The 72,089-nt window shown below is 35.0% G+C and overlaps 4 protein-coding genes across 5 annotated transcripts in view; 2 read left to right on the forward strand and 2 right to left on the reverse strand.

Moving 5' to 3' along the window:
* The window catches only part of LOC113066527 (mitochondrial glutamate carrier 1-like), a 7,613-nt gene extending 2,041 nt beyond the window's left edge, over positions 1 to 5,572 (reverse strand). The window contains exon 1 of the mRNA XM_026238407.1: positions 4,981 to 5,572. The gene's annotated coding sequence lies outside the window, so the exon portion shown is untranslated. The remainder of the gene's footprint in view (positions 1 to 4,980) is intronic.
* A 5,807-nt stretch (positions 5,573 to 11,379) lies between these two features.
* LOC113066528 (p53-induced death domain-containing protein 1-like) lies at positions 11,380 to 32,313 on the reverse strand. Its single transcript, XM_026238408.1, has 16 exons — positions 32,149 to 32,313; positions 26,216 to 26,859; positions 24,248 to 24,661; positions 23,218 to 23,376; positions 23,021 to 23,072; positions 21,901 to 22,102; positions 21,552 to 21,701; positions 21,282 to 21,455; positions 20,537 to 20,684; positions 19,310 to 19,445; positions 19,086 to 19,236; positions 18,838 to 18,961; positions 18,637 to 18,752; positions 18,457 to 18,564; positions 14,209 to 14,387; positions 11,380 to 12,551 (listed from the first exon to the last, which is right to left on the reverse strand). Exons 2-16 carry the CDS (start codon positions 26,703 to 26,705, stop codon positions 12,317 to 12,319), a joined length of 2,838 nt encoding a protein of 945 aa, XP_026094193.1. The 5' UTR covers positions 26,706 to 26,859; positions 32,149 to 32,313; the 3' UTR covers positions 11,380 to 12,316.
* A 7,056-nt stretch (positions 32,314 to 39,369) lies between these two features.
* Positions 39,370 to 58,610, forward strand: LOC113066529 (protein phosphatase 1 regulatory subunit 12A-like). Its single transcript, XM_026238409.1, has 24 exons — positions 39,370 to 39,645; positions 46,807 to 46,937; positions 47,193 to 47,311; positions 48,835 to 48,991; positions 49,267 to 49,411; positions 50,287 to 50,361; positions 50,579 to 50,661; positions 50,842 to 51,035; positions 51,123 to 51,226; positions 52,012 to 52,209; positions 52,390 to 52,478; positions 52,562 to 52,747; positions 52,821 to 52,913; positions 53,098 to 53,188; positions 54,247 to 54,363; positions 55,035 to 55,128; positions 55,231 to 55,301; positions 55,380 to 55,433; positions 55,953 to 55,975; positions 56,066 to 56,129; positions 56,216 to 56,320; positions 56,510 to 56,560; positions 56,675 to 56,725; positions 57,711 to 58,610. The coding sequence occupies exons 1-24, from the start codon at positions 39,370 to 39,372 to the stop codon at positions 57,795 to 57,797; spliced, it is 2,658 nt and encodes an 885-aa protein (XP_026094194.1). The 3' UTR covers positions 57,798 to 58,610.
* A 3,327-nt stretch (positions 58,611 to 61,937) lies between these two features.
* Positions 61,938 to 72,089, forward strand: part of LOC113066530 (deformed epidermal autoregulatory factor 1 homolog) — a 15,718-nt gene continuing 5,566 nt past the window's right edge. Inside the window, exons 1-9 of one of the 2 annotated variants that reach the window (XM_026238411.1) lie at positions 61,938 to 62,556; positions 63,576 to 63,673; positions 65,017 to 65,146; positions 65,219 to 65,365; positions 66,812 to 66,951; positions 67,907 to 67,972; positions 68,676 to 68,717; positions 68,795 to 68,918; positions 69,927 to 70,055. In XM_026238411.1, the coding sequence (XP_026094196.1) occupies positions 62,373 to 62,556; positions 63,576 to 63,673; positions 65,017 to 65,146; positions 65,219 to 65,365; positions 66,812 to 66,951; positions 67,907 to 67,972; positions 68,676 to 68,717; positions 68,795 to 68,918; positions 69,927 to 70,055 (1,060 nt within the window). In that variant the 5' untranslated portion in view covers positions 61,938 to 62,372. The remainder of the gene's footprint in view (positions 62,557 to 63,575; positions 63,674 to 65,016; positions 65,147 to 65,218; positions 65,366 to 66,811; positions 66,952 to 67,906; positions 67,973 to 68,675; positions 68,718 to 68,794; positions 68,919 to 69,926; positions 70,056 to 72,089) is intronic. The other variant, XM_026238410.1, reaches the window with a different exon arrangement.

Here is a 72,089-nt window from a genome sequence, read left to right on the forward strand (position 1 = left end):
TGATCTTGGTGATAAACAGGCAGAAGGTCAGGAGGAGTCCGAGAGGAACGTGTGTGTGTGTGTGTGTGTGTGTGTGTGTGTGTGTGTGTGTGTGTTTTAAGTTCAACGACTTAAAGACAGTCTGATTGTCTCCCTCGTTCCTCCTCTCCGATCAGCCAATCAGCACGTCTCTCTCGCTCTGGCCCCTCCCTCTCTTCGTCCTGCTCTCCACTCATGCGTTTCCTGGTTTCTGCTGACTGGACTGAACTCATCTACCTTCAGTTCTGCTCTTTCTCTGTCTGGTTTCCTCTTTCTCTCTTTACTCAGACCCAGCGTGTTATCTCAAGGTGCTTTCTTTCAGCAGGACTATTATTGTTGCATCTTTCTCTTCATCCCAGAGAATATCAGGTCTGTTTAGACAATGAAAAACACAGATATGGGATATATTTTGATAAGTCTCTGAGGCTCTTAAAGGTCAAGCAACAATGATAAAAGAATAAATCACTTGGAGATTTTGCTGAGATCTCCTGCTTCGCAGATGTTTCTCCTGAGAAAGATCTCAATGTCTCAAATTGTGCCAAAGTCTCAACTTAAACTCAAAGATCTCAACATGACCTCAGACATTTCTCATTAAATCCACAAGATCAAATGATCTGAGATGCTATCCGCATTTCTGATCAATTTATGTGACAATACAACTGAAGCTAAAACATAAAAAATCCGTTTTTGAAATAAAGTAGAAATAAAATAAAATATGAATATAATATATAAAAAAATTATACTTAACATGGCAACTAACAGAAGTATAAGCTGAAGTATTAAAATGACTGTAACAATAATAATAAACTGAAATAAAATCAAGCTAATAGACTTAATAACATGTCAATTACAAAATTACTAAAACTTTAGCTCAAATTAAATAAAAAATTAAACTAATCAAATATATTAATAAATGATATAATATTATAGAAATATATTTAGGTAATTGGAATAAAATATAAATATTAAATAAAAAGCTTGAGTACCAAAATTACTAAAACTAAAAATAATAAACTTAAAAAAAAAATAAAGTTAAATAATAATAACAAACAACAAAAACTAATAAAATGGCAAAAGCATGCAACAAAAACATAAGGTAAAATGAAGATTAAAATTATTTTTAGCAGCTCATTCAAAATATTAATAAATAATAGAATATTATATTTAAAAATTATCGAAATAAAATATAAATACTAGATAAAATCTTTTAAAAAAAAGTTTTACAAATAATACAAAATAATACATTTTATAAATTATAGCTAAAAATAAATACTAAAAACAACTAATAAAAATGACAAAACAAAAAGAAATATTAAAATATAAAAAAGCTAATTATTGAAATGCTATATTAATATATAAATAATCGTAAAATAACACTGCTCTATACTTTTGTGCATGTCTTCAACTTTAATACATGAAACATGTGTAGATGTGAATCAAAGAAAGGGCAACACCTGAGCGATGGACGTTTGCTGCTCAGCTTTCAGTGTCAGTGGACAGAGGAACAGAAGGAGCTGAGACTGGGCTTTTGTCTTGTGACAGAAGGACAAGACTGAAGTCTGTCAGTGTCTACAAATCAAAAACTAGTCTCACATACAGCACACAACGGACCCAAACTGACACTGAGGAGGAAATAATGTCAGTGAATGAGCTCCCAGCATGCACCAGCTGCTCTGATCTGCAAGCTTCTCCAGGAAGGGCGAGTCTGATATTTCTACACAACAGAAATGAGATAGTTTCCATGGAAATGGACTGAAAAGGCTATGAAATCCTATGATTGAGCGCCAGAGATTTCCACATGTCTTACTGTGGATATCAGCCCCGTCGTTTGTGTGTGTGTGTGTGTGTGTGTGTGTGTCTTACATACGCTACTGTTCAAAGGTTTGGTTTTTTTAATTTTTTTTAAAGAAACTAACAATTTTATTCAGCAAGGATGCGTTAAAGTGATCAGTAAAATAATTTAAAATGTTACAAAATTTCTATTTCAAATAAATTCTGTTCTTTTGAATATTCTATTCATCAAAGAATCCTGAAAATGTATGGCAGTTTTCACAAAAATATGAAGCATCACAACTGTTTTCAACATTTGATGATAATAAGAATCAGTATATTAACATGATTTCTGGAAGATCATGTGACACTGAAGACTGGAGAAATGATGCTGAAAATACAGCGCTGCATCACAGGAATAAATTATTAAATTATTTTAAATTAATAAAATAAAAATTATTTTTTATTTATAATTTATATAAAAAAATATATATTATTTTGAAATTGTACTAACATTTCACCATTTTCACTGTATTTTTGATCAAATAAATGCAGCTTTGATGAGCAGAATAGACCCAAACATTAATTTTACTACACATAAAAAAATAAAAATATAATAATATAAAATATAAAATATAAAAATAAAATAAAAATAAACAATTTGTAGTTATTTCTTGGACTTTTTGGGGTGTTTTTGTGTAGTAAAACTTTCATTGTATTACTATAGTACTGCCCCCCCCCCCCTCAAAAAAAATAAAAAAATAATAATAACTTTTTGGGATTTTTTTGGTACTTTTCTTTAGCAAAAAAAAAAAGCACACTTCAACTATAAAATACATCCATTAACATGTTGTTGTGCTGCCGAATGGAGGGATGCAGAGAATCAGTGAGGATGGAGGAGAGTAAAGAGAGAGAGAAGAGAGAGCTGTAAAGGGAGACAGCTGGGTGGGAGGAGAGAGAAGATGGAGGGAGGGAAAGAGGAGGTGAAGAAAGTAGTTGAAGCCGACCTGAGATCACAAGCAGCTGATGAAGCCAAGAACTTCACAATCACAAGTCATTCTGGACTGTATGATGTTCAGCTGATCTACCAATGCTTTCAACCATCTGGGTTAAGATCGTTAGAGCTATTCCTCATGTCGTTTCACATGAGTTTAGAAGAATAGTTCTTTTCCAAAGAATAATAATGATCTACAGCATCAAGCTCTAAGAAACACTATTCTGAACCTCCTAAAGTCATAAAAATACACTATTCGATTAAAAAAAAAAAAATACACTACTGTTCAAAAGTTTCAGGTTGTTAAGAATTTTTAATGTTTCTGAAATAAGTATCTTCTGCTCACTGAGGATGCATTTTTTTAAAATCAAAGGTACAGTAAAAACTGTAATAATGTGACATTATTACAGTCTAATATAACTGTTTTCTATTAGAATATATTTTACAATTTAATTTATTTCTGTGATGCAGCGCTGTATTTTCAGCATCATTCCTCCAGTCTTCAGTGTCACATGATCTTCAGAAATCATTTTAATATACTGATTTGCTGCTCAAGAAACATTTCTGATTATTATAAATGTTGAGAGATTACCACACATGACAGAGAGTGGAAATGAACAATCATTTACTGCATTAAGTTGGTATCAGAATCCCAGTGAGCAAATATAACAGTGATACCGAGAAGCATCAGGAGCGGACAAATATTAATAACATAAAGACTATTGTTAGTTATTACAGGGATCTTAATGTCTAATTTGTAATGGTTTTATTAAACTCATTTGTACATCATTTGACTTTCAGAAGTTATATTGTTTAGGACTGAATCTGAGAGATGGGAACAATATTGTGCGAATTAATATTATTTGGAATATTATTGTTTTTGATGCTGTTAACAGTTTTGATGAAATCATTTTATTTTCCCCTCAAGAAATATTTCTTATTGTTATCACTGTTGAAAGCAGTTGTGCTGCTTCTTATTTCTGTGGAAACCATGATCAATTTTTATGCATTTTATTACAGTTTGTTCCATGCATGGCTTCTGCAAAAACACTTTTAAGTGATGAATCTAAAGAGGAATAGGTTTATAGAAATGAACAGTCAAATAAATGAATTCACTTAAATGCATCAGTTTCATAAAATAAAAAAAGTTCATGGTAATATATACATGCATACACACACACACAGTCCACAGTCCTTTTAAAACATGGTGGAATATCAGTACCACTATATTCTTTTAAGCAGAATATAGCATTTAAATACCACGGTATATGCTTATTGTAATAATGCAATGTCATGGCAATTACATGGTACTCATTTACAACGTATTACCTTGCTATGGTGTTCAAAATGCTATTTTGAAATACACCAGGGTCCTAAAATTCATGTATTATGGTATTAAAATGGTATTTCAGGGTAACATGTCCAAAATACCATGATTCTGTAGCACTTTTTTCTGTAAAAGGTTGTTTGCTTTTAGTCCAAGGACGCAATTGCTTTATCATGGGGGGAAAACCTGCTAGAATATGTAAAGAGAGAAGAAATATGTGCAGTATGTGAACGAGGTCGCTGATTGGGTCTGATGGCATAATCCTGCTGCAGAGAATCCCGAGAGGCTCGAGAGCGCGCACGGCGCATCGAGAACGCGCGCGCCGCGGTGCCCTGATGTTGCTCCTGTCCTGATGATCCGCTGCAGATCCACACAGACATAACGTCCGTCTTTAATTGCCCTGGGGCGGATTCCGCGGCCGGTTAATCCCGTGGGGATAACGGACGGACGGTACAGTAACGGGCAGACGAAACGCGCGCCGCTGTATTACGCGAAACAGATGTTAGCGCGCGGAACGCGACCGTTAGAATGAACGAAGCTGTCAAAGACGCTCTTTCTCGCTTCTGTCCTAAATAACGTTACCCGTTTGCCAGTTTGATCAGTCATGTTTGATTTCAGACGCCTTCTCGCGATGGGGAATCGTGTTTTGCCACATAAAGAGAAACGATCCGTCGCATCACATTCATTGTATGAAACCACTGTTAACGTTACCGTTATTTCCGTTTATTCTGCGGACTGACATAATCTTTAACACGGAGACCGTTTAGATCATAATGATTCTATTGTATAAGCTTCCATCTAAACAAATGTCAGTATTAATATGACACACAAAGGCTAGTCAAAGAAATAAGAGCGTAACTGTGCTACATACCGGATCCTGCAGTTTTGTCCCGTTTCTCCGGTTATTATGGCTTCATGTGATGTTCCTCCTACGGTGACGGTGTGATAATAGTTAAAATCGCCGGTGGTGCTCGCGTTCGTGTGCGTTTGGAGGAAATGAGGGATGAAAAAGCAGGACACTACGGGAAAAAGTCGGTGTTTCGGTCGCCGCCTGCTGGCGCGTGATATCGGTTACGGCGCCGTCCGATTTTTTTCTGCTGTTTAAGCAAAGGTAAAAAAAAAAAAAAAACGTCGTGACGTCATCGGTGTGACGCAACGGTGACCTTGAGTTAAAAGGGTTAGTTCACCCAATAATGAACATAAGCTTGTGTTTTAAAACTATTTTTGGGTGAACAAAACCTTTTAAAACACATGGAAGGACACTGAATAAAAAAACCGAATATTCCCCACTTCTGATAAAGAAGACAGGAGAATGAACATCACTGATTTAATAATTTAATAATGTAATTTGGATCATAGACATATAAATACCTAGACGCCTCATTGGCTGCTTTAAGCCGTTGCCGCGATACGTCAACGCGTCCGCCATGTTAGTGAGGGCAAGACTGCCTTTAAATAAATGAAAGTAAACGGGGGAGCTGCGGTTTTTACTGAACAAAAACACTATAACCTTCACATTTATCAACCGATTTCAAAGGTTTGTGATCTACGTGCAGTTAAAAAAAAACTTTTGAAGGTTTGGAAAATGATTAATTGAAAGCTCACATTTGTTTCACTTGTTGATTTCGTTGATTTTTTTTCGGTTTACAAATCTGTTAATTTAGTATAACTGTGACATATTCATGTAATGTAATTTGATTGTACATTACATGATATTTAGTTGTTTTATTGCTTTCTCTGTGTTCAATCCCAACATTTTTAAATTCATAATCTGCGCGCACACTCTCGCAATCCGTTCCCATGGATTTGTAAACTGTAGCCTAATCATGGATTCATGCAGCAAGCTCCTACGTGTTAACATACAGTTTTAATGAATATTATTATGTGGAATGGGTCTACAGCAAAGTGTCTTAAGTGATTCTCTGTATGTTTTTCTCATACAGGTGAAAATTTTTTGAAAACGTGCAGCCTGTCTGTACTGTGGAGTCGCCGGCTTTCAGTCAGCTCCTGATAACAGCCAACCAGCATGATAACATAGATTTGATTTTTAAACAGCATTTTTATACATACGTGTACATATTCCATCTTTATTTGACCCTCTAACTTTAACACTCACTATTCTAATTCTATTCTTTAAGAAATCTAACTACCTTTCTAATCTTTTTGTATTCTATTTTCTTTTCATTTATTATGCAATTGTATATGTATGTGTGTGTGTATGTGTAAAGACCTCTAACTAGCTTGCTCTATTCTTTTAATTTTTTATTCTATCCGTTTTCTTTTTATTTATTATATTATTTAAAATTCCATGCTACGTGTACTGTGTTAACCTAACTGAGACTTGTTATAGCACTTATATATCATTGCTCTTGTTGTTTTTGATTGCTTCCACTGTCTTCATCTGTAAGTCGCTTTGGATAAAAGCGTCTGCTAAATTAATAAATGTAATGTAAATGTACATATACATATTTATATGTATTTATGTATGTTTCTCGAAATTGATTCTGAATAATTCAGATTGCTTTCATTTATTTATTTCAAAATGTTTTGTGTTATGTTGTCCATTGTTGATAGTTTTCATACTTAAGCTGTGAAAGGAACATTTTTAAGGGCTCAACACAACAGCTTTTATGATGCAGAAGCCACTAGTTTTTGATTCTGAATATTATATTCAGGTATTTTGTTATTTATTTCAGAAATCCTTGTGATATACAGTCGTGGCCAAAAGTTTTGAGAATTACATAAATATTCGTTTTCAAAAAGTTTGCTGCCAAACTGCTTTTAGATCTTTGTTTCAGTTGTTTCTGTGATGTACTGAAATTTAATTACAAGCACTTCATACGTTTCAAAGGCTTTTATCGATAATTACGTGACATTTATCCAAAGAGTCAGTATTTGCAGTGTTGAACCTTCTTTTTCAGGACCTCTGCAATTCGACTGGGCATGCTCTCAATGATTTCAAGCATCACCCTCCTTTTAACATGTCAAGTCTGCCATTCTAACCCAATCAGTCAGACATAATGATCTCCAGCCGTGTACTCGTCAACATTCTCACCTGTGTTAACAAGACAATTACTGAAATGATCTCAGTAGGTCCTTTAATGACAGCAATGAAATGCAGTGGAAAGGTTTTTTTGGGTTTAAGTTAATTTTCATGGCAAAGAAGGACTATGCAATTCATCTGATCACTCTTCATAACATTCTGGAATATATGCAAATTTTTATTATAAAAACTTAAGCAGCAACTTTTCCTATTTCCAATATTTAGATTATACAATATTCAGTGTGTGCTGGTCTGCCTCAATCTAAATAATGTTTAAAATTACTTTCTGTTTTACTCTGTGTTTGTATAGACCATAATTCATAAAAGCGTTACTAGCTTGATTAATGTCTATAGTTGTTGAAAAGCTTTTAATATAAGTTATTGTTTTTAATATAAGTCACCATCTCGACCTTTAATGCTCTGCACCACAAACATCCCGTTTTGACGCGTGATTTAACATCTCCGCTACTTTTCCACGCAAACCTGGAACTCCGGGACTCCGAATCGCGTTTCGTGAATCATTTGAGATCGGGGCTTCGGAGCGAGTTTGCAAAACATTTGATTCAGACTGGGACAAGCGCGTTTCGTGAATCATTTGATCGGGGCTTCGGAGCAGGTGCACAAAACATTTGATTCAGATCGCGACTCCGAAGCGCGTTTCGCGAATCATTTGAGATCGGGGCTTCGGAGCGAGTTTGCAAAACATTTGATTCAGACTGGGACAAGCGCGTTTCGTGAATCATTTGATCGGGCTTCGGAGCGAGTGCACAAAACATTTGATTCAGATCGCGACTCCGAAGCGCGTTTCGCGAATCATTTGAGATCGGGGCTTCGGAGCGAGTTCACAAAACATTTGATTCAGATCGGGACTCCGAATCGCGTTTCGCGAATCATTTGAGATCGGGGCTTCGGAGCGAGTTTGCAAAACATTTGATTCAGACTGGGACAAGCGCGTTTCGTGAATCATTTGATCGGGGCTTCGGAGCGAGTGCACAAAACATTTGATTCAGATCGCGACTCCGAAGCGCGTTTCGCGAATCATTTGAGATCGGGGCTTCGGAGCGAGTTCACAAAACATTTGATTCAGATCGGGACTCCGAATCGCGTTTCGCGAATCATTTGAGATCGGGGCTTCGGAGCGAGTTTGCAAAACATTTGATTCAGACTGGGACAAGCGCGTTTCGTGAATCATTTGATCGGGGCTTCGGAGCGAGTGCACAAAACATTTGATTCAGATCGCGACTCCGAAGCGCGTTTCGCGAATCATTTGATCTGGGTTTCGGAGTTTGCAAAACATTTGATTCAGATCGGGACTCCGAGCGTTTCGCGAATCATTTGATCCAGATCGCGACTCCGAATCGCATTTCGCGAATCATTTGAGATCAGGCCTTTCCAGCGGATTTGCAAAAAATTTTATTCTATCGTATACTTGTCTAGATCAACTTTTAATAAAGAGAAAAGAGGTTTAGAGACAGATTTTTGTTAATAGACTGTTAGTATTCCCACAGTCCATAGCATCAGTAACTGTATAATTTAGTAAGGGAAAATTAAAACAAAATAGGATGAGTTTCAAATTATTAGTATTATTATTTATTTTATTTTTTTTGTAGCAATGGTCATCTTAACCGCTTTGCAGTGTTCAGGGTATTTCAGGACCCCAAATTAAATTCTAATTCTAATACTGCATCATACAAGTGTTTAGTTGAGTTGAATATTTCGATATTCATTTAAGGAAACGAAGCCATAATTTGATAAGTTTACATTTACATTTATTCATTTAGCAGACGTCCAAATGAGGATAAAAAAAACAACACAACAAAAATAGCAACAAAAAGTTTATAAGCGAGAATAAACAAGATACATGCAAAATGAAGGCAGATATTGTCTGATATGTTAAGAAATAATATAAAATAAAAATGCTAAATCATTTTGTCAAAATATTTGACTCAATAAGTGCAAATGATTCAAGCTGTTCGTGACTGTGAGTGTAACAGCAGCAGCAGAGATTATTAACCGTAAATGAAAACATTTAAAACTCTGATTCCTCGATTTAAAAATATAAACAAAAATGTAGCAAAACATTAGATTCAGATGATATGTAGAACTCTCTGTGATTATCAGTGTCAGACTGTGTGTGTTGTTTTGTCCGGGACTCGTGGGACAGGCGTACTACTCTGACTGTGACATCATCATCCTGGGGAGGGACTTTGAGAGGATTCAGATCATCCCAGGAGCCAAACACGGGAACATCCAGGTGGACACACACACACACACACACACACACACACACACACGGTTCTGGCGTCCAAACAACATCAAGGTCTTTATAAACTGTTACAGCACTTACTCAAGAGTGACACATGGCATAGCTTTTAGCCTCATCATGGTTTTAGGAATTAGTTTATTAATTTTTTTAGCCTTTATGTTTATGTCAGTTTGAATAATTTGAGCATTTCAACTTTGTCCAGGGTTTATTTTTTTACTCTTTTCTTTTACCTGTCACCGTTCGACTCGGACACAAACACGAGAGATTTTAATTTGATGAAGGTCATGGTGTTCTTCTTCACCGCAGAGAATGATGCTCTTCCTCTTGTTTTCCAGATCAAAATATCTGAACATCCTTAAATCGAGAAACATTTACTGAAATATAAATGAGTTCATGTTTAAAACAAGAACAAATATCTGTCAGCGGCTAAGAAAAACAATAGTTTTCACCTTTGGCAGATTTTTTCCCCCCGTTTTAAGAATTAACCAATAAAAATAAAAAAAATAAATATCTTGAGTAGATAATAAAAATTCATATCTGAGGTAATTATGCATCTCCTGCAAATGTCTTGGTTTCATGATGTTCATATATGTATGTATATGTATGTATATGACTGTATGTAATGAGAAAATAAATTACTTAATGCAACATCCATTATTTCTTTGCTGGGTTTAAAAGTTTTTTTTATGAATGATTATGCCATTTTTTATTATAAACATCAGTGCAGTATTAGCATTTGTATCAACATTATTAGAAATGTCTGAATGAATCAGAAACAAACGATTAAATGATTAAATGCAGAGATTTTCTTCCTTAGTATTTCTGTCTTGTTTTCTGGTATCAAATAAATTAATGCTTTCAAACGATTAATGGCTTTAGAATATGAGCTGGTCATTCTGTCGATTCATTCAGGGCTGCTCTGGGTTTAGTACAAACACAACACTAGTCTAGGGAGGTATAGTCTTGTCTCTGAGAACAGCTTTCCTCAGCTTTCCTTAAGGCTGTCCTTGTCCTGTTTGCAAATGACTAAAAGGCAAGAAAAAAGAATACATAGAATAAGTTCACAGTTTTATGAAAAGCAATGAAATCCTTATAATCAAGTGATGATCAACTTAATCGGTAACACTTTTGAAAAACGGTCCATTAGTTAATATTAGTCAAGTACTTTAGTTAAAATGATCTAAGGGAGAACAATCCTTCTACAGCATTTATTAATCTTAGTTGATGTTAATTTCAACATTTACTAATGCATTATTTTAATCAAAAGTTGTGCTAACAATTTAAAACTGTATTTTCATTAACTAACGTGAACAAAGACGAATAAATACAGTAATAAATGTATTGTTCATTGTTTGTTCATGTTCGTTAATGAATTAACTAACATTAACTAAATGACTAGTATTCTGAAGTGTTACCACTTCATCTTTGTAAATAAGTAACGGTGGTGAAATTAAAGAGAGAAGATTTAGCTCCATCATTAATCTAGACAGTCAAATGGCTCACTCTGTATATTGTGCTCATAACACCATTTAGTTTATTATATAAACGGCAATATAAGTTAAAACGTAATAAAAATTCATTAAAAACTTTAAATTCTTATGAAGTCTCAGCTTTCACTGCTAACTACGTTAGCGATACCGCTAGCTATTTATTATTAATAGTCTGACACTGGCTGTCAACATAATGTTAAAAATGACCAAAAACATCGAGAAGGAACAGCTGAGTCTTACCTGTGAAAGATAACACCCCGAGATCTGTTTTTATTATCGTGTGACGGTTTGTAGATGTCCAATCTGTCGATGAGTCTGGTATGTTTTCTTCTGTCCTGATGTGAGAGTTATGAGAGTTGCCCGTTCCAATATGGCGGCGATGTTGACGTACGGTCGAGCGGCCAATGAGGCGTCTAGGTATTTTTTCTTTTTTTATTTTATTTTAATTTTTTTTATTGCTTAATTTACATAATAAGACAGGGAACCATCTAGGTAATTATATGTCTACGATTTGGATTGTTCAGATGTCCATAATGCTGTGCGGGGATGACGTCACGGGACCCGTCAAAAACCGTGTCCTGATCATATTGCACTTCAAAACAAATTAGATTTTCATTTTGTACAAATATAAGATTTAGACTATTTTTATGTCCCTTGGGATTTTTGCATTGTATTTATTGTTGTATTTGCATTGCATTATTTCTTTCATAATTTCATGACAAATAAGCACCTTTTACTCCCAACTTCTCTCTTACATACAGAGACACAGCATTCTCACGACCATGAAAATTATACATGGGAGTGTGTGTGTGTGCGCGTATATATATTTTAAACTATATGAGCTGTAAAACTTTCTTATGGAGAACACGGTTTTATTTTTATTATTAAATTGCACAATTGCACTGCTTTATTATTATAATTTTTTTAAGTACACCTGTATTGTTTTATAAGCCCTTTTATCAATAATTTCATTCAATAATTAAATATAATTAAGTTATATATTATTAAATATTATCTATCTATCTTTATATATACACACACACACACACACACCAAAAATATGTAATACGATCCTTTTGAGAGGCTGCTTGTGTTCACCATTTACATTAAATATACAAAACATTTAGATTTTTTCTTGGTTAAAACACTAAAAAACACGTAACAAATACTCATGGCTCATTTGGCTCAGTATAAATGTGCAGCATTGTGTCTCACTACAAATAAAACACATCTGCTGTGAGTTTGAGAGGCATGTAATGAAGACATCAGACAGACTGCTGCTCTGAGACCCAGAGAGATGAGACTCTGTGCTGTATGTCCATGTGTGTCACTGGATTGGTCTGCAGTGCTGCTGGTAGGAGTTTATATGTCATGATGTTGTCATCTCAATGGTGTGTGTGAGTGTGTGTCAGCTGGACTGAGGGTCTGCAGAGTTCACTGGTGTCTCCAGTCCGACTCTCTTCAGCGATTCTTCATACTTTCTCTTCCCTAGAGTCACTATGTCCTTTACTTCCTCTGCCAAGTCCCGCCTTCCACTGTCCTCCAGTGCTTTCATCAGCCGTTCGACCGCCCCTGGCCCCGCCCCCTGCTGCCCTCTCGCCCAATGAAAGAGCATCGCCATCACCTGGGTCCCAAAGTTATCCCTGACAAAACAAACGCAAGGAGATGCCAGTTTATTTCTTTTTTTACTATTACTACTAATGCCACTATTACTGTTACTAAACTGGTCTGTCTCCCGTTACTGTACATTTTTGTCATAATTAAAGTATTTTATAGAAATATACTGAACAAAAGAAAAAATAATTAAATCAATAGTAGTTGGATAACAAAATTACTAAATATCTAATGCAATGTTGCAATAAATAAATAATTTAATTAAACATGAGTCTAACAAATTTTCATAACAAAAAAAAGGATTCTTATAAGGGTCATTATCGTTAAATAAAACTAAAATCATAAAAAAATAAACATTTCATTACTTGAAATAAAATAAACAATAATAGAAACTAAAATTTAATTTAATACAAATCTTCAACTAATTTTCAGATAGTTGTAACTAATTTTTTTTGTAACTAATTTTCAGAAATATTTCTCATTTTGATGTAGTCAAATCAAATAACTAAAACATTTAATAAATGTATTAAACATATAGTACACAAGTGTATGTATGTTTGTGTGTGTATATATATATATATCTATATATATAAACAAACACAACAAAATTATTAAAATGTTAGTTAAAATGAAAAAGTATTAAATATAATAAAAACACCTAATTTCAAATATTATAACAATAATAGTATCTCAAAACTACTAAAATAAATAATCTGAAAGAATGAGAATTGGGGATAAAATGTATTAAATAAATAAATTAGTAAGGCATAACATTATTAATGTAAAATAATTTTAAAAAATGGCATAAATATGCTTTGAAATTAAAAATTATCAGAAATGTCCTTGAAATAAATACATGCATTTTTTGACTGACATGCTTTGTATTTTATATAATTGCAACATTTTAGGACTTTTTTAGTTCTTCATAATTTATTCAGCTATATTGCTCCTTAATAGAACACATTTATTGAAGTGTAACTTGAACTAAGAGACACTGGGGTTTCAGACGAACAGACTCCAGAACAGGACGTGGAGGGCTTGACAAACTGAGCGTGCATGATGTGTGTGAGTGTGTACCGTCTCCTGCAGTGTCCCAGACGGCTGAGCCATCAACACAAAACACTCAGATTCCCCTCATAAAACCACTGCTGTCTTCATTTCTTCCCTCATCACTCACTGACACACTGCCTCTCTCTCTATATAAGCATTTCCCAAAAATTAGAAGCCATTTTATATCATCTGTGATGTAAAATCTGATCTTAAATGGATAGTTGCTGGTCCCCATTTGAGTTCCATAGTATATAGAAAATAATACTGTGCAAGTCAGTGAGGAGCAGCAACTGAATGTGAACTGTCCCTTTAAGATGTTTGTTTCTGTTATTAAAAGCTCTTGAGGTCACACTGATCTGGCTTGAAAATAAATCCTAACATTCAATGAGTCAGTATTCAGAAATAGGGAATGTTACGAGATGCGATAAATGTGAATACTGTAACAACCTATTCTGGTGGAAAAAAATGTGTAATGCAGTTTATGTCTAATCTGCCACATCATTGCATGCCACATGAATTGTGAATTGCTGTATAATCTGTACTAAATCAGTCCTGTGGTTAAAGTAGACTGAATGTGCTGTAGGGCTCTCAGTCCTGATTAACAGCGCCATCTGCTGGCTGTGACCTGATGCCCACCTGTGCTGGTTTCGGATGCGTTCCAGCTGCTCGTAGCTGATGCCCAGGTTGATGCCGATGTTCTGCCACTCTTGGTTGATGCGTAAGGAGATGGACAGCAGGTTGGTCTCTGTCAGGTAGCCGCTCTCTGGGTCGCCCAGGTTCAGCTCGCCGGAGATGCTCCCATCACAGTCTGCATTCTGTGTGTGCATAAGATACAACAATACTTATTCATCCGGCACAGGTTACATTATAGACTGAAATGCTGCACAAACTTAAATAAATATGTGATTTCGAGTTGAAATATTGTGCATGGGCTGTGTTCTGAACACTAGTGTCTACATAGGCAGCATCCTAACCTATTAAGTAGCAGATTTGAAGTAGTATAGTCAGTTATAACAGACACAATTTGCACACGTGAAACCTGACAATACTGAAACATTAGCAGGCTGCTAATAAGCACTTTAATTTGTGCATTTTTATTGGAAATATTATCTATGAATACTTACATATACTGAATGAATACTTAATAGAGTATATGCGTATATAATAATACAAATATACTTTGTAATACTTTTATAATATTTTTAAATATGCATTTATATTATCGCATAATATGAATTATTGCATATAAAATATCATTTAATTATAAATAATGACACATGCACACAATATTTTGTGTATATATATATATATATATATATATATATATATATATATATATATATATATATATATATATATATATATATATATATACACACACACGCAGTACAGACTAAAAGTTTGGAAACATTACTATTTTTAATATTTTTGAAAGAAGTTTCTTCTGCTCATCAAGGCTGCATTTATTTGATCAAAAATACAGAAAAAAATGTAATATTGTGATATATTATTACAACTTAAAATAATTGTTTTTAAATGTATTATACTTTAAATGATCATTTATTTCTGTGATGCAAAGCTGAATTTTTAGGATCATTATCACACGATCCTTTAGAAATCATTCTAATATAATGATTCATTATCAAAGATGAAACAGTTCTTATGCTTAATATTTTTTCAGAACGTGATACTTTTTTAGGATACTTTGATGAATAAAAAGTAAAAAAGAAGCTATGTTTTTAAAATATTAATATTTTGTAATAATAATAATATACACTACTGGTCAGTAATTTGGGGTCAGTAATTTTTTTTTCTTTCTTCTTTTTAAATAAAATCAATACTTTTATTCAGCAAGGATGTGTTAAATTTATAAAAAGTGATAGTTAAGAAAATATATTATATATATATTTTTTTTTTAATAAATGCAGTTCTTTTTAACCTTTTATTGATCAAATATATCAGACAGCAGAACTGTTTCCAACACTCATAATAAATCAGAATATTAGAATGATTTCTAAATGATCGTGTGATCGACTGAAGTCACATGTGACACTGAAGGCTGGAGTAATGATGCTGAAAATTCAGCTGTGCATCACAGGAATAAATTATTTTTTTAAAGTATATTCAAATACAGGGTATCTTCACATTTTTTAACAGCAAATTTAATGACTTTTAAGACCTTTTTAAGTCCTCTAAAGGGAAAATTTAAGACTTTATCTAAACAAAAATACAGGAAAATGTTCAGTCCGACAACACAGATTGATGTGGCGAAGCATTAGTGTGGCACAACTCACCACAGCCACGCTCAAGACAGGTCAAAGGGTCACAAAAACTTTTATACCAAGTGCTGATTGACCTTACAACCCTGACATGGTTGACTATGTTTAAACTATCAGCCTTTAAGGTACTTCAGGTAATTTCTAAATTCTGGCCCCTCATAGCAGTTTGAAAAAGACATGGAAGACAGCCCCAGGACATTACAAAAGCCCATTTCATCATACTTGATCTAAATTATGGTTAAATGTTGCTGCCTAATAGCCTTGAGCTGGGTTTGGGGGTTCTCCCCCAAGAAAATGTTGTTCAGGGTCTGATTAGTGTTTTCTATGTCATTTCAGACACAGATAAATGCAAGCACATTCAATAATCTATGCATAGACCTAATGAATGACAGACAATTGTAGGAAAGATCAGGATCAGAAATTTATTGCATGTTCCAGTTGTAGGAGATCCATGACTTTCCAATTTACTGTGGGTCCATCCATTGACACAGAAAGCATGTTCCTTAAATTAAGTTCCTTGGTGCCCTCCTGAAATTATAAAAAAATAAAATCAAAACAAAGTCCACCTCAAGAATGATAACATTTTCATTCATGTTCACTCAGATTAGATGGTTTGTCTAAAGTAGTGATTCTCAAACTGTGGTCTGGGGACCACTGGACGTATGCCAGATTACCAAAGAGGTCTGTGAGCAAAAGTCATCAACCAAAATGACTGACATGGACTGTGACGCCGTTGAACATTTCCAATTCACTTCTCATGACTTGTTTTCTAATCATGCACATTATTAGCAGGTGAAGTTAGCCATGGTTTCAGAAGACTAAAATGGCCTGCATTTGTACATGCATTAGGGATGCTCATTAAGCCAAATATGTCAAGTTTTTTTTTTCTTTTTTTTTATTGGCTAAGTGGTCCTTGATTTGAAAGAAAAAAATGTTTGAGAAACAAGTTAAGCCATAATAGTGAATGCTCACGAATTGGGCCTATGTGATAGGGTTCAGTGTCAATGTTGTTAACCTCAAATTGAGAAGCACAAAACAGATATTTGGAGTCTAATTATGAACTGGGCTACATTATTTAATTCAATTAAATTTTACTTTTCACATAAAAAAATATGCAAGAAGCATAATGCATATTGAATGCTTTATACAATAAAGTTATTTACAGCACTGCCTTCCATCCATAATGCAGTAGTCCTATGCCTAGATGTCACCCACCCACAACATTTTTTTAACTGATTGGATGGGACAATATATCGATGCATTTTGAATCGAGAAATTATTCTGGATCGATTCCAATTTTTCTGAATGCATTGCGATTCTCTCTCGAATCGATTCTTAGTTTAGTTTTTAACAGCAGATGCCACTGCGTGCTTTAGATGCCTTACACACACCACTTGAACCTACTATAAAATAATAATTAATAAAGTTCGAAAAGGTTGAAGCGAAGTACAAGGGTGTTTGCAGTGGGGCGTTTACATTAATCTTGCGTCATAAAAGCAATATATCAATTACATTCTCAGACTCAGCAGAACGCACGAGTTCTGCAAAAACTAAGCTCATAATAAATTTGCAACGCATTCGAAAAACAAATTAAATCAATCCAAGAATTGGGACGCATCGATATTTTTGTCCCAAATATTCATTAGGAAACAAAAACACATTTTAACATATTCAAATCATTTTAAATGTTACTTTTAGAGTCTTACCTTAAAGTGCTCCAGCAAGTCTTCTGCCATTGAGGTGCTCAAAAACTGAGAACCAAGATAGCGAGACCTGACAATCATGGTCTTGTCCACAGCTTTATCGTCTTTGCCCATGCTTGCGATTTCGCAAAATGCCGTGGTGGCGAACCATCAGCGCTACGCGTTCATCAATCTCTTACTCGTATGTGACATATGGTATGATGCAGGTTGCACCCACGTAGTGCTGCCCCCAAATGTTGTGCTGGTCAAATTGCGGTTGAAAAAATAAATAAAAATGACGAGTCGGACATGAAATTTAAGACCCCACATGAAATTTAAGACATTCATATGGAAAATTCCAGGATTCAAGACATTTTCAGACCTTAAAAATCGAAAATTGTATTTAAGACATTTCAAGACTTTTTAAGGACCCGCGGGGACCCTGAAATAGAAAACTATTATTTTAAATTGTAATAATATTTCACAATATTACTGTTTTTTCTGTATTTTTGATCAAATAAATGTAGGCTTGACGAGCAGAAGAAACCTCTTTCAAAAACATTTAAAATAGTAATGTTTCCAAACTTTTGGTCTGTACTGTGTATATACTGAAACACACAAAAATATATACACGTCACTCCATTTTATATAGTAATATAATAATAATAATATATGAAACTACAAATAGATTTATAGATGTATTTATATAATTCTTAATATATTATTAAATATAATTTTAAATATAATATTAATGTAAATATTTAAGCATACATTTGCACTAGGCATTGCATCCTATAATACTTAGTAAATATATTTTTAAATAAATATTTTTTCTGAGCATTACATTTCAGACTCAAGTCTTACGAGCGATATCTTATAATAAACAATACAGCATTGTGGTGACAGAGGAATGATTTTCTCACAGGAATCCGGAGAGGAAGCGTCGCCATCCACTGGTCGTCATGACCTTTTCTCTTCCTCGCCACTTCCTCTGGAAGATCGCCGGGCACTTCACCGCGGTAAAATGACACCTAGAAGGACGCACATGTTATTACATCACTTCTGGGCTGATTCAACAGCTGTGACCCCGTGTCCCGTCTCACCTGTCCTCTCACGGTGCCCTGCCGTGGCTGGGTCGGGCACACGTGCACCTCTTTAATGTTCTTCAGGTGAGAGTAAAAGGTGAAGGAGAGTCTGCCATCTTTACAGTCCGGACGGTCTGAGAGAAACACATTCCACCAAACACACTCCAGCTATTACTGTGATTTATAGCAGTCTGTTTTATGCTTTGTGTGTGTGTCCACCTGCGCTGATATCAATGCCTCTCTCGAAACCAGCAAAAAACTGCTCTCCCTCCAGCAGGACGCACAACTCCGACGGCTGAGGACCTTCATACTGCTCCGACAGAGACGCCAACCTGCTCTCCGCCTAAAAATACAGACGGGAAGAAGTCCTCCGTCAATATACAGAGCTTATACCAGTGAATAAGTGCATAGGTTGACTTCCACCTGGAATATGAATGTTACATCAACACACACACACTCACACTCACCTTGTCTGATGGCAAACACTGCAGCAGAACCTGCTCTGGGTCGTTTTTTTTCTGTAGCGCCAGGAATCGAATCCGAAACTGTTTCAAACGATGATACATCTTCCTGACGATACCACTAACACACCTGTGAGTGGTGTACCACAACCAGTACCTGAACACACACACACACACACATATAACAGACTGATGGGTTCACGCTTGTGTGTGTGTTTACAGACGCTCACCATGAGAAGTGTGTGATGGAGAAGACGGCGTAGATGTGCGTGACGTAAAGCGACACTTGAGCGGTGATGTCAGTCCAGGTGTGGGTCGTGGGGTCGCCGTGCATCAGGTGCAAACGGGACATGTCCACCATGTGTCCTGAACACACACAGACAGGAATCGGAGGTACACTCATATTACTACTCATACTATACCATACCAATCCTTCTAGATTTGCAGTAAGTGAACTGTGCACATTTTCACACCAGGTAATACTGTATCCCATGACTTGAGCTTCTGTTTTCAGAGAATAAATTATGACAAACGTTATCAACTGCATTTTTTTAAATTGCACACCATGTGCTGAATTAAACATGTGATGTAGTGAGGTCATGTGACAAGATTGGCATTTTTACACACAAACCGGTTTCAAAATTATATATAAAAAGTAGTTTCCCATACTACTTTAAAAAAGTGTTTGGTTTAAAAAAAAATGCCAGTATAAAGTATATGCATAAAGTGCGATATGCAATAGTTTTTTTTTCAAAATAAAAGTTTGAGGATTTAAAATGGTAAAAGCTTGAGGTATTTAAAATTTTAAAATGAAGAGTATTATAAAAGTATTTTGTATTTTTGTAATGTATAATTACAATATTGTTATACATATACACACATATATATATATATATATATATATATATATATAAATACAAACACATTCCTTCAAAATTGTAATTAACAGTAATATATATGGTACTTGACTTTATTTTTATATTTAGAGTTGAATCATAATAATTATTATTACTATCATCGTCATTATTGTTATTATTATTGTCATTTAGTTTAATTCTTAAATCCGTAGTGTGAATATAGTGTGAACTGAGACACTTTTACATTTAAAAAGAGGTTTAAGCACAGCTACATATTCAAAATAAAAATATTAAATATTTTATCTATTAACTTTGACTTCATGTGACCATTAACCAACATCAGAAAGCATGCAAATGTGCTGTAAAATGATTGAAAAAAAACTTAAAATCTTAGGGTAATTTAAATAAATGTGTTTATCTAAGATCTGACAAAAAAAAAAGAATCCCTGCATTACATAAAATCAAAGTATGTGGCATTTATTCTAAAATAGAGAAAAAGTTAGTTTTATGTGACAAGTTATCTAACAAGTTTAAGATCAGCTTGGTTTAACAATAAAACCGTTTCCTAGGAAGAAGTGAAGAGTTAATGCGATGCAATACCAGTCACTCCAGGAGGAAGAGGAATCTGCACTGTGATTGGCTGAAGGAAATGCATGCTGGGAGTTTGAGAGAGGCACAGCAGTGGACTGGCACTCGCATGAGGGTCTCCAGTCAGGTCCTGTACCTCAGACAGAACCACCTGCAGGACCTGAGGACAAAATAAAATTAATTAATTAAGATAAAATAAAATATTAATAAAAATGTATAAATATAGGGAAATAAAATAAGCATTAATTAAAGCTAAAATATTATAAATAATATTATATAAGCATATTTTATTTCAGCTAAGTGACATTTCTTAATTTTATTTAGTTTGAAGTACTAACATGAACTAAAATTGAATAAAAACTATTAAAAAAAAACATAAAATAATAAAAATGGCAAAAACAAATTTACTTCCATTAAAATAAAATTTACTTTACTAAAAAATACAAATGAAAACAGAAAATATTAAAATAAAATCTAATTCAAAGTATTAATATTAATATTATAATAGTATATCCGTGGTACTGCGATAAGAAAGATTCATAGACCAACTGTACATTTTAACATTTTGAAGATGCATTTACTAAATACCTTACAAAATAAATTATAACCTTTATTTTATTTAATTCATAACCTTTGCCGTCTCATTGCTTTTTTGGCCACAGTGTAAAAATAATAATCACACTGCATGGAAAAATTTAAAACAGCACGATGATCATGTTTTAATGACACAAACTGTTTAGTTTATATATGCACAGACCTGCATTGTGACTGTACGTGTCTCTGCTGTGCACTCTGGAGGGAAAGTAATTTTGATCCCCGGGTCGAATTGAGACACAAGCAGCGCCCCCTCTGGAGACACAGCGCAACTGTCCAGGAACGGACGAGAGACGGCCACAAACCAGGAGAACTGAGACACACTGCAGCAGGCCAACTGCAAACACAGATGATAATACATATATATGTGTGTGCATTAATGCCCTCAGGATGGTTTACAGGGTTTGGACTGAGAGGGATCTGATTGGCTCACCCGTGCTGGGCGTCCTCCAGGCCTGCAGCTGTGTTTCTCACTTCCCCTTCTGGTCAGGGTTGGTAGTGTTGACCAAGACTGACCATCAAACCTGCGAACCGCGACATCACCTTTCCGTGTTTTGTGATATGGAATACACACCTCTACTGGCTAAAAAACAGTGACACAGAGAAATATTATTGTATCTTTTATTTAAAATATATATTTATTTTATTATTTGTACATTATAAAAATTCTTCTTTCACTCTATAAGCTACTTTTGCCCCACTTAAAAAAATGTACTTTATTAATATTCATATATTTAATTATAATCATTAAATTTATTATTAGGAAAAACGATAACAACAACCTCCTCAAATGTGGCTCCGTGTGGGCGGAGCTCCAGCTGTCGACTCAAAAGGACGTCGTGCTCCTCTAGCCACACCCACTTTCTGTCTGGTCTCCTCTCTGCCCACTGGAGCTGTGTGACTGTGTTTACGCATCTCCGTGGAAACAAGAGCTCCGCCCCTCCAGGAAGGAACACGTGACAACCAGCAGATGATACTTGAAAACTGATGGGCAGAGAAGAGTTAATCTGCGTCCCAAATGACGCACTATACACTATGCACTCATGCACTACATACTCATACACTACGCACTCATACACTACGCACTCATACACTATGCACTCATCTCTTCGTAAGATTCATGTATTTTGTACATTGTCCCTGACAAATAAACTGAAACTGAAACTCATACACTATGCACTCATACACTGTACTTATGCACTATGTACTCAAAGACATAGACTATGTACTTTCTCAGTCATAATTGGAGTCTGATAGCCACTCCCCCTTCGTTACGTAATTAAAGCTGCGACAGTGGAATGCATGCAAGTGTCTAAAATTCCACACTTATGAATGCACTTGTGAATGCACTACTTGCACTATTTATACTAAAAAACGTCATAAAATAGTGCATAAGTATGTGATTTGGGACGCACCTTTACATTTGGAACTAGCATTAGAGATGTTAACTGCATTATAATTAAAAAATATATATTTTTTTATTAATTCTGCATACAATTTTTTTAGTAATAGTAGTAAGTTCGTTTTTTTAAATAATATTTTTCTTGCGCAAAGATGCATTCAAATTGAAAAAATAAATAAAAAAATCCAGAAAAAAAAACAATGGTTTCCAAAAAAAATATGAACATGCACAACAGTTTGATGATAATAATAATAAATATTTCTTGAGCAGCAAATCAGCATATTATCATGATTTCTGAAGATCATGTGACACTGAAGACTGGAGTAATGATGCTGAAAATACAGCTGCACATCACAAAAATAAATTATATTTTAAAATATATTAAAATAGAAAACAGTTATTTTAAAATGTAATAATATTTCACAATATTAGTGTTTTTAAAACATCTTTCAAGAACATTAAAACCGCCCCCAAAAATTATAATGTAGGGCTCACTTCACCTGTTTTGACCAAATCCGAGGTGCAACTCTGGGATCTCTGATTCTTCCAGAACTATAAAGCACAAACACCGTCATTGGGATAAAACAGGCTTAGCTTGCTCAGATTTCATCCATCATTATGCATTAAAAGTCTTGTATTTGTTTGATGGAAAAGTCATTCTAATAATGCAATGTAAACTAGAGTAAAGCAGCAGCACCTGGGGTGATGTGGGCGATCGGTGGGGGTGTCAGCGGTCGTCCCAGCGGGTTGTTCCTCATGTCGAGTTTGTCGAGCAGCGGGAGGGAGCGCAAACATTCAGGAACAGTCCTCAGATCATTACTCTGGATTACTAGCTGCCTCAAAGAGCGGAGAGACCCTGACAGAGAGAGTAGACACCAGACAGTTAAACTCACAGAAGACTTTCCTTCCAAAAGCTGAAATCTCATTTGGAAATACTTGTTTCTACTGTAGTTTGCAAAGTATAAAACTAGTCTTTGACTCAAAGATGGCATTATTTAAGGCTTTCCAGGACAGATTTGCGTCTTGTGTTTATTTTGCTATAGTTTGGGGATAAAATTGTCTAACTAAATCTGCCAAAACCTCGCTTTGCAGACATCTAGGAACATTCTCATTAAAAAAAATTTTTTTTTATACTTTACATAAAATAAACAACTTTAATATATTTTGTTTAATTAATTTTGTTTTATTCTAAGTACCTAAAAACCTTGAATGTATCTATTTGTATATAAATTCTATTTATCATATCTGTTTATCCCTTATCTACCTATAAATATAAAATTAATTATTAATCAAATATGTTTTCTAAAGGTTTTTTTTTACCATACTCGACATGCAAATATCCTTAGATGCGATTAAATATTAAATACTATTAAAATGATTATCAAATGTTTATTTACCTATTTTTTTAAGAGCATTTGTACCATTCTTCTCTTAAAAAAAGCCTTAGATGTTAACATGGCATAAAACAACTAGGTAAACAAATTATTAGTCTGTATTATTTTGTTTTTCTTGTATTATTTAAAACAATTAAAGCCTATCTCATGTCCTCATTTAACGAGACAGACAGTAGTAAAGCCTAACATTTAGATTTTTTTTTTTTTTTTTTTTTTGTGGAAACTGTCAAAATGCAGGGCATTGTTTAGGGGTAAAATACAGTCTGTCCACTATAAAATATATTACATATATGGAAAGTCCTCATAAAACATTTGTGTGTGTGTGTTCTTCACCCAGAGTCTCCGGCAGCGCTCTGAGCCTGTTGTTTGACAGCTCCAGTTTTTGTAAGTCTTGTAGTTGGCCGAGTTCATCTGGAAGTCTCTCCAGCTGGTTGAAGGACACGTCCAGCTCCTCCAGCCTGCAGAGGAGGCCCAGACCCCGGGGCAGATCCACCAGCCTGTTCCCCAGCACACTGACCCGCCGCAGGGACACCAGCGCTCCCAGACCCTCCGGGAGACCCAGCAGACGATTATGACACAGCAGCAGCTCCGAGAGACGAGAGAGAGACAGGAGACAGGGAGGAAGAGAGGAGAGACGGTTGAAGGAGAGATCCAGGTGAACGAGGAGAGACAGAGAGCAGACAGAGTCAGGGAGAGAGGAGAGGAGGCCGGGGAGAGGGTCACCCTGAGGGTCATAGAAACGATGTCCTTCAGACAGAGACGTGTACAGAGAGAGAATATAAACACATGAAACACGTTAGACAGAACATAAACATAAAAAAAACACACAAAGAAGGATGGATGGATGGATGAATGGATGGATGATAGACAGATGGATGGAAGGATGGATGGATGATGGGTAGATGATGGATGGAAGGATAGATGGAAGGAAGGATGGATGGATGGATGGACGGATGATGGACAGACGATGGATGGATGGATGGATGATGGGTAGATGATGGATGGAAGGATGGATGGATGGACGGATGATGGACAGACGATGGATGGATGGATGCATGGACGGATGATGGACAGAAGATGGATGGATGGATGATGGGTAGATGATGGATGGATGGATGGATGATGGGTAGATGATGGATGGAAGGATGGATGGAGGGAGGGACGGATGATGGACAGACGATGGATGGATGGTGGATGGATAGATGAATGGATGGATGATAGACAGATAGATAGATAGATGATGGATGGATGGATGGATGATAGACAGATAGATAGATGATGGATGGATGGATGATAGACAGATAGATAGATTATGGATGGATGGATGATGAATGGATGGATGATAGACAGATAGATAGATGATGGATGGATGGATGGATGGATGGATGGATGAATGGATGGATGATAGACAGATAGATAGATGATGGATGGATGGATGGATGGATGGATGGATGGATGGGCAAATGATGGATAGATGATGGACGGATGGATGATAGATAGATAGATAGATAGATAGATAGATAGATAGATAGATAGATAGATGGATGGATGGATGGATGGATGATAGACAGATAGATAGATGATGGATGGATGGATGGATGGATGATGCATGGATGAATGAATGAATGGATGGACGGATGATGCATGGACGGATGATAGGGGGATGGATGGATGATGGACAGAAGATGGATGGATGGATGATGGGTAGATGATAGATAGATAGATAGATAGATAGATAGATAGATAGATGATGAATGGATGGATGATAGACAGATAGATAGATGATGGATGGATGGATAATGCATGGATGGATGAATGGATGGGCAAATGATGGATAGATGATGGATGGAAGGATGGATGGATGGATGGATGGATGATAGATAGATAGATAGATAGATAGATAGATAGATGGATGGATGGATGGATGGATGGATGATAGACAGATAGATAGATGATGGATGGATGGATGATAGACAGATAGATAGATGATGGATGGATGGATGATGCATGGATGAATGAATGAATGGATGGACGGATGATGCATGGACGGATGATGGGGGATGGACGGATGATAGATAGATGATGGATGGATGGAAGGATGGATGGATGGATGGATAGATATATAGATAGATAGATGGATGGATGGTTGGAGAATGGATGGATAGATGGTGGATGGATGGATGATGGATGGATGGACAGACAGACAGACAGATAGATAGATAGATAGATAGATAGATAGATAGATAGATAGATAGATAGATAGATAGATAGATAGATAGGTGTGTGTGTGTGTGTGTGTACCTCTGATAGTCAGAGAGCGCAGGTGTGTGAGTCGGGGCAGGACACTCAGTGCTCTCTCTAGCGCCCCCTCATCCTCGGATCCCAGTCTGAGGTACTGCAGGCCTCTCATCCGCTCCTGAGCACACTCCCAGAACACAGGGAGAACCCCTCCACCGCTCCGATACACGTCCAGAACCAGCCGGCCCTCTGCCAGCACCCCATCCAGCTCCACAGACGGAGGAAGAGGAGGAGAGAGACAGAGCAGAGAGGAAGAAGAGGACGAAAAGATGGACGGAGCCCAGTTATCCGTATGGTCAGAGGAAAGAGAGAATCCTAAAGGTGGACTTTCTTCCAACTGTGAGTTCCCAAAGAAGCCTGGTAACACTTCTGTCTCCATCATCGCTCCTCTTTCAGCTTGAAAACCATCGATATCTCCTCCTTCTTCTCTTTCTCCAAGATTTGTGGCCAGCCACACTTTCTCCTCTGCCTGTTCATCCTCTTCTCTCTCCATCTATTCTTTTTTTTCTTTTCTTCAGCCCCTCCTACAAACATATAGTGAGAAGAATGAAGGAGCGATGAATCTGGCACCTCTGTCTCCATCTTTCCATCACCGCGGTGGGGTCACATCTCTAGACTGGCCAGCCATGTTCAGACAAGCCCCTGCACTAGAGAGACAAAACATCAGTCGGAGAGAAAGAAAGGTGTTAATTGGAAAGACTCAGAATCAATAAAATCATAACAATGAACTGCACAGAGAAAAAAACTCAAGATCAGCACCTGAGCATCACCACTACTGAAAAATTATAAATAAACAGGTTTCATCAATGCATAGTTACCTTTTATATATATATAGGGTTAGGGGAACATAAATTATAGTATAAATTATAATTAATTATTAAAATAAATATTAAATAATAATTACACACACATATATACATATTATATATATATATATATATATATATAAATAATTAATTCAATATTTTTTTATTTACATTTTATCTGTTTTATCTACATTCCATCTACATAAACAGTGTGTATATGTACACTCTCAGAAAAAAAAGTACAAAACGGTACCTTTAAGGAACAAAAGCTTGTCACTGGGGTGGTACCCTCAAAGGTACATTATTGTACCTTGAGTCAGAGGAGCAAATTTGTACCTTACTTTTTTGTACCTTCTAAGGGCCAATACTGTACCTTTGAGGATCAATAATGTACCTTAGACAAAGGTACAATAAAGTACCTCTGGAAAAAGGTACAATTTTGTCCCATTAAGGTACCACCCCAGTGACAAAGCCATTTTGTACCTTTAGGTGGCAAAAAAGTTCCTTTTTATTCCCTAAGGAGTGAAAGAAAATGAAGGCAAACAACAACTAACTGCATTTTAAGACATTTATTTTAGTCCTTAAATGGAAAACAGTTTAATTCACAGATTCAATAATAATTCATCTCACAACCATACAATGTTACAACCAAAAATAAAATGTAACAATGTTCAGGATGTCATGTCTGATATAAAAACATAAAAAATAATTAATTATTTTTTTAAGAAGCATTTCACTGACAAACTGACAACTTACTGCCACTCCAAAAACAAAATGAACAGCGATATCAGAGAATAAATACAATGGAACCATTTATATTTTCCTTCTTTCAATTTCATGAACATCACTAATAAGAACAGCAATATAGTACAGAAAAACATGAGTTTTTTATCAAAGACCAAGCAAAACACTTTAGCACACCACACCAAAGTAAAGAGAGTAACATAACGGATAAACTAAATGACACTTGATGTGTTCTGGATTAAAAAACACAACCCTCTACAGCCCTCCCAACACAGCTTAACATAAATGCCCCATACTAACAAACAGTTTATCATCGACACAGTATGTATCTGCTGTAGCCTTCTCTGAATGTACCGGGACAGGCTCGAGGGTTAGTGTCACATTTTCTTTCCACTGCTGAACAAATCGGTTGAATTTGGCTTGCTTCTTAAACGACCCCTCAAAGAGGCATGAAATCATCCTCTCAGTCAATCCATTGTCCACTGCTTCTCCATCAACATCATTATCTAGACAAAAGAGAAAAGAAAAACAGCAATGTTAACCACCACTTTGGTAACAACATACAACAATTTAAAAAGGCAGACTGTAACGTTAGTGTAAGTCAATGGGGAAAAAGTTCGAGTCTAAAAGTTCGATATGCGCGTTAAGCGCGAATGGTGCTTTTTGTGCATTTAAGCGTTTGAGGCGAATTCGCGTCTGCCGCCCGAGTTGAAAAATTTGAACTTGGGCGTCAATTCGCGCCGCGTTAACCAATCAGGAGCCTGCTAGGAGTCACTCATTCAACATGGAGAAACAACTGATGCTGTCAGTGAGCAGTCAACCAGAGCTTCATGACAAAAGTTCATATTTCAGGAATAAAAAGGACCTAACGATATATATATATATATTAGGGGTGTAACGGTTCACAAAATTCACGGTTCGGTTCGGTACGATTCACTGATGTCACGGTTCGGTTCGGTACGTTTTAGATACAGCAAAAAGAACAAATTGGCAACAAAGTATGTTTTTTGTTTTTTTTTACATTGAACAATGATCTATTCTTTACCCATCTTCTATGGTGTTTTCTTAGCAGCATACTGTATAAAACAAAAACAGCTCCTTATTAAAAAAAATTGAAAATGTTATATTGTTGTAGTAGTTATGAACAAATACAAAGATGTAACTTTTCATATGGAACTCTATAACTCTTTATATTGAGTGTGTTTTTACTCAATTGGTTCTCTATAGGGCTTATGTTTTTTGGAACAAAGCAGGAATTACGGTCTGGCTGAAATGGGCTCGTGAAGGAATATAGTAACGGGGCTAAATTACATTAAGAATGTTCTTAAAACATGCGTTTTCCACTATAGGCGCTCGCTCACTCAGCACACGCTGAAGGCTCGTTGCAAAATGACTAAAGGGTCTTTCACACAGGACGCGATACGCGCGGCGCTGGATCCTGGGCTCAGCGTTGCCCTTCAGATACAACGCGATTTGCGCTGCACTATGCCAAGAGCAAAGTAGGTGGAGTTTTCAAAACTGCCCGTGCATACGTTCTATTTATAACAGTTCTTCTATAACGTGCAGGCCTGTTAATTGAATCGTACTGCTCAGGAAATTCCGATACAGTACAGTACTAGTCCATTTTGATTACCGTGCTTGTTTGGATGCCCCGATCGATTGGTAAAGTGCACCCAAACACCAGACCTGTTGGTTATTGGAGGATCTTCTATTTGTGGTCTGTTAAACGCATTTTGCAACGAGCCTTCAGCGCGTACTGAGTGAGCGAACGCCTGACCTGAGTAGCCTAACATAAACATATAAGCTGGTGTTTTTTTTTTCTTGTTCGGGGGTGTCAGGGGCGTTGCCTGTTACGTTGTTTGGGTTATTGGGCTACCTTGTTGAACGCATATCATTATATTTCAAATTTTTTTCTTTATTTTCCAAATATAATTAATTAGTCCAACGAACCGTTCGGTACATAATGCGTACCGCGTACCGAACCGAAAGCCTCGTACCGAACGGTTCAATACGAATACGCGTATCGTTACACCCCTAATATATATATATATATATATATATATATATATATATATATATATATATATATATATATATATATATATATATACATATTAATAGATTAATTGAATAAAGGACAAAGATAAGAAACGTTTCGCTTTACCCCAAACGAATTACATTTTATCTTGAACCACTAGAGACATCAGAGCCAGCGGCAAATGTCAGAAGGTCTATCCGAGCTGAGGCTGCTCTTGGCGGATACATGATGATGGAGCTCCCGCTGATCATGTGGAGCTCATGTTTCCGAGATCGGCGAAACACATTTTTTAAATAGACGCTGTCTTTATAAATAAACCGCATATTTAAAGACTAAATCATACTTTCAAACAGTCACTGGCTATCGATAGTCACATTCCGCCCAAATGGCTTTGCTTTAGCTTTAAAATATTCCAGAAAAAGAGACTGTTGGGCGGCAAAAAGTTTTTTTTTTTTTTTTTTATGTTCTCCTCTGACGCAGTCCAGCTAGCTCACATAAGTCAGAACAAAAGATTTTTCGGCGGCAAAAACGCTTCTCATCCAACTCTGACGCAGTAGTTTTACAGCTAAGCTATAATGATGTGGAAAAAACGTTTTTGCCGCCCATTAGTCTTTTGTTCTGAAATATTTTAATATTTCACGTTAACGTTAACTTTTCGGCTGCAGAGTTGGATGAGAAGCGTTTTTGCCGCCGAGAAGTTAACGTTAGCTCGATGGTGAACTGTAGCCAAGATAGTACTGCTACTTATAATAATAATATTTATTTATGCTATTATTATATAATAATATTTTAACTAACGTTAACTAGTTAACGTTAATAATGGCAATCGTCAACGTGAGTCTAGCTAGCTAATGTTGACAGAGTATGAACTTGGCTAGCACTAACATTAACAGTAAAAGTTAACTTCCAACTTTGAATTAACACCACAAACACTGATTAAAAATTCAAATACTTTACCTTTGAATTTACTTTTCTCCTCTTCAGTGACCTCTATCCCCAAAGTAAATAACTCCGTGATTAAATCTTCCGTTGATAAATGTCGAAGGGCCATCCTCCCACCTTTGATCGACACTGACAGAGACTGACAGTTGGATCACTGTCGATTCACTCATGTATCCTTCCGCGCTGCAATATTTATGCTTCCGCCGAGTCAAACTCTGGTTAGCCTGTAGCTAGATCCTTTCAATAGAACACAACTTAAAGCGTTAACAATTATTTGTCTGTTTTATTCTAATATAAATAGGGTAAATGGTTTGAAAATCAAATTCTTCAATACTGTTTGTGAATATAAATGATTACATAATCCTCATTAACATGATTAAAAATGATTCAAAGGGACATTTCCCAAAAAAAAAAAAAAAAAAACATTCTGATTTATTTTGCCAATATCTCAAAACTTCACAGTTAATTTAGTTTGACATTATTGAGTTTGATAGTATAGGTTAACTTGTGTTTCTATATTGAGAGATGACATTTTCAGCATCCACTAATTCCTGCCATTTTATATTTAAACATTAAGGTACAAATATGTAAGGGACAAATATGTACCTTACACCTCGAAAAGCTCACAATGTACAATGGAAGGTGCATAATTGTACCTTAAAGGTGCACAATTGTACCTTAAAGATACATTTTTGTACTTTTAAGGGTACATATGCAAAGTTTGTACCTTAGGGAACAAAAATGGACCTGTATTGTACCTCTTTTTCTAACAGTGTATATGTAAGTGAGTTGTGTGTACATTGACTAAATATACTAACTATTAATAATTATAAAAAAAATTATGCTTCTATATTTTTTAAGTATATATATTTTTTTATAATTAAAATAGTATAATTAATGAAATGTATTTATATATCTAGATATATAATATCTAAAAAATATCTGTAAATATCAGCAAATTGCTGCTGTTTAAATGTTATTTACATAAACAGTGTGTATATGTACGTGAGTTGTGTTTACATGTTTACATGCTTAAATTATAGCGTATTATTGCACATTTAATTTCAGTGTGTACATTATTACTCACAGCCATTTTACTCATAGACTTTATAAGCTAACTTTATCATTTAATGACAGAGGTGGGTAATACCAAAATATTGCATTTAGCAACAATAACTGCATGCATTATCTAACTGTTTTAAAGCTAACTATATTTACCATGGTAAATAACTGTAAAGGCATCATTCTCATTTATTCCATTGTGGCTAAAACTAAATCACAGCTCAATTCAAGTGTGTAACAACATTTACTAGTGCTGGAAAAGACTCCACTCAACTTTTATACAGAATAATAAGTTATATATGATCTTAACCAGTACACAAACTGACTGAATGATAAACACTTACACTGCTGCTCATTCCTGATACACGTGACGGCGTCTGTAGCGTTTAAGACTTCTATAAAACGATTTCTATAAAACTAACACGTAAAGAACCAAACTGTCTTCTTTATTTGATGTGTTAAATATAATAAGTTTACTTCCGTGTTCACGCACATGTCTCGTGTTGACATTCACCGCGGTACTTTGAGCAAAAGGCGGGAGGAGATTTCTTAAAGACACAGTAACACTTTACTTTTAAGAACACTTAAAAAGCATGTTAATATAATATAATGTGACCACCCTACGTATAGTTTGGGTCACAAATTAAATTTTGATTTTTACACATTACTTTCAATTTACATGTATGTATATATATACGTTTTATTTTAATTACTTAAATATATGATGAGTTTGCGTAGTTCAGCTGCATTTTCTAAACTGGGTGACAGTTGAGAGAGTAGAGTTACCATGACGACTGCAGCGCATCCTCAGACAACAAAGAGGAACGGAAACAACTAATTCTTGTCTCTCTCTCTCTCATTTAATGTCAAGGTTAGTTAAATTAATTAATTGTCATACCAAATTGTAATTTACATGTTTTAATGTTCAAACAATTTTTTTTTATTTTATTAATAATTTTAAGACACTTACAGTATGTCATAGAAAAGTTTACTCAAGTATCACTTACCTGAAATACTTAATTGAGTTGTTTTCTTAAGATACTTACCTGAATTTAGGCCAGCTGTAAGAATTAGGGCATTTCTGTACATTCGGTTAAGGTTTCTATCATTTATAATTTATCATTAATATTATATTTATCATTGTAACAATTATATAACGTAACATAACGTAACGTAACGTTACATAGCATAACATAACAAAACATAACATAACAACATAATATAATCTAATATAAAAGAAAGCATAAGCAGCACATAAAATGTATCATATTTTATTGCTTGTTTCATTTATATTTTATTCTTTTAACTTAGACACCAGGACAGGTTATAATATATATATATATATGTGTGTGTGTGTGTGTGTGTGTGTGTGTGTGTGTGTGTGTGTGTGTGTGTGTGTGTGTGTGTGAGAAAAGGTATGAATAGGCAAAAACAATTATTTTATTTTCATTATTTCTATTTATTTCATTCACAAATCAAGTTTTGGGGTTTTTAGCCTTTGTAAAAAAGTCTCAAGTTAGTTATGAAAGACATAAAACAATGATTTTAAATACTATTTTACTTTATAAAATGTCCTTGAATTGGTATTCCCATTCTACACAATATATACATTGCATCTAACTGTGTTCTTAGGGGGAAATCGTAATGAAAAAGAAGTATACAAAATGTACAAAAATGATGCCCCGTTTCATAACAAAACTAATATTCCAAAATGAAACCCCATAACATTTTTCTTCTATGTTTATTTACAACAAACTGTTTGAAAATTAGATTAAATTCTGTCAATAAAGACCAAGGAGAAGGTGTGTTCATGATCAAACCTCTAATATCTCTAATATAATATCTCTTAAAAGTCCTGAAAGTACTCTGTACAGGACATCCAGACTTAAAAATGTGCCATGTCTCAGTAATATAATATAATATGATGTAATATTATATAATATGATATAATAGACTCACTTATGGTATAATAGTCTGATTGTGGATGAGAGAATCATATGAAGTATAGTTTTATGAGTATCTTTCTCTGCTGTTGCAGTGTTTTTATGCATGTCTCAACATGTTCTGCTCCTCCACCTGCTCAAGTGTGTGATTGGTTTATCCCACGAGAAATAAGGGGAGAATCCAGGATACATTTCCCTCTCATGAGGTGAAGCGAAGGATGAGATGAACATCTATTTTGATGGGAAAGTTGTGCCTGACAAAATATATATAAATGTATTAAAAAGACATGGTGAAAAATAAGTGAAAGGTGAGGTATAATATGAATTACTAAAGTTTTACAAATTTGCTTTATGCCAGCTAGATCATACATCCCTTTCATTGGTCTTTAGAGCAAATGCCCGATCACTGATTTCTTATTCCTCGTGGGATAAATCAATTAGATTATTGTAATGCTTTATTGGGTGGTTGTTCTGCACGCTTAGTAAACAAACTACAGCTAGTCCAAAATGCAGCAGCAAGAGTTCTTACTAGAACCAGGAAGTATGACCATATTAGCCCAGTCCTGTCAACGCTGCACTGGCTCCCTATCAAACATCGTACAGATTTTAAAATATTGCTTATTACTTATAAACAGTGGTGGACAGTAACGGAGTAGCTTTACTTCGTTACTGTACTTAAGTACATTTTTCAAGTATCTGAACTTTATTGGAGTAGTTTTATTTTGAGTAACTTTTACTTTTACTTCACTACATTCCAAAGCATAAGATCGTACTTTTAACTTCACTACATTTCATAAAACATATCGTTACTCCCTATAATATATCACGTGCTCCGACACGCAGAAGCGGTGTCTGATTCATCATGAATGAACTGAGTCTTTTCAAAATAAACTTTACTCAGATCGCGAATCGCACCAAACGATTCGTTTACGAATTAGAATGATCCGATTGCAGCTGTTCTGGAGTCGACCACTCACTGATTCAAATGAACCGTTTAGTGCGAGTCTCCAGAAGTAAGAACAGGCAGATCTTGTGAGCGTGCGTGCGTCTGATGTTGCTAAAAGTAAGTTATTAATGTCGAAATTTAGGATTAATTATTGTAACTGAAAATCATATTTAGGTCAAAATTGTCAGTTGTTTGGGAACTAAATCCGCTGTAAAGAGAGAACTATTTAAGCCCACTGAAATGCTCCAGTGCAAAGCAGACACATCTATCAGCGTCTCCGTGTATTAGGTTAGAAAATAAAATAAAATAACCTTAGACTAACACAGATTAAATAAAATAACTTATGTTTGTCCAAATTCCCCGCAACCGTAATATTAACAGTTTGGAAATGGAGTTATTTCTTACATTCTTTGGTCGAAGTTTTCAGATCGGCAATTCGGAGCCTGTTCGCGACTCCGCTGATTCAGATCGGCACTTCGGAGCCTGTTCGCGACTCGGTTGATTCAGATCGGCACTTCGGAGCCTGTTCGCGGCTCGGTTGATTCAGATCGGCACTTCGGAGCCTGTTCGCGACTCCGCTGATTCAGATCGGCACTTCGGAGCCTGTTCGCGACTCGGTTGATTCAGATCGGCACTTCGGAGCCTGTTCGCGGCTCGGTTGATTCAGATCGGCACTTCGGAGCCTGTTCGCGACTCCATTGATTCAGATCGGGACTTCGGAGCCTGTTCGCGACTCGGTTGATTCAGATCGGGACTTCGGAGCCTGTTCGCGACTCGGTTGATTCAGATCGGCACTTCGGAGCCTGTTCGCGACTCGGTTGATTCAGATCGGCACTTCGGAGCCTGTTCGCGACTCGGTTGATTCAGATCGGGACTTCGGAGCCTGTTCGCGACTCGGTTGATTCAGATCGGCACTTCGGAGCCTGTTCGCGACTCGGTTGATTCAGGTCGGCACTTCGGAGCCTGTTCGCGACTCGGTTGATTCAGATCGGGACTTCGGAGCCTGTTCGCGACTCGGTTGATTCAGGTCGGCACTTCGGAGCCTGTTCGCGACTCGGTTGATTCAGATCGGGACTTCGGAGACTGTTCGCGACTCGGTTGATTCAGATCGGGATATCGGAGCGTGTTTGAGATTTTTTTTAATTCAGATCTGGACATCGAAGCAAGTTTGTCAAACGATTAATTGGTGTTAAATGAATATTTGGACTTGAGGCTTTTTTTACCTGTCGATTCAGCATGTACATGGACCCACACACAAAGGTGGACACACTCTAGACTTAATCATCAGTAAAGCTCTAACTTTTTCATCCATTGTTATTAAGGACGTTATTCATAACCGCACTGAAAATAAGTAAATATTGTTAGCTGATGCTAACTGTCTAGCTAACAAGCTTGCTGGTGCTAACTTGAGGTAATTTTTATAAATAATGTCCAAATATTTTTATTCAACCACCTATATGTAGGTGGCGTAGTCCATATCAACGTAGTCCATATCAACAACAAAAATATATCTTCACTCCATATAGTGGTTATTTTGGAAAAAATCCCAGGTATTTTGAGCAGTAGGATTATAAAAAAAAGTGCTAATATAAAATTAAATTAGCCTATATAAAATTGCAAACATCTATCTTTAAGTACTTTTTTACTTAAGTACATAAAAAATTTAGTACTTTTGTACTTTCACTTGAGTAAAATTGAAAAAGGAGTACTTTTACTTTTACTGGAGTAATATTTTATTATCCTGAATGGTTTAGCACCTCAGTATTTGAATGAGCTCCTTTTACATTATACTCCTCTACGTCTGCTACGTTCTCAAAACTCAGGCAATTTGATAATACCTAGAATATCAAAATCAACTGCGGGCGGCAGATCCTTTTCCTATTTGGAATAACCTTCCTAACATTGTTCGGGGGGCAGACACACTCTTGCAGTTTAAATCTAGATTAAAGACCCATCTCTTTAACCTGGCTTACACATACACTAATATGCTTCTAATATACAAATCCGTTAAAGGATTTTTAGGCTGCATTAAATAGGTAAACTGGAAACGGGAACACTTCCCATAACACCCTTGCTACATCATTAGAAGAATGGCATCTATGCTAATATTAGTCTGTTTCTCTCTTGTTCTGAGGTCACCGTAGCAACCAGATCCAGTCTGTATCCAGATCAGAGGGTCACTGCAGTCACCCGGATCCAGTACGTATCCAGACCAGATGGTGGATCACCACCTGGACCTCTACATCCCTGAAAGACAGCGGAGACCAGGACAACTAGAGCCCAGATACAGATCCCCTGTAAAGACCTTGTCTCAGAGGAGCACCAGGACAAGACCACAGGAATCAGATGATTCTTCTGCACAATCTGACTTTGCTGCAGCCTGGAACTGAACTACTGGTTTCGTCTGGTCAGAGGAGAACTGAACCCCAACTGAGCCTGGTTTCTCCCAAGGTTTTTTTCTCCATTCTGTCACCGATGGAGTTTCAGTTCCTTGCCGCTGTCGCCTCTGGCTTGCTTAGTTGGGGTCACTTCATCTACAGCGATATCATTGACTTGATTGCAAATAAATGCACAGACACTATTTAACTGAACAGAGATGACATAACTCAATTCAATGATGAACTGCCTTTAACTATCATTTTACATTATTGACACACTGTTTTCCTAATGAATGTTGTTCAGTTACTTTGACGCAATTTATTTTGTTTAAAGCGCTATATAAATAAAGGTGACTTGACTTGACTTGACTACCATTGTAAGTGTGTTACTATATTTACTGAAGAACGGGACAAAAATATCTGAGCTTAATCTGTATTAAAGCAGGAAGGGTACTTTAAGACGGACCAGAAAGGAACTGAATGTCTCTCAGAATGTGTCTCTTGGATGTGTTCTGGTTCATTATGTTTTGAAGGCACCTCAGAAGAGTTTTGAACCTGAAACAGTAAAGTGATCCGGATTGTGGCGGTTTCTGAGGGTTTGTGCATGTAGACTGATTCAAAGCAAACCATGAGACCATATGCTCTGGCAATGCAACATCATGCTGCTGCCGTACTGTACTTGCACTGTCATGTTTTTATGTGTAAAACCTAATTCTTGATACTTTTTTTACTGGTACTGTAAATGCACCTCCTTGTTTTTTTGTTTTTTTCCTTGTATGGAATGGTTGCCAGACACAGATTAAGGTTAGTGCTGGGCTAAACTAATCCGGTAATCTACTCTAAATGCTTCAAAATCTGGGATTTGTCCTTTAGTGTGAGTCAGACTGTAAAATACACCTAATCTGCTCAGTTACACTATTCTAATTTAAATCTTTAACAGACCTAATAAAGTTTTAGACGTTTCAACTGTAGCCTATTTATGGTTTATTAAATATGTATTCTCTTAAAATAATTCGTTATTTATTTATTTTCAGTATGTCAGCAGCACAGAATAACTGTGTTATAAAGTTTTTTTTTACATGCTAGGTATTATTGAAGCTTAAAATGTTCTCCTTTGCTCCTCCTTTTTTGGCCTTTATTTTTTTAAGTCTTATATTTTCCATTGCTGATCCAAACTGTTAGTGTCTGGGGAAGCTTTGCAAACATCTCCTGACTTTTAAAGCGCTGTTGCTGTTTTTATAGGAAACGATCCGCTATTCATTACGCTACACCTCCGACAGACAGACAAATTAAAGTGTGTCGGACCTATTTCGTCATCACGACCCTGCGTTTCTATTGGCTGATGGGGTTGCGCCCGACTCCGCCCCTCAGCTGTTCTTCCTTCCGCGGCCGGCAGAGTGCGCGATTCGTTTCTCCTGTTGCGCCGCTCCTCATCTCTCTCCGGTATGATTCCTTTTAGTGAATCGATTCATTTAAGTGAAAACTCCAGTTCTCCAGTTGCGCTATTATTGCCATATATTGTTGTTGTTGTTGTTGTAAAATCGTTGATTACCAAAGCTGGATTACGTAATCAGTTTCCAAAAATAATTAACTGGATTTACAAAAATCATTTCAGTTTTAAGTGTGTAGGCCTACTCAATATTTCAAAACTGCATTTACTACTGATGAACAAAACTCATTTTGTATTTGAATTATCGCTCAGTGTATTACTATGTCCTTGGAAGGCTTCTGTCTTTTAAATGCACGTTATTTCTTATTTACATGTAATGCAGATATTCCCAAAAATTTTTATCTTTCTGGAGCTCTTTTACCTAATATGCTAATATGTACCCCTGAAATTTTACAATAAATATTCCAGTAATTAAGTATCACATCACGGTTATGGCATGCATTTGTTTACATATTTTGTTTATTTTGTTTTGTTTGTTAAATATTTGTTTTTTTTTTTAACAAGTGTATTATTTTTATTGATGTTATTTTAAAACGATTCACTTTTACTTACTTGTAGCCTAATTACGTCATCAACACGATTATTTAAATCTCTAGTGCATCGGGATTTATTGTAGTAATGCTGGTTTGAACTGGGGCGGGGGGGGGGGGGGGGGGTTGGTGCGGAAAACACAACAACAGAAAAAAATAGATAATATAGAGAAGTCTGTTTATGTTTTGTGAACCTCCTCAGCGACTCCTCAGGAATCAGTCCGAGTGAATTGTTTAAAAGAGTCGGTTCAAAATACGTGAATCGGACATCACTTGTCTGATGAACTGAAACTTCCCTGGAGAGACCGAGGGAGGAAGATGGCGGGCACTGACCGTTCCCGGTCCGAAGCGGCGAAGCAGCGGCGTCAGGATCAGCTGCAGCGGTGGCGGAGCTCGGAGACCGAGCGGACCGGAGCGGAGGCGAGGAGCCAGGGCCCCGCTCCTGGGAACCGACGGGCCAGAGTGCGCTTCGCCCAGGGAGCGGTGTTCATGGCCGCCTGCTCCGCCGGAGACCGGGAGGAGGTCGCGGAGCTCCTGAGACAGGGAGCGGATATCAACCACGCCAATATCGACGGTCTAACGGCGCTGCATCAGGTAACCGGAGCACGTCTGATTGTTCACACCGAAGTTTGACTCGGTTTGGAAACTTTTGCGAAAGTTCACTAACTTTTCTGGGCGCCGTTCTCAGGATGTCTGAGATGATAAAAATAGCGTGTCTGCCAAAATCTGTTTCGGTGTTCGTGTTTCATTTTTGAAAAACAAATACAACGCAAAAAATATGACGTTTAAATAATCAATAATGTAAGCATGAAGTGAAAAAGTAGTCAAATACTAAAATACATAGGCGTGTGTACACAATTTAATTAATCTTGTTTTAAACATATATGAGTCAAATAATACTCAGACCCAAACAAAATATGGATTTTCATAAAGAAGTTATAATATGTGATATTATTACAAATGTAAACTTGATTGGGGTCTAAAGGGGTCCTTTCTGTTTTGTTGTCACATTTGGTGGAGGACCTTTTTTCAAATTTTAATATTATTTTAATATTTTAATATTAATTTTTGAAACAAAAGTGGTGCTTTTTTAAAGAGAAAAAAATATGTATATGTAAATATTTTTGTAAATTAAATGGAAAAAGTTTTTTTTTCTTCAAATACTCTTTTTTTTCCCCGTCTTCTCACAATTCTGAGAAGAAAAGTTAAAATTGTGAGATGAAAAATTCACCATTAACAATTAATTAATTAATTATTATTATTATTTTCATTTAAATTCTTTGGTGAAAACAAAAAAAATTGAATTCTAAGAAAAATGTCAGAATTGTGAAAAAAAGTTAGTATTTATATCTCGAATTCTGATCTTTTTTACACAAAAAAACTAACAAAAATAAAAATTCACTCAAATTCACTATTTACAAAAGGTGTATTCAAGCCTCTTTTTGTATAATTCTTAATGTAGTTGTGATCCTAATAAAAATGAGCATTATTAATCCAGATACAATGTATAAAACATCCTAAAAAGTATTGTTGGGTTATACTAATTCATCATAACAGACTTATTAAAGTAACTTTAAAACCTTGACTCGCAAACTGTAGAAATGCATTGGCTGTTTTTTGGGTCTGAATGCCCAAAGTGGCATGTACTATTAATGTACTATTATAATATCAGAAAGTGTATTTCCAGGATATGTTTAGTGTTAGCAGTGTTGTTTTGCGCTAAGGCCAGTTGGTTCTGGACTGGAATAGTTGTATATTTTCAGCTCTTGTTGTCTTAGCCTCTTGTTTTTCATCAGAAACCAGCTAATCCTGATCTAGAGCTTTAAATGAGTAAAAAGCCTGTTTTTAGTTGAAAAGTGATCGTATGTTTGAGGTTATGTCTGTCTTGAATCTATTATAACAAGCTTCTGTTGAAGAGAGCCACTGACAAAACTGCAGAAGGTTTTGCTCAAATCCACTCTAGCCTTGAAATAATATGAAGTGCATGCTTCTTTGATTCAGGCCGGTGGTCATGTGGCGAGAGCAGCTATTGGCTGCTGCTCTGCTGATGTCATCAATGCGTTGAGGAAGCTCAGATTTGATGTCTTTGGGAAGTTCTGTGGAACAGCAGCTTTGAGTCTCACGTGAGCTCTTCTAAATGCATGCAGTCACCTGTGTTTGAATGCATTCTCTATCTAGTGCAGAAGCAGGAACAAGTCGTCTTTCTATGGAAGCCTGTTTCCGCCACAGGAGAAAAAAAAGTATTAAAATTCTGACTTTATCAGAATTGTGAGTTGGGGAAAAAAAAGGTCCAAATTGTGAGATATAAAGTTTGCAGTTGCCTTTTTAATTTAATTAATTAATTTATCCTGTGGCAGAAACAAGGTTTCATATATATCACCCCAAAATAGAAAGAAATAATCAAATATTTTAATTAATTAAATAAATACACACACACACACACACGTTAAATAATATATGTTTTGCATTATTTTTATGACAGTCATTTTATTTCCACAGTGCATGTATGTAATTAAGTAGTCATACATCATTATAGTCTGCATTGTACTGAATTTAATCTAATATTTAATTTATTAAAACTGTGGAAATGAATTACAATTATTTTAACAATGAGTTGTCCATATTTAATTTTAAAATTTGTATATTAATTAGTAACAGTATTAGTAATAGGTTTTATTACTTCAACTAGAAGAGATATTGAAAGGTATAGGTTCTAGATTTTTAGATGCAGAGTTTACAGACATACACTTGTGGCATTCTGAGTGTGTTTCTGTCAGCGTTCTGTCAGTTTGTGTTGACGTGAGATGGATATGCAAAATTTTATGAGAGCATAAAATAAATTGAAACCACAGTTTCTTTATTACTCCCGCTGTTACTCTGACTGAATAGCCTGGGAACACACTGCCTGCTGTTATGTGTGTGTGTGTGTGTGTGTGTGTGTGTGTGTGTCTGGCTCTGGACAGAATCAGTGTCACATCCTATCACCCTGTTTTGGCCTCACACACACACACACACACGTCACTCTCCTCCATCTCAGATAGAGTTCCAGCGATGGTTTACTTTCTAATGGTCCTAAAGTAAACAGCGTTCAGTACACAGATGGAGGATTGTGAGCTGATCTTCTGTTAAAGCTTCCTCAGAAGAAACACAGCTCAAGTCAGTCCTTGGCTTTTATATTGTGCATCTATTTCAGCAATGCAAATTATTAATTTTAGCAAAATTTGTAATTTATGGAAAGTAGTTTTTTTTGTGCCAGTTTGTGCTTTGTTTAATGAAAACATATAATATATACTATACACTTCATAGCATATTGAATTATTATATTAATAAATATTAAATGTAATGAATTTTGGAATGTCTGGACACTGTTTGTCCTGGCTCATGTTCAAAAATAAAATACAATAAAGGGTTAAATTTATCCTGTAATCGTCCACTATTCCTTTAAATTTAGGTGATGGATATAGTCAAATTAAATTAAATATAGTCAAATATCAGTAGAACATTAAAATACTAAAAATATCACTAACACTAACATTGATTCATCGCGAGTTTAAGCACTATGTATATATATATATAAAAACTATCTTTATAATCACCAAAGCTGTATACACTATGAAATTAATCTCTGACTTTCTACATACATCTGCGCTTTGTTGTTTATGATGAGGGAATTCGCAAGAGTCTCGAATTCAGTCAGCGAACGCGCAAGCGCTCAACAGAACTTATGAGTTTCAGTGATGACTCATCTGAAGGCTTCTGATTGGCCATTGCATTCCTAAGCTCAACAGAATTGTGTGTGATTGGTTAAAATGCGCAACACTGTAAAAACGCCTAAAATGAAATATGGTGCAACATGAGCAGATCTTAATTTAATCCCGCAATCGACACTGTCTATTCATATTCACTTTGTTAGCAACAGACGTAATAGATTATATTTGTTTGTGCAGGAGCATTTTTGTCCAATTAAATGGCATTTTTTTTGTCCCCTTGGCCAGCCTTACACATGCTCCGTCTATGGTATGAGTTTATTTGAATGTATGTCTGAGAGTTTTTAGAAAAGCCTCTGTATAATGCATATTAAGATTCATAGGTTCATCGCTGCTTTGTTTACAGCGGTAACCCTGGAAATGATTTAAGCTCCACCTGCTGCGGCATCCATAAGGGCTTTGTTTACAGTGGTAACCCTGGAAACGCTTTAAGCTCCAACTGCTGCAACGTTCGTAAAGGCTTCGTTTACAGCGGTAACCAAGGAAACGCTTTAAGCTCCACCTGCTGTGGTGTCCATAAGTGCTTCCTTTACAGCGGTAACCCTGGAAACGCTTTAAGCTCCACCTGCTGCGGTGTTCATAAGGGCTTTGTTTACAGCAGTAACCAAGGAAATGCTTTAAGCTCCACCTACTGCGGCGTTCATAAGTGCTTCCTTTACAGCGGTAACCCTGGAAACGCTTTAAGCTCCACCTGCTGCAGCGTCCATATGTGCTTAGTTTACAGTGGTAACCAAGGAAACGCTTTAAGCTCCACCTGCTGCAGCGTCCATATGTGCTTAGTTTACAGCGGTAACCCTGGAAACGCTTTAAGCTCCACCTGCTGCGGTGTTCATAAGGGCTTTGTTTACAGCAGTAACCAAGGAAACGCTTTAAGCTCCACCTGCTGTGGTGTCCATAAGTGCTTCCTTTACAGCGGTAACCCTGGAAACGCTTTAAGCTCCACCTGCTGCGGTGTTCATAAGGGCTTTGTTTACAGCAGTAACCAAGGAAATGCTTTAAGCTCCACCTGCTGTGGTGTCCATAAGTGCTTCCTTTACAGCGGTAACCCTGGAAACGCTTTAAGCTCCACCTGCTGCAGCGTCCATATGTGCTTAGTTTACAGTGGTAACCAAGGAAACGCTTTAAGCTCCACCTGCTGCAGCGTCCATATGTGCTTAGTTTACAGCGGTAACCCTGGAAACGCTTTAAGCTCCACCTGCTGCGGTGTTCATAAGGGCTTCGTTTACAGCGGTAACCAAGGAAACGCTTTAAGCTCCACCTGCTGCAGCGTCCATATGTGCTTAGTTTACAGCGGTAACCAAGGAAACGCTTTAAGCTCCACCTGCTGCGGTGTTCATAAGGGCTTCGTTTACAGCGGTAACATTTTATTTATATTTTGTCTTAAATCTCATTTTTTTAATCAAAATGAATCGTGAATCGAATAAAATTGTGAGTTGTGAATCGTTACATCCCATATATATATATAATATTATAATATCATTATCGTGAGACTATGATAGGTTTTCTTAATATTTTGAATCAGTTTTTATAATTATATTTTCCATTTCATATACATTTTTATATGCCATTTTTATATGCCTAAATAACTTTTATTTATAGCAATTTTAGTACATCAGTGTAAACTAAACGATACAAAAACGTAGTTAAGTTTTTACAAATATTTTATTGCATCACAGTTAACATTTATTTTAAATAATGAAAATGGATTTAGTTTTAGCTAACTACATTCATATTCATATTTTTAGTATGTCTTTTATATTAATAATCGTTTCATGTGTGATGATACTTTGTCGCTTTACTCATCCTGATCTTGGTTCTGTTGTTCTGTTGTTGCTTAGTAACAGGAATTAAACATAGTCAATGTTCTAAGTTTTCCATGCCTTCCAACCAAAGGCTTTTGCTCTCTGTCGTTCTCCAGTGAGTGCATGGAAAACATTCTTAATGCAGTACAAGCGGCTGTTGTCATAGGCAAAGGGCAGTCGCTCTCTGACTCGCACACACACACACACACACACACACACACACTCTCATTCAGATGTTTGACAAGCTCCTCGATTTAAAGTAGATAAACAATGTACAAGCTGCTCTACAGCATGCTAACAAACAGTGTTTTAGTTACATAGATATCATAAATATGAAATATGACAGCTATATAAATAAAAATACAATTAAATGGGGGTCTTTTAAATAGCTTCAGGGTTGAAGGACAATTGTTGGCAGTAACTTTATAATCCGTTTTTGAATTAAGTCTCTTCTGCTCACTAAGCCTGCATTTATTTGAACTAAATGAGTTACCATTTAAAATAACTTTTTTTTGTTTTTATTTGAATGAATTTAAAAATGAAATGTATTTCCTGTGGTGCAAAACTGAATTTTCAGCATCGTTACTCCAGTTTTGCTGCTCACAAAACATTTCATACTAATATCAAAGTTGAAAATATTGTAAATTGCTGCTTAATATTTTTCGGGAAACCTTGATACTGTTGTTTTCCCCCCAAAAGAACCGCATTTATACATAAATACATAATTTATTTATTTTTTGTCAGGTTGAATGCATCAAACTTCAACAGAAAATCTGGCACTAAATGCAATGATCTAAACAACTTCATTTATTTTATTAAACTTTATGTAAGTAAATTTAGAATTAGCAGTAGATTTGTGATAATTGGGTTGCAATTATCAATAAAAAAATTTGGACTCTCTAAGTACAGACAAATCAACATCATATGTAACATTAAAGATTGAAAATAATTAACAGCAGTACTTTGTTATTGGAAAAGCTACAGTATTTTGAAAACATGAGCTACTGTTAAAAATGTAGTTGAGGTATTAATGCTGCTTTATTACAGCCTGCACATGTACAGTATATGTACAGTAATGCATCATCATATAAACACTTCGATGTCAGCTGTGTCTGACTGAAACTGTATGGACATTAAAACAGATTTCCCATAATGCAACATAACAGTGTTGTAAATGTCTTTTAAGATTGTCGATAGTTATTCACACCGAGTGCTCAGCTACGATGCATCATGTTATGTTCATTAATTTGCATATTATGTGTAATCTAAGGTCAAAGGTTATGGGAAGTGTCTTATTTTTGAAAAATACATGTACAAACTTGATTATCAATTATTTGACCTATGTAACGAGGTTTTTAGAGTTAACAAAAACTAAAACTATATATATAAAAAATGTGTTACTTAAAATAACGATAACTGAAATCAAATAACATTAAATCTTACACTTATGTTATTTTAGCTACTTGCCAAAAAACATTTCTCATAGTCAAAATTATACCTTGGCAAATAAATGAAGGGTTAAATTTGAAGTCCTAAAATTAAAAACTAAAACTAAACTAATAATTATTTAAAACCTCAAAAAACTCAAAGTGGCAAAATCGAATTAAAACTTTATACAAATAAAAATGATAAAAACAAGAAGAATTAAAAATATGATTAAAAACTATAAAAGTATCTCAATGATAATAAAATGCAACTGGAATGCACAACATATATTAGTGAAAATATCAGTATTAGCCAATATTAGCATTAAATATTGTTGTTGTTACTTTTATAACAATTTTATAATGTCTTACACATTATGTTTCTGAATAGTGTGTCCGAGCCACTGTTGTTTTAATATAATTCATATACGGTTATAATTTTTGTTTATATTACATTTTTTTTATTTTAATATTTTGTTTTAATTTTAATTTTAAAGTTTTAGTAATTAATTAGTAAATTAGTTAAATGATGTATATATTTATGTGTTAGTACTTCAACCTAAAATAAACTAAAATAAGATATTTTGAACAACTCACATTTGTATCATATTGATTATTTGCCATAACATTTTCTTGAACATTTTTAACTCAGCGTCAAACTTTAATAACTACTCAGCAGTTGTCATGACTATATTAAAGAGCTGTTCTTTGGTTTTCTGCATGTTTATGTTGATTAAACGCATGCTCTGGTTCTCTCGTCAGGCCTGTATTGATGAAAATGCAGAAATGGTTCAGTTTCTGGTGGAGAGCGGCAGTGATGTGAACAGAGGAGACAATGAAGGCTGGAGACCTCTGCACGCCGCCGCCTCCTGCGGATTCATCCAGATCGCTAAGTCAGTAATGCATTTCACCATCTAGTGAGCTGTCTACCTAGATGACATGATGCTGCCTTCTGAGATGCCTTGTACTCTGAATTCAGAGTTGTTTTTAGGGTGTTGATAAAATGAGCTAAATCGAATTAAAATGCATTGTTTTGTGTCTAATACAATTGGAATCAACTTTAAGTGAGTGGTTGAGTTGTAACTGTTTCAGCTGATTTACCGTTGCATCAATGTCATTTTTTATTTTTGTTCCTCCGCCCATTGCAGGTACTTGATTGAACACGGCGCTCATGTAGGAGCGGTGAACAGCGAGGGAGAACTTCCTCTGGACGTGGCCACAGAGGACGCCATGGGGAGGCTGCTGAAAGCAGAGATCAAAAAACAGGGTGAGAGATTCGAACCCTAGAAAAACAGAGCGAAAGAAGGAGTTTGAGTTTGTAGAAAGACTGGGATATCAGAGCCGGGTTGGCATTGTTAACTAAATCTAAAACTATTAAAAAGATAAAATAAAATACAAAATAAATATTAGACGAAAAACTTAAACCAAAAAAAAAAAAAAGATACCTTGGCAAATAACTGAAATATGTTACATTTGAATTTCTAAAATGAAAAAAAATTTTTTTCCCACTTTAGAAATTCTAATTGATCATATTTCAGTTATTTGCCAAGATTTGTATAATAAATATAAAGAAATAATATATAATGTATAAAAAAAAACATAAGCACATAACAAAATGTAAATATTAAAATAAATTCTAAATATTAATAAATACTTTAATACATTACTATAAAACACTGGTTTGCATGAATGATCAGTGCTAAATATTAGCCTATATCTTTCCAGAATGTTTTGTGCTTGAAGCTGCTTACAGATACATGTGATCACATCGCATTTTCTGTGTAAAAATGTATTTATCCTGGTGCATCAGACACAACAACAGTAAAGGACCGCCTGCTCACCTGTCAATCATTCATGCTTTACTTTACTGACTGTATAATTGTGTTTATAGTGAAATCATTTTCTGATCAAAAAACAAAAAAGTGCTTCAAATTGACCCTTTTTTTTTTGCTAAATATAATTTCTTAGTTCAATATCACAAATCGAAAGGAAAAATTTGACATTTCCTTGCGAGATTATCTGTCTTAAACACACCATCTGTCTGATCGTGTCCCATTAAAACCTTAGTCGACGCACAAACGCTCACAGAAGCTCGTTGTAGGTGTGTGTGTGTGTGTGTGTGTGTTTATGGGATGTTTGGTTTTAATAGGAACAGCATGTGAATTTCCCACATCAGAAACGTCATTAAAAACACTGGAGCTGCGCAAGGATTTTATAAACTTCCTCCTGCAGCTCGTTAACAGTGATCGGTTTTGTGAAATGTGAGTGTGTCTCTTTTTCGTGTCCACATGAAAGTGAACATTTATTGAAAATGTACTCATCTGCTGGCCATCCAAGATATAGGTGAGTTTGTTTCTCCATCAGATTTGGAGAAATGTATCATTGTGTCACTTGCTCACCAATGGATGTGAATGGGTGCCGTCAGAATGAGCGTCCAAACAGCTGATAAAAACATCACAGTAATCCACACGAGTCCGGTCCATCAGTGAACATCTTGAGATGTGAAAAGCTGCATGAATTTTATCAGCTGTTTGGACTCTCATTCTGACGGCACCCATTCACTGCAATGGTGAGCAAATGGATCTGTATCATGGACGGGTGAGTAATTTTCATTTCCGGGTGAACTATAACTGTAAGTCCTTAAGAACAAACTGATTTGGAACCAACGAAAACACACGGTTCCTCAAATTACTTTTAATATATTAATATGTTGTATATTAAATCTATAAACAATGGCCTGTGCTGCCTGAGAAAGCATTATATTTGCATTTTTTTGTAATGAATTGTCAGGTATTGATGTGGATCAGGCCAGGAGAGAGGAAGAGCGAGTGATGCTGCAGGATGCGATGGCCGTGTTGGCAGGAAGTGGCTCTCTGGTTCCTCATCCGAACACTCAGGCCACAGCGCTGCACGTCGCTGCTGCTAAAGGATACATCGAGGTGTTAAAGTGAGTGCGAGACACTTCATACTAAACACTAAATGACTCAAAACGATGATTAATTAATGCATATTTTGATATAACATGATATGGCCCTAGGGATTTGTTTTGGTCAGTCATGCAACAAGCCAATCAGAAAGACTTTGTTTGTGTTTGTTGTCGAAGTTATGAAACGTCTGAAATCAGACTTTTTTTTTGTTCAGTGATTCTGGATCACCATGCATCTGTCTTTTCCTAGCTCTCCTTTCAGTGCATTCAGATCTTTGTGTTTCTGTGTTCATCAGGGTGCTGTTGAAGTGTGGGATAGATGTGGACAGTCGAGACAGTGATGGATGGACGGCTTTTCACGCGGCGGCTCACTGGGGACAGGAAGAGGCCTGCGTTCTGCTGGCTGAACACATGTGTGACATGAATGCCGTCAATAACGTGGTACATGGGCTACTGTGATCATGATTTACTCTCCCTCAAGCCATCTTGGGAGTATATGACTTGCTTCTTTCAGACGAATACAATCGGAGTTATATTTAAAAATGTCCTGGCTCTTCCAAGCTTTATAATGGCAGTGAATGGGTGTTGAGATTTTGAAGCCCATAAAAGTGCATCCATCCATCATGAAAAGTGCTCGAGGTGGTTAATAAAGGCCTTCTGAAGCGAATCAATGTGTTTGTGTGGGAAAAATATCCATATTTAAAATTGTATAAACCATAATCTCTAGCTTCTGCTAACTGTCGAATGCGTATATATGAGAGAGTGGCGTTTTCTGCGGGTGACGTTGGTGTTGCATAAGCTCCAGTAAAAAAAAAATGACGAATGCGGAAGCAACCGGTCACAAATTAGAAGTAAATAAACAACGATCTGTAAAGAAAAATGTCAGAGGATTTTGATAGAAGCCAATAGGAGACTGGTTTTCCTTTTCTGTAAACAAAACTTAGTTTTCACGAGGTTTTAAATATGTATATTTTTACACAAATGCATCACTTGGTTTGAGAAGACATGCATTAACCCCTAAGATCAGTGTGGAGCACTTTTTATGATGCATGAATGCACTTTTTTGGGCTTCTAAATCTCAACACCCATTCACTGCCATTATAAAGCTCGGAAGAGCCAGGACATTTTTAAATATGACTCCAATTGTATTCGTCTGAAAGAAGAAAGTCATATACACCCAGGATGGCTTGAGGGTGAGTAAATCATAAGGTAATTTAAATTTTTTAGTGAACTATCTCTTTACAAAAAAAGTTAATAAATGGGAATAAGTATAATGCATCAGAATCAAGTGTTGATTGTGTATTTGTGTACCATAGGGCCAGACTCCACTCGACGTAGCCGATGAAAACATTGTTGATAACTTGGAAGAACTGCAGAAGAAGCAGAACGCTGTAAGTTTTGCATGTGTTTATATGTCCGCTATCTTATCACGTCTTGGGATTATGTTCAAAGAACGCGTCCACTCCAAGAAAATAAGCAGAAATCTTCACCACATGAATGTCCAAAAAACAGCAGCGTTTATGTGTTGTACGGTGATCAGGCACACCATGACAGAACATTAAGATTGAAATGATGATGAGCGGATGTTGATGTTTGTTTCTCCTAAAGATGCGTTTAGAGAAACAGAAGATCCAGACGCCTGTCATTGAGACCAGCCCACCTGTTTCCACGGCACTATCCCGCCCTCGCAGGTAACATCCAATCACGTGTCTGCATCCAAACACATCACTTCCTGTGTGACAAAAACCCAGAATGAATCAGTTATTTTTGACTCCGAGTGTTGAATCAAATACTGATTCATTATTGAATCTTGGCTTAGTGTGCATCACGTTCAGCTCTCACTGATTGGCTGGTTTTCATGTCACCTGCAGGACGTCCATCTCTCGTATGAGCAGCAGAGAGAAGATCACCCTTCACGAGCGAGAGAAACTTGCTCCGCCCACACTCCAGACTCCGCCCACAGAAGAAGATGAAGAGGAGTCGGCGCGCACAGCCGGCCAATCAAAACCCTCCAGCAGCTCCAGTTCAGAGGAAGACAGCGAATCAGAGAGTGACGCCGAGTCAGGTGACCCGAAACCCCGCCCATTTTTATTCTGGAACTCAAAAATCACATTAGCTAATGATTTTAGTCTATTTTTTTTTTTTTTTTCAGAAAAAGCAAAAACTCGAGAAATGATCAACAACTTGAACAACAAACGCAATGCAGCGTCCTCCGTGAGTTCTGTGAGCAGCACTGCCCTTAACCAGGTTAAACAGGTGACTGCTAATGCATTCAACTTCCTCAAAGCATTGCATTTTCTCAAAGAGGTTTAGTGTCCAAAACAATCTGACAAATTTATGTCTTTCCAATATGGGTATTATTGAAAATGATTTTCTGAATCCAGACACATTTTAAAATATTAGTGCTAATATATATTTATAATAGTCACAAATCAATTGCAGCCAATTCAGCTGCCCAAAATTGAGAAATTGTCAGTGATAAAACCCAATCATTACTGTATATAAATTAGAAAATTGTAATGATTTTTTTAATTTTGGAGTGAAAGAAATATATTGTGAAATTCTTATTTTAGTATTCTTGAGATATTATTATACTTGTTGGTTAATATTTTGAATTAGTATTTATTTTAATATTATTGTTTTTAAAATTAAATTAAAATTTTTCTTATTATATAGAAATATTTAAGTTTTTTTTAATTTAGTAATTAATCAATGAAGTTTTTATTAATGTTTATTTCCTTTTTAACTTTAGTTGTTTTAGAGCATCAAGTTAAATAAAATGAAAATAATAAATGTTGTTTTGGCAACTAGCTTTTTTTTACTTTATATTACATTTTATTTCAAATAATGAAAATGGTCTTTGTTTTTACTTTTAGATAAATATAATAATAAAATACAATAAAACGTATATTGCTAAAAAACTGAATCATCATAACCACCTAGTCCTTATACAAACTAATGTGTAAATATGTAATATCTAAAATATTTGAATGTATTTGTAACTATATAATATAATATAACAGTGTGTGGTCTGCTTGTAGGCTGAACCTGTCCGGACCCCGGTGACTGAGGCTCCTGGTTCCTGGAGAACGTCTTTGCGTAAAGCAGGCAGTTCTGTGACCCTGGGCTCTGCCGTGACCTCTGACCCAGCCAGCGAGGCCCTCAAGGACCCCGAGACGAAACTGGGAATGTCACGCTCTGCATCCAGTCCCAGACTGAGCTCTGAATCTGACAATAAGGTGACAGACACAGATACTGTATGATCTGTTCGGGGGAGTGGGATTCATTATGTCTTATGTTGTTATGTTATGATGTTGTGGTGTTATATGTTATATGTTATGCATTGTGTAATGTTTTGTGTTGTTGTGTTTTATTATGTTTGTGTTGTGTTGTCTCAGAATGATGTAATTTGTGTTCAGGAGCCCAGGTTGGCCCGTGTCCAGCCCACTCCGTCCAGACGCCTCTTCAGCATCTCTGACACCAGCACTAACCCTGAACTCTCCAGCAGGTGAGAGACACAGGAAACACAGAGACTATTTCCTGTTCCGAGTGTTCTCCACGCTCATCCTTCTCCTGTGTGTGTGTGTGTAGCTTGCTGAGCCGGAGCTCTTCATACACGCGCCGATTGAACAGCCAGTCCAGCGGTGAAGTGTCGGCTCCAAACCCCTCGTTACCTCGCAGCTCATCTTATGGAAGGAAACTTGACGACCCTTCGGTGACCTCTGTAACCACGGCGACCTCTGGACTGAGTCGCCTCAATAACCTGATCGCTCAGAGGTGCGTGTGTCTCCGATCGCGTGAATTGACCGCATCTTTTTTGCATTCGTACAATCTGGTGTCTCTCTCACAGACTGGCTCAAGAGGAGGCTGAAAAGAAGGAGCCTGTCCCGAATTCTGTAACCACGAGCACGTCAGGCGAGCCAGAGACCAAACAGAGACGCAAGTGAGTGTGTGATGACTTCCATGCGACAGAGTGCTAATAAACCAAGATCTGTTCTACCAGCTCTTTCTAACATGACCAAAGTCCAGCAGCTGTTGTCTAAGTGATCAACCATCGAGACCAGTCTGATCCAGCTGCAAGCTAGTTATAGCAGTGTTTTCCTTGCTTTGTGTGTGTGTGTGTGTAGGTCCTATCTGACTCCAGTGCGTGATGAAGAAGCAGAAGCTCAGAGAAAGGCCCGATCCAGACATGCGCGTCAGTCCAGACGCTCCACGCAGGTCCGTCTGGCCTCATGACCTCAGTCCAGTGTTGTTATTGTTAACTACATATAACTCTTTCCCTGCAATTGAGGAGTTAGCTCATCATTTAGAAGACAACACTTCAACGGCTTTTTGTGTTTTCACTGTTATACACTTGGGGGCGCTGTTACACGTCTTCTGAACGAGTACAAAACCTCCTAAACAAAAAACACACACGTGAACAGGAGGGAAAAACTAGTGATCTCTTATCTAAACAGATGGGTATGATAAATAATTTGATTATCAGTAACAGACAGCATATAAATGAAAAGTGCATAATGTTACTGAGCAAAATGTTGATTCAGGAAGTGATATGCATGCGATTTACTGGATTTATGCTTTGATAATGCTACTGAATATTATCCAGATGTAGTTTTTGATAAAAATATGATTCTCACCTTATACATTTTTATGAATCATACCTATATTCAAGTTTTAATTAAAAAAAAGAATGCTTTAAGCTAAAATAAAACTGATTTATAAGTATAGGCTTTGATCTTTATTTTGGTGTATTGCATATTTAAATATTAATAATGTAAAATACACTGGAGGCCATCAAATTTTTGTGAAAATCATCAACTTTTTAAAAAAATGCTGGCGGGGAAAGAGTTAAAATGAAAACTATTTTAAATTAAAAATATTGGTTTGGCAATTTACTGAAATAGAAAAAAAAACATATAATTATGAAAACACATTTTTGTTGTATTTTATATGATTTATTATTCTAAATGTTTAAAAAAAAAAGATCTAATAGTATATAAATAATGAAATGACACATTGAAACACATTTTGATTGTAAAATTGAGCAGGATTGATCTGTTTGAAGTAAATCAGTCACTGATTTCAACTCGTGTCGATCTGAAATCAGTGATATCACAATAATATCACAATAATATCACAGCTATTGGTGCTAGGAAGAGCAAGGCTGTATGACCTTTAACCCTGAACTCTGACTTTAACTGGACACAAGCGTGTGTGTGTAGCGCAGTGTTGTGTTTGTGTTCAGCTGGAGTGTGACCGCTGTGTTTGCTCTTCAGGGAGTTACTCTCACAGACCTGCAGGAAGCAGAGAAGACGATGAAGACGGAAAACAAGGAGAGGGAGAAGAAAGAAGAGGAGGAGAAAGAAGGGAAGCAAAAGAAGGGAGAGGAAGGGGTGAGAAAGCTTGAGTTTAATCCAAATATCTGCATTTGTTCTGCACCAGTCAGAAATATTAAAGTTTTTTTTTTTGTACTTTATCAAACTGCTCAAGAGCTGAAATGATGCCTGAAAAATAGCAGAGGAAGAAAATGTTTGAGAAACCTGTTTGGAAACAATGACTAGCAGTGTTTGTGAAGTCAATAATCAGTATTTTAATCAAACGATGCTACAATGTGTGTACATATATGTGTGTGTGTGTGTGTGAAATTTATTAATTAATGTTTACTTCTGCACAATAAAAGAATATAATAAAAATTATAAATATGTATATTTACATGTGTGTAAATGTGTGTGTGTGTGTGTGTGTGTGTGTGTGTGTGTGTATATATATATATATATATATATATATATATATATATATATATATATATATATATATATATATATATATATATATATATATATATTAATAATCACTGTTATTACTGTTAATATAATGTTTACTTGTATTCAAAATAATTAATATATATTTATAATATTATATATTTATATCAACATTTATACATGCCAGAAATATAACTATATTTATTTATTTATTTATTTATTTATTATTATTATTAAAAGTTATTATTTACGTATATAAAGTAAATAATATATTTAAAATAGATTTATTTATTTTTGTGCAGGAGGTGAGCTGGCGGTCTCGTATTGCTAACCTGCAGAAGTCAGATTTGCTGGGACTCACACTTCCTCCTGGTGCTCCACGTCCCGACAGACAGGGTGACCTTTCACCTTCGACCCTTATCACTGGATTTCATAATACTACACTGATTGGTTTAGTCATGTGATTGTCCGTAACACTGTTTCTGTGTGGTGTGTCAGATGCAGACAGTGAGGAGCGAGCGATGGAGCGCAGGAGAGCCAGAGCGAGGAGGAGAGGGAAAACCGGAGAGGTGAGGAAGACCAGCACACGTGATTGAAGCAGGAGCTCAGAAATACTGCCTGGATTTAAACATTTACTCTGTTTTCAGAGCGATGACAATGACCCCAGTGGAGAGGAGAGTAGCAGTGGGCGGGACCCACAGGTCTGACCAATCAGCATGCACTTTTCAATTGATTGACAGTGATATGACTTTATGAGGGAACATATAAAGAAATGTATTTAATTCATATAATATTACTACATTTTAAATATTTTAATATTAATTTAAATATTATTTAATGCAATTATAATTTTTTATATATAATTTTATATATGCATATACATTTAAAATATTTATTTTAGTATTAATTTTAATATTATTTAATGCAATTATAAATTAAATAATTCAATTTTGTAAAAATATATGATATATAATTTTATATATGTATGTAATAATTATGTTTAATTTACACTAGTGTCCCTTATGTATCAACATATATTATCATATTTAAAATATTTAATGTTATTATACAATTTATTTTAAAGAGGTTTAAATGAATATTAAGTCATGTATTTAAATATTTGCATATAAGTTTAGTCTGATTAGTGTCATTTGTTAAGCTTTTGTATGTGTTTTATGGTTTCTGGCTGACATGTAAAATGTTTTGTTTTCTTCATGCAGACAGACAGACACACGAGCAGCAGGTACGAGTCTGACCTTTGACCTTTCACGTTGTTTGGTGATCTGAGCGTCCGTGTCCGTCTCATTCAGTCCGTGTCTTTGCTTCCTCTCAGGTCTGATTCGGTCTTGAATGATTGTATTCTCACGAGAGGATCAGAGTCCAGGGACTTTAAGAAGGTCAGCAGGGGTGTGTGGCTCGCCCGCGTGTGTCAGCAGGAGGTTTGTGTGTGTCTCATATCTGTGTGTGTGTGTGTGTGTTTCAGATGTTTGAGGAGATGTCCAGAGAGAACCGCCATCTGCAGTCACAGTTATCAGACACACAGAGAACCATTTCCCTGACCCGGGCGGATCTGGAAAAGGCCACACAGGTACACACACACACACACACACACGTTTGTTTTTGTGTAAAGTGTGTTCATCCCAATAGGCGTAATGGTTTTTATACTGTACAAACTGTATATTCTATGGCCCTACACCTAACCCTCACAGGAAACTTTGTGCATTTTTACTTTGTATACAGTGTAATTGACTCCTGTCCGTGTTTGTGTTTGTCACAGAGGCAGGAGAGATTCACGGACTGCACGGCTCTACTGGAAATGGAAAAGAAGGTGAGTTTATAGAACAGAAGTAACGCTGAAGTAATGAACAGTATGTGCATGTTTCCCCTCTGTAGATGTTTTGATTCTTCTGTCATTCCACATGCTTGTTTTCTCTCGTCTCAGGAGAAAAAGATGTTGGAGAGGCGTGCCTCTGAGTTAGAAGAGGAGTTGAAGGTGAGAGCATGTGATCATGGAAGGCTTGTTCCGATTGGCTCTTTCACTCGGTTCTGAATGCTGATTGGCTGAGAGGCGACTGAAATGTTGTGAATGTAAATATTAATACTTTATTCCTTGAGATGAATAAAACCAGTTTAACAAGGCATTTGCTTTACACACAGATTGATTACAAGCTGATCAAGTGACCAAAATGAAATAAAACGTAAAGAAAAACTAACACATTAATATTAATTGTATTAATATTAATAAACATTTTTTTATTAATAATTAATGATATACGCTTGACATAAATGACAGTACATGGGCAGTAGCCATTAAAAAATGTAAAACAAAAATACAAATAATATACAACAAAAATTTATATAATGTACTATAAAAATATCACAATTTAAAAATTTGTTTGAAAACATGAAAATGACAAAATAAACTAAAATATGATTTTAATGTAATTTATATATATTATCCTTAATATAATTCTATAATATTCATTTATAAATTAATATGTAATCAACATAAATGACAGTCCCTGGTCAAACTAAAATGTAAAATAATAATAATAATTTAAACAAAAAAACTAAAATGAATGTATATAAGCTAATTGTTTTTTATTAATATAATATTAATCATTATTATTATTAATACGTTTTAAGTAATAATACATCATTATTTATAATAATAGTTCATTATAATCAAATCATTGTTATTAATAATATTGATTTTATAAATTGATTTATTACAATTAATAATCAAACTAAAATGTAAAACAAAAATAACATTATAATATAATATAATATGGTTAAAAACTGTAATGACTGCCTTTTAGGTGTTCTCTTTATTCTCACATTATTTGTAAACCAGCAGCCTGAACATTATTCAAAACATCTCCTTTTGTGTCATATGGGTTTGTAATAATATGAGGTGAGTCAATGATGCCAGTATTCACAGTTCAGCTTTAGAGAGCTCAGGTGTGTCTGTTGTGCAGGTTTTAGGAGATCTGAGAGCCGACAACCAGAGGCTGAAGGACGAGAACGGCGCGCTCATCAGAGTCATCAGCAAACTCTCCAAATAGAGCGAGAGGAGGAGCAGACGACAGACAGAGAGAGAGAGAGAGAGAGAGAGAGAGAGAGAATCCGTAGCATCCTTCCTTCCCGAGAGCCAAAGGAGGGAAAAGAGGAGGAGAGGAGCAATGTCACTGTGTTATGATGACTCTAAGTTAGCCAAGATCTTTTATCTTCCAGTGTGTGTGTGTGTGTGTGTGTGTGTGTGTGCCGTGTTTGAACTTCATCTGTGTTCTCAGGGAGGATACGACGTAGTTCAGCTCTCTCTCTCTCTCTCTCTCTCTCACACACACACACACACACACACACACACACACACACACTGGCACTCGTACAGGGACGCACGCATGCTCCATGCACATTCCCATAAGCGTGAGCGCACACACACTCCACACATTCCACGAGTCTCAGGCAGCTGAAGTCTGCAGTATTTTTGCATCTTTGCACACACACACACACACACACATGATTGAGAGGCTGGTGGTCTGAATATGTCTCTCGAATCCATCGACTCCAGAATCCAGCGTCACAATCATTGGTTGACATCGATTGGTTTTAAACACGCCAGGCTGTCGTTTCACAGTCACGTCTTTTTATTAAAGCCACACTTCCAGCGATCCACGAGGAAACGTCTACTTGTGTGGTTTGTGCGTCTTCTCAGGCGAGGCCCACGGCTTCTGTTTATTCTGTAAATGTACAAATATCATGCATCTGAACTCATCACGCTATAAACTGTTACTTGATATCAGCTTATCTTTCTCCACGTGTTGGTTTTCTAATATATTGAATCAATGTTGGCACTTAATAAAATATGTGTGTTTGTAGCCTAGTGCCTGATTTTTATTTTTTACGTTTTCTCTGCTGTGGTTTATTAATGTGTAAGATGGCAGTTCGTGAATTATTTTGATATTGATCGACATAACTGACAGTCCCTGGTCAGTGGCCAATAAAACTAAAATGTAAAAGAAAAATATTAATTTAAATTGAAAAAATAAATAAAAAAGAAACATAATATATTTAAAAAAATCAGTATAATTCTAAAATGTAAAACTAATATATATATATATATATATATATATATATGTGTGTGTGTGTGTGTGTGTGTGTGTGTGTGTAGATATATAAAATAATTGAGGCCTTATTAGTAGCCAAATGAAATGTAAAACAGTGTAAAATATGGAAAATATATATGTAATATATCAATTTACATTTTATTTTAATTTTTTATTGTATTTAGGTCAGTGCACTGGACAACACAACCCAACCAAAAGTTTTCATACTCATCATTTTTATGCATTATATGTCCATTTGTTTCAAACTGTAATCAAACTATCATAAGAGCGTTTATATTGAGTCAAGCTTGCAACAATAAAACATATTCAAACATTTATATTTCACATTTCTAGACATTACAAAGTATAAATGTTCCATATATTATTTTAGTAACGAATCATTTTAATTTGACATTTTTTATGATTGATTATTACCTTTTTTATTAAACTCATGAACCCCTTGCATTTCCTACGAAGCCCACTTTGGGAAACCTTGATGTAATGTAAAGTTAATGCACTTCAATGCATTACAAACAACAAATGGAATATATTTGGATATAAATCAATATGGTACAAACATGTCCTATTTTAATAAGTCAGTTCAAGTCTGATTATATTACCTAAAAGGAGTAATTAATGGATTACATTCCTAACTATAATTAATTTTGATGTCATTTGGAAGCAGACGACGACCAGCACTGTTCATATTCATCCCTTCAATCTACCTTCCATGTAAACTTCATGTGTAATATATGCAAGCTCCAAAGTTTAATCTGAAGATTTGATTCAGTATTTTGGGTCATTTGTGTTCGAACATTAGCATTATTAAGTATTGTTGTTCTCTCTTTCTCTAATGCTGTGTGCATGTCTAACCAGATGTCTCTCATCATCCGATAGCGAAGAACAGCTGGAATAATGGATCCCACATTCCCACAGAGAGAAGGACAGGAAGTTAGAGTAAAGCAGGACCGTGTGAGAGCTAACGGCAAAGAGATTCATTCAGAGGCTCGTTCTTCTCCACTGACACCTTGTTTAGCAGGTTAAGAGAACAATAAGAGGCTAACAGAGAAACATGAGGCTCAGAGAAAGTTAAAAATCACTTTTTATTGGGAATTTTGACACGTGCTGTGCACATCAGACATTTGGCTCTCGTTAGCGTTGGCAGAAAACTGAATGACCCCTTGAGAATGAATGCCATCCTCTCATCTGTTTGTCTCATCTACATATACACTGACAACAAGGAAAGCTCCTAATAAGGTACGCCGAGCCAGTCTTGCTGTAAATATCCCTATGGCCTGAGAGAGAGAGAGAGAGAGAGAAGTCTAGGGGGAAACGAAGCGGATGGATTGTGGCCTTGTAAGGGTAAAGCTGCTCTTTTTCCCAGGGTCTGGACCCTAAACTCTGGCACGCTGCCAAAGGGGAAGGCAACAGTGTTTGGTGCCATCTACAGCCGGAATAGAGTCAACACCGAGATTTGCAATTCCAATGCTTGCAGTGCTGAAAACCTTATTGTTATTGTAAGAATGGCCAAGGATCAATGCAAGCCTAATTATTGGCACTCATTATAAAACGCTAGCATTCGCTGTCATTCAGAAACTTGAAATAACGAATCAAGTCACTTTATGATAAGGTTCCATTAGTTAATGCACCTGATCCAACTTATCAAGTCCTTTCATTTATAACACTATTCTTTGTATTATTGTTATTGTATTATAACAAAAAAAACTATCAAATTTGACAAAAGCACGCAACAAAATGACAAAAGAATTAAAGTAAATATTCATAAAAATACAATGGTATATAAATAGCACTGGTCATGACATCATAAGTCATGCATGCATTCAGAAACATGAAATAATAAATCAAGTCACTTTACGATAAGGTTCCATTAGTTAATTAGTTAATGCATTAACAAACAGTGAATAATACATTTATTACAGTATTTATTTGTTTTGTTTTTGAAAGAAGTCACTTGGGATGTATTTATTAAATAAAAAATACAGAAAAACACTGTGATGACAAAATATTATTACAAATTATAATAACTGTTTGCTATTTGAATATATTGTAAAATGTTATTTATTCCAGGGATTTAAAGCTGAATTTTTAGCATCATTACACTGGTCTTAGAAATAATTATATGATGCTCAATTATTATTAATCTTTTTTGGCACTAATTTTAAAAACTATTATCAAGGTTGAAATTTTTTTGTAACATTGTAAACGTCCAGTTCAGTATGTCAGACATTTTAAATAATTATGATTTAATAGTAAAAACATAAATAAATAATAAAATGTATTATTTCTTTTTTTTTTTTTTTTTTTTTTTTTAAAAGAAGTCTCTTGGGCTGTTTTTGTTAAATAAAAAAATATAGTAAAACAGCAATGATATAAAATATTATTACAATATAAAATAACTGTTTTTCTATTTAAATCTATTGTGAAATGTGATTTATTTCTGTGATGCAGCGCTGTATTTTCAGCATCATTACTCCAGTCTTCAGAAATCTTTCTAATATGCTGATTTGCTGCTCAATATACATTTTCATTGGCACTCATTATAAAACGATAACATTCGCTATCATTCATAAACTTGAAATAATGAATCAAGTCACTTTATGATAAGGTTCCATTAGTTAATGCATTAACAAACAATGAATAATACATTTATTACATATTTATTAATCTTTGTTAATGAAAATACAGTGTGTAGTTCATGTTGACTCACAGTGCATTAACTGCATGTTAACAAGATAGCTCACAACTTATTCCAGGTAATAAATTACAGAGGTAAACAAAGAAACAGACCATCAGCTATTAATATCCACATCCAGAAATCTTAATCGAGACTTGAATAAATAAATTATAAAAAAAAAGTTATTTCCAGTATAGTCAAATACATTTTATTGTAATCATGTACTCTAATAAGGCAATATTTATATTATTATTAAGAATAATATTATTACATGGATCACAGTGTACTCTGCAATAATAATTTACAATAAAAAAATTAATAACTAATAGTAAAAAAAACTAATAGTATTTTTCTTTATTAAATTTGATAAATTTAATAAATCAATTTATTTGATGAAACTCAAGTCTTCCTTATAATGTCATAAAAAATTCGAATACTTCGAAATAAAAATGTAAAATAATTACAATTAATATCGCAAAACGAAATAATAATAAAAAAAATCTACATTTGTGTACTGTTGACTGAAAATCACGTCTGCTCTCGAGCGTGGTTTCGTGCTACGTCGTGTTCTTTCGACAAGTTCCGTTTTGATTCGGTAATTTCCGCTTACTCTCCTTCCTGTGTTGATCTCCGTCCCCAGTAAAGACACTCGGAGGCCATTATCTCGCTTTCATACCTTGAAGAAAAATAAATCGTTTTTTATAAATCAATTATTTATTCGTGCAAGTTGACCAAGCGCTCGTTGGAAACCTGCACCTTTACGAATCGTGAGGCACGCGCACCTCGTCTCGACAGTCCTTCGGATAATTTCGGCTGCTTTCGTGCGCCGCTGTTTTGAAATGGACACGACTGAACCGGCGGCGAAGGCGCTCGAGCTGAGCGACGCGTCCGCGGGAGAGACGGTAGGTTCGGATACCGAGTCGGAGGCCGAAGTCGCCACGATGACTGTGATGGGAGAAGCGGGAAACATCGACATCACCGAATCCCTACCGAACCCAGAAGATGCCGAAGCGGCGTTCGCGGGTCAGTGTGCGCATGCGCAAACCACACGCTCTTTTAATCCTTTATACAATGAATGATCTTTTATTTTTCACTGATTAGAAAAAGGCTTATTTTCACATTTATTAATCTCAGTTCATGCTAATTTAAAGATTTACTAATGCATTATTAATAGTAAAACTTGTGCTTGTTCACATGAGTTAATTTGCATTATGAATGAACATGAGCTAACATTGAACGACTGCATTTTAATTTACTAACACTGACAAAGATGAATAAATACTGTAATGCATGTATTGTTCAATGTTTATTCATGTTAGTTATAACAACATTAACTAATGGATCCTTATTGTAAAGTGTTAGCGTTTTTCTGAGTGCCAATAAAAAAATTATAATAATAAAAAATCATAAAATCACATTTCACAATATATTTAAATAGAAAACAGATATTTTAATTTGTAATAATATTATTACTGTTTTACTATGTATTTTTTATTTATTTAATAAAAACAGCCCAAGAGACTTCTTAAAAAAAAACCACACAATTAATTGTTATTTATTATATATTTTTTATTAAATCTTAATTATGCAAAATATTTGACATACTGAACTGAACGTTTATAATGTAACAGAAACATTTTCAACATTGATAATACTTTTTTGTTTAATTAGTGCCAATAAAAAAAAATTAAGCTTCATATTAGAATTATTTCTAAAACTGGCGTAATGATGCTGAAAAAAAATCAGCTTTGAATCATGCACTGGAATAAATAACATTTTACAATACATTGGGATAACTGGGAACAAATTTGTATTAATATTTTATGTCATTACTATTTTTATTACAGTATTTTTCTTTAATAAATACATCCCAAAAGACTTCCTTAAAAAAAGAATTTATTCATTTGTATGATTAAATCTTAATTATTCAAGTACAATACTAATGTGCACCTACCTACCACCTACCCAAAGTCATCTAAAGTGTGTGTGTGTGTGTGTGTGCGTGCGTGCGTGTGTGTGTGTGTGTGTGTGTGTGTATGCAGAGGTGACAGCCGTCACTGTTGGGGACGTCCAGAGTTCAGATGGCTCTGTGTTCACGTCTACAGTAGCCACAGCAGCGTCCATCCCTGAACACGTGCTCGTAAGATAAAACACTCGACACCCATCAATCATTTACAGGTCAGAAGTCAGAATTGATTTCTTAATAAAGTCATGGAATATTGGCATATGACAATACCATGATACTTTGATAGAAACCAAAACTGTGGCACTGTATGATTATTAATATATTTTCACATACCATGATAAAACCATCTTGCATGTCCAAAATTGTTTAATTTGGATAACTTATTTTATAACTAATTTCAAATAATGTAAAAGTATTCAATAATGTTAATTTAAAATGATTATTGTAATGTTTTAGAAATTGAAAATGTATATCAAAATGATGCATTTGATATTTTGTAGATCTCTTCTTGCTGAATTATTTATTTATTTGCTTGCTTTTCACCATTAGAAGTTTTTTTTTTAATTGAACCTAATTAAACTAAAACTAAAACCAAGGCACTGTATGGTAACTATATTAATATATAATGATAAAACCATCTTACATGTTATTTTAGTTAACTTTTTAGTATCATAGAGATTTATTATATAATATAGTTTTATCAGGATTTTGAATTCGTTTTTATTTTTATAATGCCATTAAGTTTAGTTAGTTTTAGTATTTTTGTGTTATTTTGGGTTTTATTAGTTTTATATATATATATATATATATATATATATATATATATATTGCTGTCACACAATTAATTGCGATTAATTGCATCAAAAATAAAAGTTTTTGTTTGCATGATATATGAGTGTTTACTGTGTGTGTGTGTATATATATATATATATATATATATATATATATATATATATATATATAAATACAAAAATGTTCATGTATATATTTAAGAAAAAATATGTTGTTTATATATTAAATATATTTAAAAAAATTGTCAATATATACATTTATATACATGTAAATATTTTCTAAATATAAACTGTATGTGTGTGTGTGTGTATATATATATATATATATATATATATATATATATATATATGCAAACAAAAACTTTTATTTTGGATGCAATTAATCGCAATTAATTGTGTGACAGCAATATATATATATATATATACTTTATTATAGCTTTTATTCATTTCAGTAGTCATTTTAATATGTCATGTTAAACTAATTAAAATGAGAAAGGTTTCTTTGGCAAATTGCTCTAATAAAGTTAAATTTTATTATATTTTATTCAATTTCAGGTAGGGTTTATTTTACGTCAGTTAACAAAAATAGTTATAGTTTCAGTTTTAGGCCAAAACAATCATGGTAATACTATACATCTTTAGTAAGTGTGAAGTAAATGTAAGGACAGGTATGTTTTGGATCAAGATAAAGAGCTGAGATTTAATATGTGTTAATGATTGGTGCAGACGGGCAGAACCACGCTTCAGATCGGAGACAGTCTGAGTACCCAGAAGGCCACGCTGATCGTGGTGCACACGGATGGGAGCCTCGTAGACGCCACAGGACTGAAAGCCACCTCAACACCTATGACTCCTGGTAAACCGATAACACTAGATTCAGATTAAATGAAATGCAGTGTTTCTATACACATGTGTTTATCCCTCTCAGGTCCTCAAACCCCGAGCACCCCTCTGACGTCTGGGCATGAGAAGGACGTCTCTAAGTACAACTGGGATCCGTCGGTTTATGACAACGAGCTCCCGGTGCGCTGCAGGAACACCAGCGGGATCCTGTACAAAAGCAGACTGGGCTCAGGTACACAGGCGACACAAGAGGGCATCCGAACCTCTCCAGAAGTGTGCAGGGAATCAAACACGCATCGTCTGCAGGACATGGACAGACAGATTTGCATTCGCACTAGAGTGTTCCAATTAGTAAAGATTGTTCAAAATTGTTTTAAAAAACTATATTGTTGTGCTATTTGTGATTATATGTGACCCTGGAGCAAAAAACCAGTCTTAAGTGTCAATTTAAAAAAAATTGAGATTTATACGTCGCCTGAACGCTGAATAAATCATCTTTCCATTGATGCATGGTATTGTTAGGAGCAGACTGTATTTTTCTGAGATGCAACTATTTGGAAATCTGGAATCTGAGGGTGCAAAACAAATCTAAATATTGAGAAAATCATCTTTAAAGTTGATAAAATGACATTTTTAGCAATGCATATTACTAATCAAAAATTAGGTTTTGATATATTTATGGCAGGATATTTACAAAATATCTTCATGGAACATGATCTTTACTTAACATCCTAATGATTTTTGGCATAAAAGAAAAATCAATCATTTTAACCCATATAATGTATTTTTGGCTGTTGCTACAAATATACCCCAGAAACTTTGTGCTCCAGGGACACAAATATGAATATGATTATAAAGCAGTTATTAATAACAATGATTATTTTTATTATGATGATTATTATGTATATATATATATATATATATATATATATATATATATATATATATATATATATATATATATATATATATATACTAAATAACTAAATATTTCACTTTAAAATAAAGAAATCAAGTAATTTAGTATTTAATCAAATTATTATAATTTTATTTTTAAAAGTAAACTGTAAAAATACAATGCTAATATTTATGACTTTATTAATTTCTTGGTTTCCAAACATTTAAATTAGTATTAATTAACTTACAAATTATTATTATATTATTTTATTATATTTATTATATCTTAGTTTTACAGTGAAATATTACTATATTTTTGTATTTTTAAGTAATTTAGTGATTTTCATAATTAAAATAATATGCTTTATATTTATCATAGTATTTTTATTATAACACTTTTTTTTTAGTTGTGAAAAAGTTTTAGAAATGAATTTTAAAGTAATTTTAAGGTATTTTCTAGGTGATAATTATTACATGAAAAGGCTAAATAATACACAAAAATTAGGCAACACTTTAAAATAAGCGACTAAGCACAAACGACTTTATAGTAAAGTGTTACCGGCTTCTTAGTGTCAAGGCAAAATTAAATATTGTGACAATAATAATAATTTTTTTACAACAAAAAAGGTCAGAAGAGAAACATCCACTGGACGAGGAATGAGAAAAATATATTTGTGCTGTTGTCTGTGCCATGATTCAAGTCTCTCTTATTACTATACAAGGACACATAATATAAGAATTGAGACACAGCCAGTGACTGATCTGTAACCTTTGACCTCAGGGGGCAAAGGGCGCTGTATCAAACACAACAATAGCTGGTACACCCCGACAGAGTTCGAGGGTATGTCAGGAAGAGCGAGCAGCAAAGACTGGAAGAGAAGCATCCGCTACGCCGGCCGACCTCTACAGTGTCTGATCCAGGTCACACACACACACACACACAGAGACACACACACACACAGACACACAGACACACACACACACACACACACACACAGACACACACACACAGACACACACACACACAGACACACTCACACACACACACACACACAGACACACACACACACACACACACACAGACACACACACACAGACACACACACACAGACACACACACACACAGACACACTCACACACACACACACACACACACACACACAGACACAGACACACACACACACAGACACACACACACACAGACACACACACACACACGCACACGCGCACACACAGACACACACACACACAGACACACTCACACACACACACGCGCGCACACAGACACACGCACACACAGACACACACACACGCACGCACACACACACACACACAGACACACACACACGCACGCACGCACGCACACACACACACAAAAACACACATCCACACACACACACACACGTGCGCACACACACACACACACGTGCGCACACGCACACACACACGCACCCACAGACACGCACACACGCACCCACCCACACACACGCACCCACACACACACACACACACAGACACACACACAAAAACACACATCCACACACACACACAGACGCACACACACACAGACACACACGCGCACACAGACGCACACACACAAACACACACACAAGCACACACACACGCGCGCACACAGACACACGCACGCACACACGCACGCACGCACACACACAGACGCACACACACACACAAACACACACACACAGACACCCACACACACACAAACACACACACAGACAGACACTCATTCAGCAGATCAACCCAGGCCTGTTGCAGTATTTGAATGGAGCGTGTGTGTGTGTGTGTGTGTGTGTGTGTGTGTGTGTGAGTGCGTGTGTGCGTGTCTGTGGGTGTGTGTGCGTGTGTGTTTTGGCAGGAGCGTATCCTGAATCCTCACGCAGCGTCCTGTACGTGTGCGGCCTGCTGTGATGATCTGTCCACAGTGAGTGACGCATCATAAATCATAATCATGATAATCATAATAGCTGAAGACTACTCAGAGTAAAGAGGAAAAATAATGTTTATGAAAATGACAACTGAAAAAAATAAAATACAAAGGAAACAAAAATGTGATTTAAAAAATATATACTATAATAACATAAATAAAATAATAAATAAATAGAAATATTATTGTTGTGTCTAAATAGTAAACCCCTTTTTGAGAGAAGCTCAGTCAAGTGAATATATAAATGTATATTATATTAATTATTTTACTTAGTAAATCTTTTTCAGTTAAACTATATATTAATTATATATGATTTATGTTACATTTTATAATACTAATATGAATTGTTATTTAAGTATTATTATTACACAGTGACATAAAATCATATAATTATTTTCAATCAAGCAATATATTTTTAAATAAATATTATGTAAAAAAGGAACCAAAAACATGAAAATGAAAATAAAACATGTTATGGTTGTGTCTAAATACGGAGATAAATTCATTGATGAGTGAATGTTTATTAAATAGATTATAATTGTATAAAATATTATTAATATATATAATAGTAAAATAATAATCATATAGATGCAATAAAAATAATATGATTATTATGCAATATAATGTATGTTGCATGTGAATCTGTGAATTGTTTGGACAGTCTTGAGCTGAGCGTTTTTCTTTGCTGTTTCTTCTCCAGTGTATGAAGGAGGGATCTTTCGAAGGAGAGAACATCTCAATGGTAGTCTGTCGTGTCTGAGTCTCAGTTGTGATGTAATAAGGCTCTTGAGACTGATTCTGGATTCCTGTGCCCCACAGACGGGCCCCGTCAGACTGTTCGTCCCCTACAAGAGAAGAAAGAAGGACAGCGAGCGCGCAGCTTCTCCGGAGAAGAGAGAAGCTCAGTCTCCGAAGAACATCACCCTGGCTCCTGGAGCAACATGTGAGAGTCGTACTGCTGCACAATTATTACAATATATTAACATCCCATCAAACACTGATTAACTGTTAACATCCATCTACACCCAAAATCATTTTGCTGCTAATTTTAAATAAAATGACTTAATTTAATAATTAACCAAGCATGAGGTCAGAACTATGTTTTATTTTTATTTTTTTTTGTGTTGACTAGCAACTAACAACTTTATAAAAAAAAAAAAAAAAAAAAATATATATATATATATATATATATATATAAAATAAAAAGTTAAGTTTGCATTAAAAAATAAATAAATTATATTCATATACACATACACACACACGCACACACACACACACACATATATATATATATGTAATAATTATAATTAATTAAAATAAATAAAATAATACAATAGAATTTATTATTTAAAAATACTATAATAATAATAAAATACAAAATAAATTCATTATTTTCTGCTTGTGATTAAAATTAAAAAGCATAAATAATACATATTATATAATACACAAATTAATAAATATTAAAATTAATAAAATATAAAATAAATTAATAAAATTAAAAAAACAAGTGCATCATTTTCTGCATCTAGCTGATGCATCTTTGTTTTGGAAATGTCATTAATTGTATATTGTATTTCAGACAGATACATAAAATTTTTATATAATTTATTTATTATTGTTGTGTAATTTTTTTAATTTTAGATTTTTAATTGTGTTATTGTATTTATTTTAATCAAGCAGTATAAATAAATATTAACATTATTTTAAAAGCATATAAAAATAAAAATATATAAGAAATATTTTTTTTTATTTTTTTTTAAATTGTTGCATCAAAAATAGTAAATCATTTTAAGTGGAACTTAATAATATATAAATATAAAGTTGTGTATTATTAAAAGTGTTATATAAATGTTATATACTAATATTATTATTCCAGTATCCAAAGAGATAAAGTGTATCAAACAAAATGTATCAAATTCTCTCAGGTTCACGTCTGTCTGTCTGCTCTCAGTTACGATGACCCCGTCTGGACAGATCACCACATCAGGCACGCTGACCTTTGACCGAGCGGTGTCAGGAGAGACGGCGTCCATCATCTCGGACAGCCCTGCGCCCGCAGACGTCTTCTCCAACACAACCGGTGCGTGGTGTCTTCACAAACACTTCAGCCTGACCACATACTGACATGCTGCTATTTTACAAAGTATGTAGTATGAATTTTGTGCACAGTATGTACTCTTCTATTTCATACTTCCCAAATGTGCAGTGTAGAATAAAGTACACTGTGAGGAATACTGTATCCCACAATGCAATGCACTTGGGTTGACCTCCTATTTCCAGTAAGGTAAAAGATTTCTTTTTTCTTCAAACGTTGAGGGATTATTACTCATAAGTGTATGATAACTTCTGTTAAATGGCACATGTGTGGGACAGGGAGGGTACATCAGGACAGATAAATTCACTTGATGCTGTTTTAGCACATTTAGCTAATTTGACATTCATTCTGTGCAATGTTATTCTTAAATCCTTAACAGAAAAAAACACTCAGTGTCTTAAGTCAAAAACAATAAAAAAAAAAAACCACTTATTTTAACCTTTGTGTTCCTGTGGCTCAGTGGTAGAGCATTGTGTTAGCAGCGCAAAAGGTTGTGGGTTCGGTTCCCAGGGAATACATGTTAGGTAAAAAAACTTTAGCCTGCTAAAGGCATAAATTTAATTTACAATTTAAGTCTAAAAACATAATGCATTATTTCAAAAACAAAAAATTTAATTGAATAAATCGAATCAAATAAATATTCAGTTAAATTCAATCAAGTTATCCAATGAAATATTTCATATTTTAATAAAAATTTTATCTTTCCTGTTGATGTCACCAAGTCTGCTTAGGTTTCCTGATGTATGAAGTCATGCACAATTCTTTTTTTTTTTTTGCAGTGAATGGGTGCCGTCAGAATGAGAGTCCAAACAGCTGATAAAAACATGCAGCTTTACTCTTCACAAGCTGTTAAACGCTGGACTGGAGTGGTGTTGATTATTGTGATGTTTTTATCAGCTGTTTGGACTCTCATTCCGACGGCACCCATTCACTGCAAAGTGATGCAATGATACATTTCTCCAAATCTGCTCTGATGAAAAACTAACTAATCTACTTTCTTAAAAAGCACATTTTCATTTTTGAGTGAACTGTGCGTTTTTGTTTAGAGGTTTTTTACATACAAATGTCTATATAGTTTTTAATTTAGTTTTTGTTATTTTAGTAGAAAAATTTAAACTAACTTAAAATGGGAAATTTCAGTTGAAATTTAATATTTTAGGAACTAGCTAAAATAAAATTTTTATTTAGTCACAACATTCATTTTTATTCCAGTTTTTATTTTAATGCATCAAGTTTTTATTCTATTTGATTTCATGTTTAATTGATTTAATTCATACAACTGATCAAGTTGAACTAAATCCATTTATGTAATATTTTAGCAACTAGCTAAAATAAAAAAAAGTTTTCTAAATTCTATTTCATTTTTCTTTTTTGTTTTAGAAATCTGATTAAAAAAAAGTTAAACTCAATTTTTGTTTTGTTTTTATGTTCTATTTTAATTAATTTCATGTTTATTTTATTAGCTATAATAACCCTGTAGAGCAGTCTTTAGAAAATGAATATATATTAAAGATTTTTTATTTTTTACTGATGATTGGGAAAAACATGGAAATTAACCGTTTCATATTTTAATTTTGATTAATTGTATAATTTATTCTAACTAGTGAACTAAAAAAATTTAGTTTATTTTTTTCATGTTTATTTATTTTTTTGTTTCCTATAATAACCCTATATATATATATATATATATATATATATATATATATATATATTTTTTTTTTTTTTTTTTTTAGATATAAGACATGTTTGAGTAAGCAGATAAAGTGAACTTACTGACATCAGGACGTGTGAGATCTGTTGAATTATGGGAGATAAAACATACAGACTGATGTTGTATTGTTAGCCACATTCACATATATTCACGTTCATCCAAAAGAAACACATATGAGATGAGTTGTTTCTCCCAGACGGCATTGAGATTCAACAGAGAACAAGTGAAGTCAACATAAACTTGTGTTCGTCTGGGTCTCCTCCTTTCCTGTCTCTCCAGTCCACATTTCCAAACAGTTTCATCTTTTT

This window comes from Carassius auratus, chromosome 50 (genome assembly GCF_003368295.1).
Source record: "Carassius auratus strain Wakin chromosome 50, ASM336829v1, whole genome shotgun sequence".
Lineage (NCBI taxonomy): Eukaryota > Metazoa > Chordata > Actinopteri > Cypriniformes > Cyprinidae > Carassius > Carassius auratus.

Coding starts and splice junctions, on each gene's coding strand:
- LOC113066528 (XM_026238408.1), bottom strand. CDS start 26,705: ATGGAGAGAGAAGAGGATGAACAGGCAGAGGAGAAAGTGTGGCTGGCC. Junction 22,103..23,020: donor CTCGGATTTGGTCAAAACAG/GTGAAGTGAGCC, acceptor TCTGCCCATCAG/TTTTCAAGTATCATCTGCTG. Junction 19,446..20,536: donor TCTTCCTCCTGGAGTGACTG/GTATTGCATCGC, acceptor GTGTGTGTTCAG/GACACATGGTGGACATGTCC.
- LOC113066529 (XM_026238409.1), top strand. CDS start 39,370: ATGGCGGGCACTGACCGTTCCCGGTCCGAAGCGGCGAAGCAGCGGCGT. Junction 52,914..53,097: donor GAGACCAAACAGAGACGCAA/GTGAGTGTGTGA, acceptor GTGTGTGTGTAG/GTCCTATCTGACTCCAGTGC. Junction 56,321..56,509: donor ATCTGGAAAAGGCCACACAG/GTACACACACAC, acceptor TGTTTGTCACAG/AGGCAGGAGAGATTCACGGA.